The 72,089-nt window shown below is 37.7% G+C and overlaps 1 protein-coding gene across 3 annotated transcripts; it reads right to left on the bottom strand.

Annotated features, from left to right (window-relative positions):
• Positions 1–16,374: 16,374 nt before the first annotated feature.
• DEPDC1 (DEP domain containing 1) lies at positions 16,375–39,705 on the bottom strand. Of its 3 annotated transcripts, none has more exons than XM_027536930.1 (12): positions 39,525–39,692; positions 35,975–36,240; positions 33,391–33,547; positions 32,619–32,737; positions 32,061–32,191; positions 30,686–30,733; positions 27,597–27,737; positions 24,836–25,687; positions 24,221–24,393; positions 21,810–21,995; positions 20,049–20,234; positions 16,375–19,359 (listed from the first exon to the last, which is right to left on the bottom strand). In XM_027536930.1, the coding sequence occupies exons 1-12, from the start codon at positions 39,570–39,572 to the stop codon at positions 19,219–19,221; spliced, it is 2,448 nt and encodes an 815-aa protein (XP_027392731.1). In that variant the 5' UTR covers positions 39,573–39,692; the 3' UTR covers positions 16,375–19,218. The 3 variants fall into 3 exon arrangements, with proteins under 3 accessions (XP_027392731.1, XP_027392734.1, XP_027392733.1); XM_027536932.1 differs by having other exon boundaries at positions 17,570–19,359; positions 21,819–21,995; positions 39,525–39,705; XM_027536933.1 differs by lacking the exon at positions 24,836–25,687 and having other exon boundaries at positions 21,819–21,995; positions 39,525–39,700.
• Positions 39,706–72,089: the final 32,384 nt, after the last annotated feature.

The following is a 72,089-nucleotide window of genomic DNA, read 5'->3' as shown; positions in this document are numbered from 1 at the left end:
ATCTAGCCAGTAATCAGTTCCCTAAGTGTTCTCCATAGCCTGGAACACACAAAGAGATTCACAGAATTGGGTAGAGAAGAGAAGGGAGAGGGAGGAGATAGAGGTGACCTGGTGGAGAAAAAGGAGATTCCAAAGAGGGAGAGAGCAATCCAGCCAGTAATCTTGCTTTCAAGTAAAAATGGGTACTGAAGATTGGGTTCTTAAAGGTACAAAACTGATAACAAAAACAGAAAAGCAAAGATTATAGATTCTCAAAAATACAATATTGAAGAAAAGAATAAAATCACAAAAATTATAGAATATATATATATATATATATATATATATATATATGAAGTTTGCTTTAAAAATAGGGTCTTTTTTTGGCAAAGTAATGGTAGGTTATAAAAATGAAAATTAAAGGAGTAATAGAGGACTTAAAAATAAAAAAAGTAAAAAATTTAAAAAATGTAATCATAAAAGCATATCTAGGACTTTCTCTGTTGTTGTTGTGGACCGTGTGGGGTCAGTTCATTTTCAGATAGTTCCTTGATCCAGCTTACACTTCTTAAGATCTATAGGCCCCTTCCTATGTAGTCGGTGCTAACTGCAGGGTTTAATCTATTGTACCTGTCACTTCCAAAGCGGTTCATTCCCTCTGTTTATTTTAGCTTCTTCTGTTTGCTGGCCTCTTCAGTGTCTAATTTCCACCCTGACACAAGGGAGTGGTTGTGGTCACTTAATTAGGCTTACTTGTTCAGTCGTGCTGTGGGGAGGGAGTAACACTGCGAACATACATCACTGGCGTGTGTGGGGAGTGCTCGCAGTGTTTTGGCCACACTGGGTTTGTCCCCGCTCATGGCGTGTGTGCTTTCCCAGTCTACACTGTTCAGGCTGTAGGTTGCTCTGCCAGGAACTGTTTGAGGTGGCCCTGGGTTACATGCACTTCCCAGGTCTAAGCTGCTCAGGTTCAGCTTCTCGGGTACTCCACAAAGGTGCAGACTTGGGCCTGCATTCTGTGACCTTCCCAGGTCCAAGCAGCTCAGGTGACCAGGTGCTTGGCGAGCGCAGTTGCCCCCAGGTGGGGCTGTGACTTATCGCCTCCCCCATCCCTGCTGCTCGGTTTTCTGGGTATACAATCTGTGCGCCTTCTCAGGTGTGCCGTGTGTCTCTTCTGGGGAGTTGATCTCTGGCTGCGACCCTCCAGCGGATGTTAACCATCCAGAATCCCAAGAAGTCTTGGTTAGCAATGAAGCCTGCTTGCAGTTTGGTATAGGATGCCTCTCTGGGGCCGCGATTGCCCCCTTCCGGGCCTGGCTGCCCTTGCCTGCCTCTCTCCGGTGGGGTATGGGCTGATGCTCAGCCGGCTAGCTCTGCTCAGTCCTTTGTTCTGTGAGTGGGCCTGGCGGTGTTTTAGGTTAGGGCTTTTCATGGGATAGCTATCCCACAGTCTGGGTTGCTGTCTCTAGTTAGTTCCCTCAGATTGCCCTTGGGGCCATTCAGGCCCGGTCCTTACCCTAAGCAATGCAGCCCGCGCCTCCCTGTCCAGCCCCCGCTTGCTAGTGGCAGATGCGAGTGTCTGGGCTGCTTCTCTGCTGGGAGTTGCCGTTAGGCATGCAATCTGTGGGTTTTAATTATTTATTTATTTTTCCTCCGGGTTATGTTGCCCTCTGAGGTTCCAAGGCTCACAACAGACGCACTGGTAAGAGTGTTTCCTGGTGTTTGGAAACATCTCTCTTTTTTAAGACTCCCTTCCTGGGACAGATCTCCATCCCTACCTCTTTTGTTTCTCTTTTTATCTTTTATATTTTGTCCTACCTCCTTTCGAAGACAATGGGCTGCCTTTCTGGGTGCCTGATGTCCTCTGCCAGCATTCAGAAGTTGTTTTGTGGAATTTGCTCAGCGTTCTAATGTTCTTTCGATGAATTTTTGGGGGAGAAAGTGGTCTCCCCGTCCTATTCCTCCACCATCTTAGGACTGCCCCTCCTGTCTGAAGCAGGATCCCAGGACAACAGATACCGTCTTTGCTTTTTAATACACTGTCTAGGTTTGTCATAGCTTTCCTTCCAAGGAGTAAGTGTCTTTTAATTTCATGGTTATAGTTGCTGTCTGCAATGATTTTGGAGTCCAAGAAGATAAAATCTGTCACTGCTTCTACTTTTTCCCCTTCTATTTGCCTGAAGTGATGGGACTGGATGCCATGATCTTAGTTTTCTGAATGTTGAGTTTTAAGCCAGCTAGCATTCCATTAACAGTATGATAAGGCAGAGGCAGATTAACAAATGAAAAACAAGAGAAGTTTATCAGCATGTGCATTGTGCATGTACATATGAGAGCACCTAAAGATGAGCCACCCAAAATGTGTTCAGAATTTGGGTTTTTATACCATCTTAGACAAGGTAAAGGGATAAAAGGCTTCTGAGGAGACTAGTTATGCAAAGGTAGCCAGAAAATATATGGTAAGCAAGAGCTGTTTAATAAGGTTTGTTAACCTTTTTTTTTTTTAGTGCCTTCCCCATTGATGAGTTGAGTCCTCTTTCTGGTATAGGAAAAGAAGACATCTTTTCAAAAATTTCCTTTATCAATGTAAGTAAGTAAGTGTTAGTCACTCAGTTATGCCCGACTCCTTGCAACCCCATGGACTGCAGCCCACCAGGCTCCTCTGTCCATAAGATTTTCCAGGCAAGGATACTGGAGTGGGCTGCCATTTCCTTCTCCAGGTGATCTTCCCAACCCAGGGATCGAACCTGGGTCTCCTGCACTGCAGACAGATTCTTTACTGACTGAGCTACAGGGAAGCCCTTATCAATGCAAGTTTCCTTTAAAAAGGATCCTGTGCCCTGGTTTAGAGCTTTTCCTCAGCATTTTGGTTCTACTGGCCTCTAGCCCAAAGAAACATATTTTGGCATGGTTATTCTGTACCATTCAAGATAGAGTAGCAATGAAACCAAAACTCCTGCTCTCAAGGAGTATATTAAATTCCTGCTGTTAAACACCACATACTAACTGAAACAACAGAAACATTGTCTTAAGTTTCTGGAGGTTAGAAGTCTAACTTGGTTTCACAGAATCACTTTTCTTCTGAAGCCTCTAGGAAAGAATGCTTCCTTGACATTTCCAGCTTTTAGAGGCCACCTATATTCATTGACTTGTGGCCTCTTCCTGTATCTTGAAGACAGCAGCACAGCATCTTCTCTGTCCTCTGCTTCCATCATCACATCTCTCTCTGTCTCTGATCTTCCTATCTTCCTTTTATAAGGACTCTTGTGATTATATTGGGGTGACACAGATAATCCAGGATGATTTCTCTATCCCAAGATTATTTCAGTCACATTTGCAAAGTATTTCTTTCTTTTCTTCTTCTTCTTTTTTAAAAATCATATAAGGTGTTATAGTCACAGGTTTTGCCATTAGGACATAAACTTATTTGGGAACCTGTTATTCAACTTCACACAAGGAAATTATATTTCAGTAAAGTCCACCTTTATAGGATGAATTTCTTGAATACATGTCAGATAAATTTTTATGATGTTTTGGAAGGAGAAAGATGGGGAAATAAGAGGACTTGAGCTTATCCCCTCTCTTGAATACACTAAAAATAACATTAATAGCTGAACAACCATTGACAAAAATGACTGGAACCTACCACAAAAGATATTCTATATCTAAAGACAAAGAAGAAATCACAAAGAGACAGTATAAAGGGTACTTTTCATGATATGATCAAATCCCATACTCACCAGTTTGGTTATCCACAGATTGGAAAATAACTATATTGCAGAGTTTCTCCCACAGGAGTGAGAGTTCTGAGCTCCATGTTAGGCTCCCCAGCCTGGAGGTCTAGCACTGGAAGCAGGAGCCCTCAGAGCATTCGGCTTTGAAGGCTAGTAAGGTTTGAGTGCAAGAGCCCCATAGGACTGGGGGAAACAGAGATTCCTTGTGTGCACTTGGAGGGTGCACACAAGGTTTCAGGTACACTGGGACCCATGGCAAAGCAGTGACTCCATAGGAGCCTGGGCCAGATCTAACTGTGGGTGTTGGAGTGTCTCCTGGAGAGGTAGGGGTTAGCTTTAGCTCACTGTTGGGGTGGACACTGGTGGCAGAATCCCCAGGGAATATTCACTGGCATGAGCTCTCCTAGAGGTTGCCATTTTGACACTGAGACCTGGCCTGACTGAAGAGCCTGCAGGTTCCAGTGCTGGGATGCCTCAGGTGGAAACACAGCCCCATCCATCAAGACAGGCTCCTTAAAGTCATCATGAGCCCACAGTTGCTGCCTCTAAAAACAACTTGTGACATGGCCCTGCGTACCAGAGACAAAATGCAGCTCCATCCACAAGTGGGTGGGCACCAGAAGCAAGAGGAAGTATGATTTTACAGCCTGTGGAACAGATAGCACAAAAATAGGAAGCTATAAAAAATGAGATGCCAGAGAAATATGTTCCAGATATAGGAACAAGATAAAACCCCAGAAAAACTAAGTGAAGTGGAGATAGGCAGTCTGCCTGAAAAAGAATTCAGAGTAATGACAGTAAAGATGATCCAAGATCTTGGAAACAGAATGGAGGCAGACTGACAAGATTATGAGAAATGTTTATCAAAGAGCTAGAAGATTGGAAAGAAAAAAAAAAAAAAAAAAGAGATGAACAATACAATAAATGAAATGAAAAGTACACTAGAAGGAAGCAATAACAGAATAAATGGGGCAGAAGAATGAATAAGTGAGCTGGAAGACAGATTGGTAGAAATCACTGCAGTGGAACAAAATAAAGGGAAAAAATGGTTATGAAGTTTTTATGATATTCTCAGCAGTATCTCTAGTAACTCCCTGACTCAAATCCATAGCTCAGCAATCTTGACTTGCTCCTATTACCCCAACCTCAAGAACACGTTTGCTATTTTTCATCCCCAATGATTTGCCTCTGTCTACACTACCCTATGGAGAAGGGAATGGCAACCCACTCCAGTGTTCTTGCCTGGAGAATCCCAGGGATGGGGGAGCCTGGTGGTCTTCCGTCTATGGGGTCACACAGAGTCGGACATGATTGAAGTGACTTAGCAGCAGCAGCAGCAACAGTACCCTAACTCTGTCCCTACATCTGTGAACCCTCTGCCCGGAAAAACACCCATCCAAGGTATCACCTCATCTGAGAAATGGTGCCCCTTCCATTTCCTCCAAAAAGATCCTTTGTCTCTACTATGGGCTCCAAAATCACTGCAGACAGTGACTGTAGCCATGAAATTAAAAGGCACTGGCTCCTTGGAAAGAAAGCTATGACAAACTGAGACAGTGTACTAAAAAGCAGAGACATCATTTTTCTGACAAAGGTCCATGTAGTCAAAGCTGTGATTTTTCCCGTAGTCATGTGTGGATGTGAGAGTTGGACCATAAAGAAGGCTACTAATGATGACAAAGTGTTAGTCACTCAGTCGTGACTCTTTATGACCCCATGGACTGTAACTCGCCAGGTGTCTTTGTCCACGGAATTCTCCAGGCAAGAATACTGGAGTGGGTAGCCATTCCCTTCTCCAGGGGATCCTCCTGACCCAGGGATTGAACCGGGGCCTCCTGCATTGCAGGCAAATACTTTATTGCCTGAGCTACCATGGAAGCCCAAAGAAGACTGAGAGCTGAAGAACTGATGATGCTTTTGAATTGTGGTGCTGGAGAAGACTCTTGAGAGGCCCTTGGACTCTAAGGAGATCAAATCAGTCAATCCTAAAGGTAATTAACTGTGAATATTCATTGGAAGGACTAATGCTAAAGCTGAAGCTCCAAAACTTTGGCTACCTGATGTGAAGAAACGATTCATTGGAAAAGACCCTGATGCTGGGAAAGATAGAGGGTAAAAGGAGAAGAGGGCATGCTATGAGAATGGTTATATAGCATCACTGACTCAATGGACATGAATTTGAGCAAACTCCAGGAGATAGTGGAGGAATGAGGAACCTGGTGTGCTACAGTCCATGGGATCGCAGAGTCGGATACGACTTATCGACTGAATGATGACAACAATGGATTTGATCACACACTGTATTAGAACTGTCTACATGATAGTAGTCTTGCTCCATTAGTTGAAGGCTCCTTGAGAGTAGGGAGTGTATCATTCATTTTTTCTAGCCTCATCACTCACTCATAGTAGTTGGCACACAGTGAGAGCTTAAGTAATGTCAAATAAATAAGTATCACTGAAATTGATTAAGTATAGTAATTATGAGAGGATGGAGGGAGGGAAAAAAACTCAAGAAGTTTTATCTTGAGTTGTTAAATAAGTTTAGTAAAGAGCAGCTTTCTCTGCTGAGCCTTAGAAACAGAATAGCAGACAGAAAAGATGAGATGAGATATACATGACTCACAGGCAGTGAAGATAACAAGAGCCGGAGGCACAGAAGCTTCAGGGCTGCTCCTCTCAGTTGGGGTGCTTTTGATGTGTGCCTGCTTTGATCCCTGCTGTGTAGCTATGGCTCAAGATACTCTGGAATGAAGAAAAACTACTTACTGTCTTCTGTTTCCAAGATCCAGAGTGTGTTAGAAAAGAAGCACATGGGGAGGGGGCAGGTTTATCTGGTGGCAAAATAAAATCATTTCCCAAAGGTAAATAGTCTCTCCCAATGGTTGAGAGCTGAAGCTAAAGAAAAGAGGATGCACAGAGGGGACACTGCTGTGTGCAGAAGAGAAAAGCTGAATGCAACATAAAAGCAGAGACAAAGAAAAAAAAAAAAAAAAAAGCAGAGACAAGATAAAATAGAAAAATGTAAAAGGGCAGCTGTGCACAGGTGAGGTCAGCTAAGCTGTATAATTAGTGAAGGACGCAGTAGGACACTGGGCCATACATGGAAGGATTTTGCCAGCCTCTTGGACAACACATGGGAATATAGTTAGTGACATTCCAGGACCTTATACCAAGGAAAAGGACAACACAGATAACAGATCATGACCGGGGTAGAGGGAGAAATACACTGCTACTTCTCTGTGTATGGGGGGCCAAGTAGAACTCCCATTTGTGTACCTTATTTTTAAAAGCACGACTTCTATTATAAATTATGCCCAAGTAAAATCATCCTAAGTAAAAGCTGGCTTAAAACTCAACATTCAAAAAACTAAGATCATGACATCTGGTCCATCACTTCAGGCAAATAGAATGGGACTAAGTAGAAGCAGTGACAGATTTTATTTCCTTAGATTCCAAAATCACTGCAGATGGTAACTGCAGCCATGGAATTAAAAGACGCTTGCTCCTTGAAAGGAAAGCTATGACAAACCTAGACAGTGTACTAAAAAGCAGAGACATTTCTTTGACAACAAAGTTCCTCATATTCAAAGCTATGGTTATTCCAGTAGTCATGGATAGATGTGGGAGTTGGACCATAAAGAAGGCTGAGCACTGAAGAACAGATGCTTTGGAGCTGTGGTGTTGGAGAAGACTCTTGAGAGTCCCTTGGAATGCAAGGAAATCAAACCAGTCAATATAAAAAGAAATCAACCCTGAATATTCACTGGAAGGACTGCTGCTGAAGCTGAAGCTCCCATACTTTGGCCACCTGATGTGAAGAGCCAATTCATTGGAAAAGACCCTGATGCTGGGCAAGATTAAAGGCAGGAGAAGAAGGGGACGACAGAGGACTAGATGGTTGGATGGCATCCCCAACTCAATGGACAAGAGTTTGAGCAAGCTCTGGGAGATGGTGAAGGTCAGAGAAGCCTGGAGTGCTGCAGTCCATGGGGTCACAAAGAATCGGACACAACTGAACAACCATAACAACAACAGATCATCCTTATTAAATTTGAGATATGGATTCAGTTATTCTCAAAACTACTTTTTTGAAATAGAGCTTTCATTCAGAAATTTTCTAAATTTGTATAATAGTCAGATCCTCTTTAATATCTCAGACTAACCTAGTGTAAATGTTCAAAAATTTCATCTTCCCAGGTTGGTAAAGAGAGAAAGGAGATACTATGAACTCTCAAAGAAAAGGAGAAAAAGGGTCCAGGTGGAAAAAGCTTTGGAGAGTTATTGTTAGAAGAAAAATCAAGTACTATGATGCCATGCGTATTAAACGAGTTTAGGGGTAAAAATCTGGGGCTGTACCTAAGCAAATTTCTGATGGACTTGATTCAAAAAGGAATCACTTGCAGAATATGCAGTATTTTAGGGTTAATCGCTCCATCCCCACATCTGGGTATTAGATGAAATATATGTGGAGGTCAGTCATTATAGTTCTTCTGCTATTGTTGCTGTTTAGTCACTAAGTCGTGTCTGACTCTTTGCGACCCCATGGACTGTAGCCCACTAGGTTCCTCCTTCCATGGGATTTCCCAGACAAGAATACTCGAATGTGTTGCCATTTCCTTCTCCAGGGGATTTTCCCGACTCAGGGATTGAACCCGCTCTTCCTGCTTGGCAGGTGGAATCTTTACCACTGAGCCACGTGGGAAGCAATAGATCTACAAAGGCCTAAATCATGTGATTTAAAATACCCCAAAGCAGAGACTTTATTTTATTCACCAATAGAAGAATTTCTGCACATTGTGGATACTCAACAAACAGTTGATGAAACAAGGATAAGTGTAGAGAAGCTGAAGCACTGAATCTATTAAATTTGTGCTTGTGAATGGGGATAATAACAGGGAAGAAAATCATGATTTTTCAAAGACCTGTTGAGCCTCTGAGGCTTGGGCTTCTGTGATTTAGTCCCAGGAGAGAATTAATATTAATAGTTACATTGTTGAATACCAGATATTGAGCTAGACAATTTAGATACATTGTTGTTAATCCTCAGAATAACTTTCCAAGTTTCATATTATCTGTTTTATAGATGTGTATATAGGCTGTGAAAAAGTTAAACAACGTTTCCAAAGTTACATAGCCATTAAATGGCAAAGCAGTAACTCAAATCCATATGACTGCTAAATCAATGTATTTTACTTTTATCACATTTAATATTGTATATATTTTGAAAAATTTTATTCCTTGTAGTAAAATTAGTGTATGTTCATTAGAATAAATTCAGAAAAGAGAGAAAGGTGCAGGGGGACAAAGCCAGCTATGATATATTCACTCTTTTGTAAACATATGGCAATATAATGTTTCTATAAAGTCACGCAAACACTGAAATAGCAATCCTGAAACTTTGCGCCTAGGGGAATTATAGAGTTAGGTTCCTTCGAGCCTTTGGCCCTAACATTTTCATGAACTGACTAAGCTATAACCTCGTTTTATGTATATTTCTGTTTAAAAATGCATTATTTAATTGTTTTGTTGATTCATTTACATTTAACTGATAGCCAACAGTATTATAACTTGTGCCTGAATGGAGTTTACCTAACACATTCATTTGCTCTTCAGGTATATCACCACCTTGTTATTCTTAGGAACAAAAGGCAGCACTTCAGCACTATACTTGGGGTTCATTTTAAACAGTGAAGTCACCTATCAAAAGCTCCAAAATAAAAACATGGCACTGCATAACTGTAAAAAGGACACTTATTTACAGCATGAAAGCTGAAACAAGAAGGTAGAGCCTTATCTTGCTCAACCTCTGCTGGAAACATGCATGTCAGGTGATTCAAATATGGTGTTATTCGGGCATGTCCATGAATGACCATGGAAATCATAGTCTACTATGTAATCACAGAGCTAGAAACTGAATAATCATGTCAGATTCTGCTTTCTAAGAGGACAGATCTTAGGCAGTTTATTCCATTCTTATCAATTTTGAAGAAAGCTGTCTACAGATTCCCTTGAAAGTACACATTATGATTTTAGAGAAAATTTACTCTAAATCTGAATTGCTCAGGTAAGACTTCTCTTCTTTTTGTCTTATTTAGAAGCAAAGATTTAGAGGTGGGGGTGAAGAGAGGGAACTGTCATTCATTTTAATATAAGGATAATCTCAGATATTTTCCTTTTCCAAATATTTATATTTATTAGCATTCTATTTTGGAAAAAGTAATGTTGGACATGATAGAAATTAAAACAGTTTCAGGGGTACACACATTAAAAAAATAAGACTCCTTCATACTCCCCAAATTCAGCAATCACTGTTTATCATTTCTTATAAATATATTGTAGAAATACTCTATGCAGCTACCAACATATATATCTACATTTAAATTTTATAAAAGACATAAAAATGAAAAGATATACCAGGATAGGATAAGTATCCCTAATTTTACTTTATCCAAAAAGGTAATGATATATTTTATAACTCTTAAATGCACTAGGTACAAAGACAGTAAATGGTCTTGAGATTTTTGTTCTAATTTTAAGGGAAGGGGAACTATTATCAATTGATAGCATATTGTATTCACACTTGTGCTAGGCACTTTATACATTTTATGTATTTTGAGGTCTCAAAGATGTCATGAAGGAAGTATTATTCCCATTTTATAAATTAAAAATACTGCATTTCAGAGAAGTTAAGTACTTTCTTTAATGTCACACAGCTGATAATATATACACAATTAGAACCCACTTCCAGAGCATTATTCCAATATCTATGCTAATTTCATATATATAGTCTAGCTCTTACACATTTCTTAACATTTGAATTATTAATATGGATATGGCAGTTGATATTAGCTCAGTGGTTTAAAAATCTCTAATGAGGATCTGTACCTATAAGTTCATCCTTCTTCAGTCTGTGATTAATGCCACTTTGTACTTGACATTATAAAACCATAAATATTCAGTAGAGTCAAATCTCTTAGAGAACACCAGACACTAAGAAGAATGGCATCACAGACCTGCAGATGGCACTACTGCCCACAAGTCATCCAAATCTAACTTACTAATAGGTTTCTTAAAAATACATTCACTTTACAAATTATGTAACACTGATTCCAAAAGTTAAATTTCCACCATCTGTGATTTTTAAATTATGTAATTCTTCTAATTTATGATTTGATTTTTAAACTATGTAATTCTTCCAATTTATGATTTGATTTTGAAATTTAATTTTCTGTTTACTGACCAATAAGTGCTTAATAGCAACACTTAATAGCACTACAGCCTAGGTGAAATATAAATCTGAGTGGAGGGGACACACAATGTTAAGATGGGGAAAAGAAAGACTTTGGACTCTTCACTTGAGCATGAAGTAATGCCTGGCAAGTTAGATCACTGAATTGTAAGAAGCAGGTAGAAACTGCTAAAATCTAAAGATGGATGCAGTCTTTAGAATTTCCAAGATATAAATCAGAAAGCTGACAAAAAAACCCCATAAATACAAAAGTCTGAGACATTGTACATAATGAATAAGAATGCAGGTTCTTTCACTGTATTTTTAGCTTCATCATGAACTTTTAAGAAAAATTACTGCTAATCTCAGTCAATCATATAAGCCTTAGAAGACAAAAAGAGAGCTACTTTATTCTGAGTTGTTGAGAGATAGGATACTTCAAGATTTCATTGGGTTTTATCTGATTGTTAAGATTACAGGCAATTTAAACTTTTTCAATTCCAAACCATCTATTAATATGATAGACATTACTTTTTAATAACAATGAAGCAAATAATATCCCAAACCATCAATTCTCATAACCTCTCTCATATTAATCCAATCCCTTTTCTAGTTTGTTCGTTTTAATGCTAGGGATCCCTTGCAGTGGATATGAGGTGTTCTACATAGAACCCCTTCTGTGCTGAGTCATTCACTTCTCACCAGTCAGGGATATTGGCTGCAGTCCTCTTTAGGAACCATGCTTGACTGAAGGGAACTTCACCCAGGGTTGCACTTCCCAAATCAACCCATATTGAGTGACTGGTTTACAGGAAGGTACCTTCCCTGGTGGTTCAGATGGTTAAGAATCTTCCTGCAATGTAGGTGACCCAGGTTCAATCCCTGGGTCAGGAAGATCCCCTGGAGAAGGAAATGGTAGCCCAATCTAGTATTCTTGCTTGGAGAATCCCATGGACAGAAGAGCCTGGTGGGCTACAGTCCATGGGGTCACAGAGTCAGACATGACTGAGTGACTAATACTTTCACTTAGATGAAAGTACAAAGGCTCAGTTGCTTTTTTCAATTTGGGACAATTCTAAAGGTCCATCCCAGCTCCAAAGCCTGTTCATTGGATCAGTTGAGGCCTTTGTTACAATTCTGTTGCAGTTCAACCTTTTCTTTTGCCCCATCCTTCCCACTCCCCATCACTTTTGCAAGTATTGCTAAGTGTTCAGTTGTTAAGTCATGTCTGATGTTTTGCAACCCCATGGACTACAGCATGTCAAGTTTCCCTGTCCTTCACTGTCTTCCAGAGTTTGTTCAGATTCATGTCTATTGAGTTGGGGATGACATCTAACCACCTCATCCTCTACTGCTCCCTTCTCTTTTTGCCTTCAATCTTTCCCAGTATCAGGGTCTTTTCCAATGAGTCAGCTAAATATACTACTCAGTAATCTTGGACACACAAATATTTGTCTCAGTACTTTAATATGGGTAACATGACCTAAGGCAGAACTAAGACTAGTCCTACAAAGCTGATTAAACTAGGATTTTGGATCTGGATCAATCAATGGCTAGCTTATAATGAAGAGACTATTACTTGTGGTTGGTAGCATACTGACAGCCCTTGCCAAAATTTTTACTGGTGGTGAATTTACACCAATTCCCAACCAAGAAAACAAACCTAAAACAGTATCACTTAACTGTCTTCTCATTTACAGTTTTTAAAAATAAGTCTATAATTCTTATTTTTGTTCCTTTGTATAAATTGTTTTTCTCTGAATGTTTTTCCTATTTATCATTAGTTTTCAGCAACGTGATTACATGTGCCTTGGTGCAGATTTGTGTGTTTTTTTTTTTGCTGTGTTACTTGAACTTCTATGGGTTTATGGTCTTTGTCACATTTAGGAAAACTTCATTATTTTTGGCCACTAACTTTTACGCCCTCCCTTTTTCTTCTTTCATTTCTAGGCTCTAATTTACACAATTTTCAGTTTCATATTTTCACATAGCTCACTGAAACTCTGTTCTTTTCGTTTCTTTCAGTTTTGCTTCCTTTGTACTTTATTTTGAAAGTGAAAGTGAAAGTCACTCAGTTGTGTCTGACTCTTTGCGACCCCATGGACTATACAGTCCATGGAATTCTCCAGGTCAGAATACTGGAGTCTCCAGGGGATCTTCCCAACCCAGGGATCGAACCCAGGTCTCCTGCATTGCAGGTGGATTCTTAACCAACTGAGCCACAAGGGAAGCCTAAGAATACTGCCATTTCCTTCTCCAATAACTGTCAAAGTGCCTGTTAGTTTCATTATCTCTGTTATATCTAGGTACATTTCACTTTTACCTCTGGCTATGGATTATATATTTTTCTGTTTCTTTGCATGTCTGATAATTTTTGACTGGATGTTGGACATTGTAATTTTTACGTTGTTAAATAAGGATTTTGTTGTATTTCTTTCAAGTATTCTTCTGGCACACAGGAAGTTACTTAAAGAGCAATGTGAACATTGTGAGGCTTGTTTTTTTTTTTTTTTCCCAGGGGTTTTTTAATGGATAATTTTATTTTATTTTATTTTTCGTGTCACTAAGCCTTGTGACCTTTTTTTTTAAATTTTATTTTATTTTTAAACTTTACAATATTGTATTAGTTTTGCCAAATTTCGAAATGAATCTGCCACAGGTATACCTGTGTTCCCCATCTTGAACCCTCCTCCCTCCTCCCTCCCCATATCCTCCCTCTGGGTCATCCAGTGCACCAGCCCCAAGCATCCAGTATTGTGCATCGAACCTGGACTGGCGACTCGTTTCATACATGATATTATACATGTTTCAATGCCATTCTCCCAAATCTTCCCACCCTCTCCCTCTCCCACAGAGCCCATAAGACTGATCTATACATTGGTGTCTCTTTTGCTGTCAATAACAATAACACAGGGTTATTGTTACCATCTTTCTAAATTCCATATATATGCATTAGTATACTGTATTGGTGTTTTTCTTTCTGGCTTACTTCACTCTGTATAATAGGCTCCAGTTTCATCCACCTCATTAGAACTGATTCAAATGTTTTCTTTTTAATGGCTGAGTAATACTCCATTGTGTATATGTACCACAGCTTTCTTATCCATTCATCTGCTGATGGGCATCTAGGTTGCTTCCATGTCCTGGCTATTATAAACAGTGCTGTGATGAACATTGGGGTACACGTGTCTCTTTCCCTTCTGGTTTCCTCAGTGTGTATGCCCAGCTTTGGGATTGCTGGATCATAAGGCAGTTCTATTTCCAGTTTTTTAAGGAATCTCCACACTGTTCTCCATAGTGGCTGTACTAGTTTGCATTCCCACCAACAGTGTAAGAGAGTTCCCTTTTTCCCACACCCTCTCCAGCATTTATTGCTTGTAGACTTATGGATCGCAGCCATTCTGACTGGTGTGAAATGGTACCTCATAGTGGTTTTGATTTGCATTTCTCTGATAATGAGTGATGTTGAGCATCTTTTCATGTGTTTGTTAGCCATCTGTATGTCTTCTTTGGAGAAATGTCTATTTAGTTCTTTGGCCCATTTTTTGATTGGGTCATTTATTTTTCTGGAGTTGAACTGTAGGAGTTGCTTGTATATTTTTGAGATTAGTTGTTTGTCTGTTGCTTCATTCGCTATTATTTTCTCCCATTCTGAAGGCTGCCTTTTCACCTTGCTAATAGTTTCCTTTGATGTGCAGAAGCTTTTAAGTTTAATTAGGTCCCATTTGTTTATTTTTGCTTTTATTTCCAATATTCTGGGAGGTGGGTCATAGAGGATCCTACTGTGATGTATGTCGGAGAGTGTTTTGCCTATATTCTCCTCTAGGAGTTTTATAGGTTCTGGTCTTATGTTGAGATCTTTAATCCATTTTGAGTTTATTTTTGTGTATGGTGTTAGAAAGTGTTCTAGTTTCATTCTTTTATTCATAGCAGTTTTTATTCTAGCACTAATTTGGCCCACTATTGAAGTACAACTCTTCTGAAGATGCTATCCAATGCCCCAAGTATTAGAGGTTCTCTATACTTTGACAGATGGGAATATGTATTCCCAGATCTATGAGGTACTGAGATTGTTTGGTTTACTGCTTTTCAGTCCATTCTTTCCTTGCATCCTGCACCCCTCTTTTTAAGTACTCAACTGATCTACTTCACCCTGCCTAATGCCAATTAGTACTTAACAAAAACTTTAAACCACTGCAGATCTCTGAAGAGTTTTTTTTTTGTTTTTTAACTTTTTGTCTTCTGTATTTTTAAATAGCTTCCTCAGTCATCCTCTGATCTCTAGCTTAATGGACTGAGACACTGAGCTTTATTTTGGCTGTCCCTCCCTGCACTGTGGCCTGGCAACTGCCTGGAGGCAGTAATCTTGAGACAATCATAGGGATTCTCCAGTGGCTCACTTGGTAAAGAACTTGCCTACCAATGAAGAAGATACAAGAGATACAGGTTCGATCCCTGGGTTGGGAAGATCCACTGGAGAAGGAAATGGCGACTCACTCCAGTATTCTTGCCTGAAAAATTCCATGGATAGAGGTGGATATGATTATGCACACACGCATAGGGCTTACCTCCTTTGTTTTCATTTTCTGAGGAATCAGTCTTTTATTACCTGTAGTTGGTATCTATTAACAGTTGCTTCATACATTGGGCTGGCCAAAACCTTGTTTGGGATTTTTGTAAGATGTTATGGAAAAACTTGAAAGAAAGTTTTGGCCAACTCAATACTTGGTTTTCTAGTTGCTTATGGAAGAATAAGTTAGAGACCAATTAATGATACAAATGTTTTTTTCATAATAAGCAAAAGTCAAAACTATTTTCAAATGTCTTATACATTCTGCATTTCCTCAGTACACATTTTGGGAGGTTTTCTGGAGACATTAAAAACAGCTATTCTGTATATATTTCCCCCCTAGTTCTTAGAATATAAGATTCTTAGTTAATCTTGCTGCTGCTGCTAAGTCGCTTCAGTCGTGTCTGACTCTGCGACCCCATGGACTGCAGCCTACCAGGATCCTCCATCCATGGGATTTTCCAGGCAAGAGTACTGGAGTCGGGTGCCATTGTTAATACAAAAGCTAAGTTAATTCTGAGTTAATAAAAAATTCTATAGTATAAAGTTGGTATACTTTATTATATTTAGAACTGTGAATTTTATTCCAGTGAACTGACTTTATTTCCTTAGAGTTTAATATTAAAACCACAATCCTTCCTTTTTCTTCTAGAAGTTTCAACAGTAATACCACATGCATACAACATGTGCTTTACCTTCAAAATCAAAGGGGGATATATCTGTTAGAGAGGTAACAGGCTGCATGGATATAAAATTCTGGAACTATTTTTAATTCTTCTAAACATGAGGTATAAATATCACCACTGATAGAAGAGAACAGAAAATATATTGTGAGATATGAGGACAGAGATTTGGAAGGAAAGGAGTTTTAATCAGCAGAAATTTTATTAAATTCAATATAAGAGGAAAGGATCTAGAAATTGAGCTTAGGCTTGCTAAGTTCAAGATTTAAATACATTACATTGCCTCTTTTAATTATCCTTACAACTTGGTTAAGTAGATGTTATTATTCATATTTTATGGATGAGGAAACTCAGAGTTTACACTTTACAAGGACAGAAAGCTAGTCAGTAGGAAATTCTTTGTACTTTCCACTACTGAATATAGATTAACTAGATAGTATATGAGAAGAGTGGATCAGTAAATGACAGCAATTAGCAGAAGCTAGTGGGAATGCTTGGTGGTGATAACTTTTGGCACCAGAAATAAAATTTCCTACATGTTCCAACAGATTTGCTAGACCATTTCATATCCTCTTCCCTGAAATTTGCAACATCTTCCCCAAAATGCTTTACTTTCAAGGGCTGATTTTGATTCTTTTTTTCCCAAGAAAGTAAAAGCATTAGAAGAAACTTTCTGTAAGCATTTAACATCAAAGCAACCCATCAATATTTGAAATTAAAGACTCTTTTTTTCCCCCTGATACAATGTTATCTGTCCACATTCCAGTCAAAGGCTAAGCATTCTACTTGTGTAATGTATCCTGTATGCTTTCACATATTCAATGATTGCTTCTGAAGACATTAATGTTTTCTTTTCTCATTAATTTTTTCTTTATACTCGACCAAATATTTTCAACCAGTATGTACAATCAGAAGCTTTCTTTCATAACTAAAAATAGTTTAATAAGACACACACTACAAATAAGTTTAACAAGAAATTGCTCACAATTTTGTTTTGGTTCCTTCCCTTCTGCTCAAAGCAACTGAGAGGACTATATTTTTTCCTACAATCTCTTCTAGTGCTATAATTCTAGGTGTTTCTAGTATTAATTTCTAATATTTATAGAGTGCCTATTCTATGCTAGATACTGTGCTAAACATTTCTCTCATGCATTATTATATTTAATGCTCACAACATCCTAACAGACATGTACTATTATAATCTTTATCATACAGATAAGAGAAAACTGGGATTTAGAGAATTTAAATAACTTGTCTGAAGTTACCTAGTAAATAGCACAGTAGGATCCAAATCTGACTTCAGAGTTCACATTATTAAAGTGTTACATCATGTACTCTTTAACCTCAATTGAATGCACACTAATGGAGATGAAAGTTTACTATGTCTTTATAGTATTTATATACTTAATATCAATAAATACAAAATTAAATTGTTACAAAACCCACAATAGTTTTTATCGCAATACACAACATAATTCATACTAGTACACATCTTTAAACAAATTTTTGAGTCTACAAACACCTTGGGAAGAATTCTAATTTGGTTCAATATTTTTAGCTAAGGTTTCTGGGAAAAAGATATATTATTTTCTGTTCCTATTTTTAATAAAAATATTAATCTCAAATGGAACATTGTCATTTTACTGTATGACATTACACTGAGAAATCAAAACAGTCATTGAACAATAAGTGTCTATTACATCCCAGTCAGTATGTATATCTTTACACTTACCAAATAGATATTAAATAATCTTCAGAAAAATTTGGAAGAAAAATTGCTTCAAGTTTGTACTGTTAGTCAAGTAGAAATTTGGAGAACCTTCTATTAAGATGACAGGAACTTACACTTGGGATTTTCTTCCGTGAAATAATAAAGCCAATATGATACCAGTTTGACATTTTATTTATACAAAGTATTTAGGGCACTGATTCTCAAAGTTGGCTGAATATTGGATTCACCTGGAGAGTTTAAAAAATGCTGAGGCCTATATGCTATTCGTTAAAATTTTGATTTAATCAATATAAGGTAGGGCCTGAGCATTTTTTATTTTAAAACTCTCCTGATGCTTCTAATATGCACCAATTTAAAAAACACTAGCTTAGAGAACTGTTTCATCATTAAAAAGGCTAGTCTTCAGTAGGAATGAATCCTCATGACTTGATTTCAGGGAGTGTACTGTTATTTTAAGTATATAATAGGTATATTTTCCTTGATTAGAAAATATTTTAGGGGAAGAGGTTTTCTGTTTTATTCATCATTTTCTCCTCACATCTTGAAGAATGAAAGGCATATAGCAGTTGCTAAATAAATATCTTTTAAATGAACATATGACTGCCTTCTACTTCTTTCATATTTCTACCTTCTTGTAGATTCATGACAATTAGAATGCAAAAGATGTTTACTGGAAAAAAATGAATGACTGAAGCAGTTGGGGTAAACATTAAAGGCAAACCAAAGTCTTATATACACATATTTTTAAAACACATAGATACATAAATAGATCAAAAGTAGAAAAAGAATATATAAGAGTGCAATATTTAGTAGATGAAAATTAATTCACCAAGTTTCCAAATAGTCTTCACATTCTTACACTTAGAAACAAAAGTAATTATAAACAACTAAAACATCTAGTTCTTTAAGTAACATCAACAAGCATGTGCAGATAAGTTTTTTTTTTAAACAGAATTACAGCTTAATCTTGATGAGCAAATGTCAGTTTTCAAAATTCAAGTAACTACAGTTTTAGCACACATCATGATAACTTTTCCAGATAGCTGTATAAAAAACAAAAGATCATTTCTGGTTAAAATATCTGGTATCATCTACTGTTATTTGCTCTCAGTTAAGGTCTACTAGTTTCTTAGCAGCTTCACAATGATAAAAACTATTTGGCACCTCCTTATATAATGTTTTATTGAAAAAAAAAATACCTTATTAATAAATACTTCTTTTATAGTACCTGAATTCTTACATATGGCTTCACTTACCAAAGTTCTAGAAGTAGTACATAATTTTCAATTCAATTAGTATCTTAAACTACGAAACTTTGGTTTTCTTAAAAATAGCATTGGTTGCTTGATTGTAGGTTTGTCACCGAAAAGTGCTGCTTCACTTTCAGAGGTTGGAAATCTTTTCTGATATATTAAGGGATATTCCTTCTGAAACTTAAAAATGGGGTGAAGAATTAGAAGATATTTAACATTATTAACCAAGCTGAAGCCACTAGTCAAGATTTTATAAGAATTCAGTGCTTTTCTCAAACATGTATTTGATAAGTATCCTTTTACTTTATCCTTGCTTCTCCCTCCACTTTCTCACATGTGAAAGGTATCTTGTACTATTTCTTGGAGCCCAGTTAGCATTAATGCTCTAGGATTCTCTTCTGGTATTAATTCTCCTAAATTCTAGATGTTCTTTCTTCTCATTGGTAACACCATGAAGGTCACTGGGATCTACTTGGTATATTTCATATTTCTTCAAGTGTCTCAGATCTGGAATTGGACATGCTAGAATCATGTGGCTACAGTGCTTTGATATAGAGCCAAAATTCTAAATGGCAATGATGAGTCACTAAAACTTACATATTATAATCTAAAGTTTATAATTATTTTCCTAAAGCAATCCATGCTATAAATACAAAATACTTGACATAAAGGAGAGTATATGTTATTATTGTTATTATTAATTTCAGGACAGAGTAAAACCAAGCAGGTAGAAATACATAAGTTATATATATATAATCTTTAAAATTCAAAATATTAAAGTAAGAAATTAGATTCTAAATGCTTTTAAGTAACAAACAGCAATAACATATTAGAAATATCTATGATTAGGAAATTATTCAATCTCTTACCTGTTTTATTTTTCTCCTTTTCTCCTTTAGAGGCAAACTCTTATTTTTAATAATATTCTCTAAAAGTTCTGCAATTGCAGCTTGAGAGGTAGAAACTTTCTGTTCATCAAACTCCTGAGCACTGATCTGCTTACAGTATGAATATGTTGGCAAAGGAGCAATCACTCCATCTCCAGGATTTTTAATCTGTAAAGAACAAAATGATACAGTCAAATCTATTAATTCAGGTCATGTTCCTATTTGGTAAATAATTCTTTCAATGGAATTTTGTTCATATTATTTTGCCACCAAACATTCAACACTTTAAGAAAACTGTATTATGCAGCAGAGAAGCAATAAGTCAGTAGGGTCTCACTCCCAGTCCTACAATCTACTACAGCTTTATAACCATCAGCAAGTGATTTAAACTTGTCTTGATTTGTCTCATCCATAAAATGGGGATGTACATAAGATATTAATAATGTAAAATCATCATTAGTACCATTAGCCATGGATTTTATTCTTTTATCCGTGAAACAGTAACAACATGATGTTTTAATTCATCTTAAAACACTGCTGCTGCTGCTGCTGCTGCTAAGTCGCTTCAGTCGTGTCCGACTCTGTGCAACCCCATAGATGGCAGCCCACCAGGCTCCTCTGTCCATGGGATTCTCCAGGCAAGAACACTGGAGTGGGTTGCCATTTCCTTCTCCAGTGCATGAAAGTGAAAAGTCAAAGTGAAGTCGCTCAGTCGCTTAAAACACTAATGTTCTGAAATAGTGAAAAGTGTTCTACAATTTTTGAGGTGTAAGAATATGGGCAGGGCCTCTAACATCTGTAGACAAGAGAAAAAAATTGTAGAGGACAGTTATAATCATGGTAAGTTATGGCAACATTAGAATGATATGCATAGGAAGAAACATGAGTATATATGCTGGGCAGTCAAAGACTGAATAGAACTGATGTGTTGCTTTTGGCTGCTTAGATTCCTTTTCTCCTTCCCATTCTACCCCCAACTATCCTTACTTTTTTTTGAATAACATATTATTCTCTAATCTATGTAGAGTCACTCAGAGTATGGCCCTCTTTCCAACTCAGTCACCCTCAACCACTTAAAAAATGTGCATTTAACCTAGACTGGGCCAATATGAGTCCATACCAATAACTTTTCAAATCAAAGGTGAAGGAATGGCTCTTTTCCCCCATGGAATGCAAAGAGCTTCAATGGACCATAGGGCTTCCCTCATAGCTCACTTGGTAAAGAATCTGCCTGCAATGCAGGAGACCCCAGTTTGATTCCTGGGTCAGGAAGATAAACTGGAGAAGGGATAGGCTACCCACTGCAGTATTCTTGGGCTTCCCTTGTGGCTCAGCTGGTAAAGAATCCACCTGCAATGTGGGAGACCTGGGTTTGATCCCTGGTTTGGGAAGATCCCCTGGAGAAGGGAAAGGCTACCCGCTCCAGTATTCTGGCCTGGAGAATTCCATGGACTATATAGTCCATGGGGTCACAAAGAGTCAGACACGACTGAATGACTTTAACTTTAATCAAACATATTCCATCATGTGAAGGAGCCAGTTTTTAACTATAAGACTGAAATGGAAATAAGGGATGAAGGGATGGAAAAGAGTCCTCTGGCTATTTGAATCTCCATATTCTGTCTATATTCCTGACTTTTGGAGGTTATTTACGTGAGCTGAAATAGTTTCCCTTTTTGATAAGGCTAGTTTGAGATGATTTGACATTTGCAATAGACTAATGCAAAGAATTTTAAGACTTACAATACATACATGGCCCTTTCTTAAGTAGTCAAGATGTTTCTCTACTGCAGCCAGTAGGTAAGAAGGCACTTGAAGAATTTCCTGTTGATGGTCCATCAAGAAAGATACTAATCTTGCAGCAAGAAGCTCATCAAGATCTACTTCTTCAGCACAGCGTAACACACTCCGAGAAAAAGTGTGTATCATCTAGAAACATAATAAAAGACATGAATTTAAAAGCTTAAGGTTTTATATAAATTAGATTATCAGTAAATTCTAGGTAGCATTATGCTAACAGATTGAGATAAAGTGATAAGCCAACTTCAGCTTTAAAAATGAGGACAATAACATAACATTAGAAAGAATAAAATGCCAATTCCTTTTGTTTTAGTACTTGTTAAGTAATTCCTTAATATAAATTCCAAATGACTACAGAAGACTTAGCTTTTTCTTTAACTTTGTCACGCTTTTATTAGTAAATACACAGATTCCATTAATACCATATAAATATGGTGCCCCTGAGTTGGGAAGTTCCCCTGGAGAAGCCAGGAAGGGATAGGCTACCGACTCCAGTATTCTTGGGCTTGCCTGGTGGCTCAGATGGTAAAGAATCTGCCCGCAATGTGGGACACCTGGGTTAGGAAAGATCCCTTGGAGGAAGGCATGGCAACCCATTCCAGTATTCTTGCTTGGAGAATCGCCCTGGACAGAAGAGTCTGGCAAATTAAAGTCCCCAGGGTTGTAAAGAGTCAGACATGTCTAAGCACAGTACAGCACAAAGACTGTTAGAGAAGAGTGACTTAGTAAATTGATCCCACAAAAACACAAATAGAAGAATATATAACATATAAATACACGTGGTTACAAGGTTGGCACCATATATCTTTTGAAATTGGAAAATAGTTTTTAATGCTATTCCATCAGTCTTTAAAGACAACTTATGTATTTTTCAGTTCCATCATGATGATCTTCAAATCCTGGGATAAATTTTGGGTTTCAAAACTAATTTACTCTCATTTATATCCATATAAGCCACCAAATACAAGACACATACATGCATGCACCCTTGCACACACTATTTTCCAGTTTCAAAAGATATATGGTGCCAATCTTGTAACCACGTGTGTTTATATGTTATATATTCTATTTGTATTTTTGTGGGATTAATTTAATAAGGCACACATAAACACACACTTCATTCTAAAATAATTTGAATACAGAATTGTATTTTAGGTATTGTGCACATAATAGATGCTGAGCATATTTATTGAACTATTTTTGGTTTTATTTCTACATGTCTGGCAGGATTTTCCTATCTTCTACTAAGGTTTAGTCCTCAGATTTTTATTCTTTTTTTCCTCAGCTTTGTAGAGCTCATTTACTTCCATACCTTCAACTATCACTTTGCAAAACATGTACTTTCAGACCTGATCTTTTTTCACCAGGCTCATGTTTCCAACATGCTAGGATAAATTTCACTTGGATGTCCTATAACCTAACTGAAAAGTGTAAAATCAAAATTATCTTCTTTCTACTCATATCTCTCTAAATATCTTCCCCTACAAACTTCCTTATGCTTTTTAGTGGTGCCACAATCACTGAGAGTAATTCTTTCTCTTTATATTAGGTCTGTTATTATTAAAAAACTGTCCTGAGTGGAAGAATGGAACTTAGCTCCTGATTCCTTGCTACAAGAACATCCTGTAAATTGAAGCTGTGCTCTGAGGAAGTGGCAGTTCTTTATAGACAGAGAGAGAGACACAGAGATAAAGAGAGAAACAGAGGAACATATTAGAGGTACACTTTCAAGAGTTCATTTCCAATGGGGATCTGCATATGAATGCCTCATCCCTCATCTTCATATGGAGCCCAAGACTATTTCACAGAAGTTCTTCCAACTTCCTGCTTACAGTGACAAGCCATCCTAATTCACACAATACATCAAATACAACTTTTCCACTCCCAGAGTATCTGAAACACTCTGACTTACTACACATGAATTTCCCATTAATTCCCTATTTCAAGGGTTACAGTGCCCTTCAGCTTTCAGTAGTGCCTATATCTATCTCCTCTTCTTTCCCCACCAAACAGAATTGGCATGAGGCAATATAATATGGTCTGACAGTCTGACTCATTCTAACATAGAATGAATGAAGAGGCAAAGTCCTCAGACAATACAAAGATCAAGATGTGAAAGTATAAAAGACTGGGCACAAAGGATTAATGTGCATTCTGCTGCACATTAGGGAAGGTTAGACTTTCAAGTCTTTTAAACTCAAGAATCTAGGATTTCAAGACCATGACATCACTTGAATAGTATTCTTAGTTTGGTTTTCTAACTTTTTTTTTCTGCTGGGGATGGGGGAATGGTGGTGGTGGTGGTGGTGGTGGTTTATGATTCAGACTTATTCTTTCCTTAAGAATCAACTTACCAGTGATCTTGTACCCATTGCATCATGAAGTTGGGGCATATCAACATTTTGACTCATTCGAGAAATCATGCGCATTAAAAGTTGAAGCTTTCTACGATTTGGTGGGGGAAGTAACAAACAACATAACTGCAGTGCATCGATGGCAACCCTCTCTAAATGAGGTTGCAGCAAACCTAGGAAAGCAAAGTCACCCCCCAGAAAAAAAAAATCATCAATGACACTAGTTGTTTTAATACTACCATCATACAGTTATATAAGGAAGGCAAAATAATATTTTAATATTATGTTTAACTATTCCATGAAATTTACACATTCTTCAAAAACATGGTAAGATATTCATTATTTTCTTCATAACCCATTGGATTATGAAGGACTGAAAATCTTTCACCAATTATAAACAGTGACTCAGAATAAATGAAATTTAAGGCAAAGAAAAGGAGTGCTTTAGGTAAGTAGAATAAATCTTAGTTATGCCATGACAAGTCTTATACAACAAGAATTTTTTCTTTTGGAGAAAAAAATTAAGCAATTTCAGAGAAGAAAAGCCAGGTAAGCAAAACTGGGTTAGTAAACACTAAAAATTAATATTACATGCATTGAAAGCATCAACCTTACTTTGTGTGCCAGTCAACATAGAAGAAGCTGGAGGTAAAGAGTTTTCTGAAAGTTCTATTGTGCTTTTGCAGAGTCTTTTATTGATTGTGGTACTAGACTCTCCGAGTTCACCTTCCATAGCTGTTTGCACACTGGTGCTGCCTTGTTCAAGATTTGGTTTCATGATAATTTCAGCCACTGGCATATTAATATAACTATTCCTTCTTGTACTACTTCTTAAAAGTAAACTCTGAGATCTACAAAGCTGTTTCGGTTTGCACTTTCCATTATATAACTCCTCTTGGTCTTGAATGGTCAAAGTAGAGGTTCTCTTATAACCAACAGAGAATGGCTTTTGAATACCTTCCTCTGAATGAAGATTCATCAGGGATTCCTGTTTGGTCTCAGACCCTAAAGACTGCATATTATTTTGTCCTTCTATGTTCAGAACAGATTGATGGAAGACACTGGAGACCTCTTTACTTGAACTCCCTGGTAAATCTACAATTCCTTCTAATGAATAGCACCTTGGTTTGATGTTAGAGGATAGAACATGCATTCTACTTAAGCCTATTAAATTATAGCAACTTCCTCCTATTATGTCATTAGCACTGGCTCTTCTGTTTTTAAAATTAACTAGCTGCATTTTCTTATCATATTTTTCTTGAAATCCTTGATCACTTATCTGGAGTCTCTCAGTAGTATCTGATTCTTCTTTTGTTTTGTCTTTATGAAGAAGACTGAGAAGAAGACACTCAGTTGATTTGAAGGAATTCAGATTGTTTAAATGAAGAATTTTTGAAGACTGTGGATCATCTTGGATTTTATGTATCCCTCTGGGTCTATCTGAAACTGTGACGTAGCCACAAACAACTACCAGGAAATGAAACAAAAATTAAGATGCAACTGTATGATAGTGGACAAAAATAAAACAAAAACAATAGCAATATTAAAAAAATAAAGCATCACTATAGTACATATTGTTAGTATAGTACAAATAGCAGCTGCTTAATTCAGAAGCCACTTAAATAGGACACATGCAACATTCAGTTACAAAGTGCAAGACTAGAGGTTTTCCAACTTGTGATGAAAATAATTTTAAAATTTATTTCAACAATCTAATTAAATGGATTGAGTCAAATACGTTAAAAATATCTACTTTCAGTCTACAAGTATTAGAAAGCTCTTAATTATAAGACAACTGTAGTTTAAGAAAACATATATATGATTTTTCTCTCAGATACCTGGTACATAGCTCCTAAAACCCAAGGAATTTCCAGAGTGATTGGAGCCTTTTATCCTTCACAATGAGCCTATTTGAGCACGCTTCAGTTTACGCTAATGAGCTGACTTAGGGCTGGCCTGAGTAAAGTTGAGTAAAGAATCTACCTGCAATACAGGAGACCAGGGTTCGATTCCTGGGTTGGGAAGATCCCCTGGAGAAGGAAATGGCAACCCACTCCAGTATTCTTATCTGGAGAACCCCATGGAGAGAGAAGTCTGGCAGGCTACAGTCTATGGGGTTGTAAGAGTCGGACATTACTTAACTACTAAACCACCACCAGTGCTGGCCTTGCTTAGAAGGTTGGAATTTTAGTCCTAACTTAAGGAGACCTGAGTTTGATCCCTGGGTTGGGAAGATTTCCTGGAGAAGGGAATGGCTATCCATTCCAGTATCCTGGCCTGGAGAATTCCATGGACTGTATAGTTCATAGGGTCACAAAGAGTTGGACATGACTGAGCAACTTTCACTTCACTTGACTCTGGTGTTTCCCAGGTGGCACTAAGTGGTAAAGAACCCACCTGCCAATGTAGAAGACTTAAGAGAAATGGGTTCAATCCCTGGGTCGGGAACATTCCCTGGAGAAGGGCATGGCAACTCACTCCAGTATTCTTGCCTGGAGAATCCAATGGACAGAGGAGCTGGGCAGGCTAAAGCCCACAGTGTCACAAGAGTCAGACACGACTGAAGTGACTTAGCATGCACACACGCATACCTCCCTGGAGGGGGTGGTAGGGTGGTTGGTGGTGGTGATGGAGATCAAACTTAATCAACAATGACCAATGATTTAATCAACCATGTCTATGTAGTGAAACCTCAAATTAAAATGGAAACAACACAGCTATGGGAGCTTACCAGTTGGTAAATACATGGACAAACTTGGGAGAGTGACATTTCTGAAGAGAACATAGAAGCTCTGCACAGCCCTTACCCCCCTTTCTTGCCCTATAACTCTCTTCTACTTGGCTACTCCTGACTTATATACTTTATAATAAACTGGTGATCATTAGGTAAAGCACTTTCCAGAGTTCTGAAAACTATCACAGTGAATTATTAAACCTCAGGGGGGTTGTGGGAAACCCTGGGTTTGGTAATTAGCCAGGGAGAAGGGCTATTAAACCTGAGGACCCCATTTGCAGCTCCTGTATGTAGTGAGGACAGTCTTGATGAACTGAGACCTTAATCTGTGGGGTCTAAGCTAGTCCTGGGTAGTTAGTATCCAAGTTGAAAAACTTTGCCCTCAACTTTTGGGGTCTGGGTTAACTGGGTAGTTTCAGAAATGAACTGAATTGCAAGACATTATTGGTGTAGAGAATTGGTGTTAGAATGGTATATTTGAATGACTGGAAAACATAACAGCAACCAGAATATTTCTGAGTTTTAAAATAATTTATAGCCTGTCACTTTCATATGTATCTTTTTTCATACAGATCTTTTAAATTATGGGGGACTTGGAAACCAGTAAAATAAATTAAATAATAAGGAAAAATCTATACATACCCAAAATGTTCACAAATAATTCATAATATTCAAAGGTAAGTAGAGGTTCAGGGAGATCTAGAAAATAATCTGCAATTGTTCTGAATACATCTCGCTCAAATCCAATATAAGTTGGATTATTCATATCATTACTTCTTGGCCCTAAGTGGAAGGCAAAAAAAAAGTGAAACATATTTCTTTTAAATATAATTTTTAAAGATACTTATAAAAAGCCTAAAGCCTGTATTTATTTCATGAAGGATCTATGCTTAACAACAAATTCTGTCATAATTCAAAAATTTAAAAGGTTGTGCATATCTCATGCCTTCTCACTATCTTTTCACTAGAAATCACTGCACTTATTAATATTTTGTTTAGTTTTAATATTTATATGACTGAAAAATTTGAAATATATTTTAAAAGCATCGGGGAAGTTTATTTTAATGGAATTTTATCACAATTCATTTTATATAGCACAGAATATTTAGATATTGCAAATAACTTTTTCAAATTGTCTTTTGCAAATTTATATTTTCATGATTAAATTTTGCCTGATATAAAGCATACTCTGAATGAATTTAAATACTGTCATTACATTGCTGTTCAATTAGCTTAACATTATTGAAATAATTATGCCTACTTATTGGTATTTTCCTCAGGAAATTCTGATCTCATGTTATAGATGAAGAAACTGAAGCTCAGAGCCACTTGCTCAAGAGGCAAGAGACTTTGATGGCAAAGCTAAAATTAGAACTCAGAGGTCTGTAAGAGCAAGTCATAGGACCTTGAGACTCAACAGCATTTAAAGTGCGGTCCATGGACTACATAATCAGAAACATTAGTGTGCCTATTAAAAGCATAATCTCTTCTATACAGTACAGAATCTATCAGAATTCCAATGCAGCTAGGAATTATTGATCTAGAAATTTTTGCTATTTGTTTACTAATTTAGTAGCTTCCAAATATTGATCTGGGCATCTTTACTAGAAGAATCTTCTGAGATATGATTTAAAAAAAAAATCCTGACATATTCAATCAGTTGAACCTGAATTTTTGGTGAGTATCTCTAGTGACTGTGATATGCACTAAGATTTGAGAGTTACTCTACTATCTTTCAAGGTAACACACACATATACACACTTAATAGTTTAAAGGCTAACGATGGCTTTATGTGGAACAAAACAGTTTTTATAAGGAGGATATGAGATATATTCTTAATATGTAGAATAAAAATTTTGATAATCATTACAAGTTTTTTAAGATAGAAAATTCTTTACTGGAATTAAACATATAAAATTTACAGTTAGAGAATCTAGGTTTGAATATATAGCTCCTCATGTATTAGAAAAAAGGCAAAGTTTTCTTTTCTAGAAAAAAATTGGGAATAGTATCTTGATCACTGATTCTTGTACGTCATAGGATTACTGTGCAGGAATAAATAACAAACATGTTAAACCAAAGTCTTAATATTGCCTCTGGCTAGACATATTGTTGTTAAACTGGAATCCAGTAAGTTGCATCTTTGGTATCACTTATGCATAACATGGACTGGGAAGCAAAAGAAACAAAACCTTAAAGATGAGGTATCAGAGAAATCCCTGGAATATTTGAGTTACTATCTATGAGGCAAGGTATGAGAGAGAAAGGCAGGTAGGCAGGGGAAGGTAGAAAGAGAATTTCAAAAATCTTATGTTTCTGTTCAAGATCTTTACCTTGATTTGATAAATAAAATTTTTCTGTATCTAATATTATTTACTTTATTGCTATTCTGTTATTTTATCATATTGACACCCAGTGGACAATAAGGGAATATATACTTACTTTGAACATTAATAAAATACAAATTTTATAAGACCTAGAAAATTACTTCTGTAATGTAATTATTAAAATATAATTTTACTTTTGATGATGTGTGCATACACCTCTGTACACATTTTTAAAACTGACTTTTGAGAGCAGTTAGTGTTTTGTACTTGAACAGGGCCTTAAATTATAAAAATCAATCATCATTGACCAGTATGGGAAAAGCTTGAAGAACAAAACATTAAAAAATTATCTAATTTAGTGAAGATCATTCTTTTTGATAAACATAAAAGTTTCATTAATATATCCTATGGAGAAGAAGCGTATCATGAAACATCTGAATGCTGAAGCTCTGTACAATGGCCAGGGGAATGAAGTGGGTTTTATAGACTTCATTTCTAATTGAAGCTTTATATTTACAAGCTGCTTTACTTATAAGTTGTGACCAACCTAGATAGCATATTCAAAAGCAGAGACATTACTTTGCCAACAAAGGTTCATCTAGTCAAGGCTATGGTTTTTCCTGTGCTCATGTATGGATGTGACAGTTGGATTGTGAAGAAGGCTGAGCGCCGAAAAATTGATGCTTTTGAACTGTGGTGTTGGAGAAGACTCTTGAGAGTCCCCTGGACTGCAAGGAGATCCAACCAGTCCATTCTGAAGGAGATCAGCCCTGGAATTTCTTTGGAAGGAATGATGCTAAAGCTGAAACTCCAGTACTTTGGGCACCTCATGCGAAGAGTTGACTCATTGGAAGAGACTGTGATGCTGGGAGGGATTGGGGGCAGGAGGAGAAGGGGACGACAGAGGATGAGACAGCTGGATGGCATCACTGACTTGATGGACGTGAGTCTGGGTGAACTCCGGGAGTTGGTGATGGACAGGGAGGCCTGGCGTGCTGCGATTCATGGGGTCGCAAAGAGTTGGACACGACTGAGCGACTGAACTGAACTTACTTATAAGTTGCTATTTGAACCCCCTGGACTCATGAGACAATTGATGTTGATTATATCTAAAAATCATTTTTGAGATCTTCTAGCCTGTGAATTTATGATCTATGAAAACTGAGTCATAAATGATTAGCTTGGATTATAAAATCATTATCTGCAGAGAAAAAGTGCTCTATAACCCAATCCATATGTAATGAAATGTAATCAGTTCTACTAGATCTTCATTTAAACATCAACAGAAATGATATAGTTCAATTTTATCATGACTTTCATGAATTAAAATAATCCCTTGGCTCTTATTAAATACTATCAATATAATACATACACATATCACACATATACCGTTTGTTTACTTACAATTTGCTAGGCACTTCATGGCAGATAGTACCCAGTGAGGAAGATCATCTACACAAAAATTAATATCATTTAATTATATAATTATTGTAATAGTACATTTAAAACTTCACACTTGCTACATAATTATACATATATTTATATACATGTATATGTACTACCAGAATTAAAATTGATTACATATTTAATAATATATAGGGCCATATAGTATTTTAAAATACAAGTTTAAAAGTTAGCTATGCTTCTTGAATATTACTGATTTGAGTGAAACCTATGACAGAAAAAGCTATATTTTATTAATTATATTTTATAAAATATAAAAATTATATAAAATATAATATATATTAATATATAAATCTATTAATAAAATATAATTGATTAAAATACATTTTACTATTAAGGTGATTTCAAAGCAAGGCTTGCTTAAAATCTTTCAACTGCTACTAAGTGAAATATGATGCATAAGTGTTACAGTTTTTTGACACAAACACAAAAACCACACATACATTTCACTTGAAAAGTTAATAATCATAAATAGAAAGCTTAGATGAGAGCATACACTCAAGTTATTTCAGGTAATGAAAGATGGGACTGATCCAAAGCTGGATGCATATACAATATAGCTCCTAGTTTTCAGCATTTACTTTTTGTTCTTATGATTAAAATCTCAAAAGTTCTTGCCCACAGAAAGAATCTCAAAGTAATGCATGTCAGTTAATTCTACAGCCAGAAACTGATTATTAGGAAAAAAGAAAAGAGCCAACATTTTGAGTAAATTTATTAATACACTTCCTATAATGTAAATTTTCTAATGCAACTGGCTTGATTTCCCTGATTTTCTTTATATTTGAAACCAATACATTATATAAAATACATACAATATAAAGCCAGTATTCTTTTAAATATGGTTCTTAAGTTTGGACTTATTTTATTTTGTGTTACTTTGGTTTTGCATGTGTCTTGACCCCTTTAAATCTGTATGTAACTTGTCATGTAAGCTCCAGAAAGGAATGGACCATTTTTCTCTTAATCATCACTAATCTTTAGCACAATGCCCAGCACATTGTAGGTCCTCAATAAAACGTGGTTAAACAATAGTTTCAACTATATTTGCATACTCTTTGGATGCTTACTCTGCCATTAAAAAAATTCATGCAAGAATCCACCTTAAGAGCTAAAGCAATAGTGTGAATAATATTCATTTAAAAATTATTTCGAAATGATTACCAAAGCACCTCTGATTAAACAGTAGTCTCCCTGATGTTCTCTCAGTTGAAGCATTCTACTTTATGTATTTTGGTCTTTCTTTATCCTCACTATAGCTGCAGCCTTTTTCAGCAAGTTTAAAATGATTCCAACTTCTTTTATTGATACCAACCTGATTTGTCTTGCAGTATAACTACTCCGTGTTTACTTGTATTGGTCATGTTGTACATTATATACTGAGGAATTACTTGTTTGGGATTTATGACTTCTTCTAGGGAGGATACACCTAGAACGGTTTGCAGGCTAAATAGAAGAAAGAATACAAGCTTTTTTTTTTCTCCATAAAATAGGTGGAATAGAAATACGAGAGTATGAATAGAAAACAGACAAAGCTTTCAGAATATTTTTCTTAAATCGAACCTCTAAGGCTTATATTTAGTATCTACTTTAAAGTATATTTATCTTTATAACCTTTGAAGGATACCAACATAGACCCCAAACTATAGCTACAACTTTGAGTCAAAGAAAAAGCAAATCATAGTCAAACCATTCTACTTCTCCTATACCAGAACAATAAATACAAAAGTATTTATTAAGAAACACATGTACAGGTGAAATCCTAAGTGTTGAGAATTAATCTGCTCTTCTTCAACTGAGCATCTTGATGAAAATAACAAAATAATATCCTTAACACCCCCAGGAACTTGGTCATAGCTTAGTTTTAGCTTACTAGATCAGAATAACATATCTCCAAACTTCTTCAACATCTTTCTGGCTTATTTCTCTGTTTTCAGCTAAATTTTCTTGATCTTCCTCGATTACTTCACAGTTCATTTTCTCTGAATTTTCCTGAAAAAAGAATTACTTTGGTTTAATATGATATGCTCAAATTTTAGAAATAATGAACTGATACTACTTCTAATATTTAGTAATTCTATTAGTATCAGTCTACTGTGGAGCTGTAAAGGTGTCACTTGAAGAAATAATACAATATTTGGGGCTTCCCAGGTGGCACTAGTTGTAAAGAAACTGCCTGCCAATGCAGGAGACTTAAGAGACCCCTGGATTGGGGAGATCTCCTGGAGAAGGAAATGGCAACCCACTCCAGTATTCTTCCCTGGAGAATCTCACAGACAGAGGAGCCTGGTGGACTATAGTCCATGAGGTTGCAAAGAGTTGGATATGAGTGAAGCAATTTAGCACTTGGCATGTGCCGTAATAGAGCTTTTGGTTTTGTATCTGCCCCCACTACTGTCAAATTAATTTAAAATACGTGCTTAAATTATACAAATAGTATTTCAAGTATGTCTCACTATAATTTTTATTATTATTTGAGTTCCAAACAAATTTACATGTATACACTTAGAATATAATATAGCTAAGTGATTCCAAGCATTGGCTTCAAATCTTAAAGAATCATTTACTTTTAATTATTCTATTGATATTATTAAGCACACAGTAATTATATTTAAACAAGTGATTAGTAAAAAAGATGTTTTTACCTGAGAGAAATGTAGTCCATGTTTTTTAGGGGTTCTTCGAGATAAGTTTCGCAATTTAAAAATACTATCTTTATCTTTGGAAAAATTCTCTATGTTGTTTTTTCTCAATTCTGGATGCCTTCGTGGAAGAGTTTTAAGTGGAGAACTTGTAGGAAATCTGGTTTAAGAATATGCAATTAAATAATGTGAGATAATGAACTTTTAGTGCCTATTTATCTTAGTGCCTATTTATCTTTTGAATTGTGGTTCTGGGAGAAGACTCTTTAGAGTGCCTTGGATTGCAAGGAGATCAAAAAAGTCAATCCTAAAGAAAATCAACCCTGAATATTCACTGGAAGGACTGATGCTGAAGCTGAAGCTCCAATACTTTGGCCACCTGATGCGAAGAGCTGATTCACTGGAAAAGACCCTGATGCTGGGAAAGATTGGGAGTGGGTGCTGGTGGGGAGTGGGACAGAGGATGAGACAGTTGGATAGCATCACTAACTCAATGGACATGAGCTTGAGCAAAATCTGGGAGACGGTGAAGGACAGGGAAGCCTGGCGTGCTGCAGTTCACGGGTCTCAAAGAGTTGGACGTGACTTAGCAACTGACCAACAACAAAAATCTTAAAAATAACTCAAAAACACTGGGTTTAATTTATCAAGGAATGAATATTCTACATAAATTAATTTTCTCATTAAGCCTTTAAATTTTTTTAATAGTTTCCTGATATCATGAGTAAACTGTATATTTTAACTTTATTCCTGTATAATTCAGGGTTATTATTAGGACTAATTCTTTAGGAGAGGTATGACTTACATACAAAACAGTTCTAGAAAGTTACATTTTCTAAATTTCTCTTATTAGTTATCTAATTTGTATATATTTTCTGTCCTTTGTGACTTCAATTTTCAGAACTCTGTTGTTCCTTTTGATTATAATGCTTTTCCTCCCTTTAATTTAATATAAAATATTTCAAAGATACAAACAAATACAGGGTGTTTTTATAAAATAACATCCACATAGGTGACCATCAACAAATGCAACTGTTAACATTTTAACAAGACTTCTTAAACCAATTCATAGTTTTATTATCACTGTAAAAGGCCTAGAGGTAGAGAGATTAAGAGTTTTACAGAATTTCAGGTAAGAGAGAACAACAGTCTAATGAAAAAAATATCATGAAGACAAGCAGACAGATCAGAGCGTACTGAGGCAGCATGATATACATGGTTTGATAATTACCTCATATTTAAAGAGAAGGGAAAGAATGAAAGCAACTACAGGAAAGATTGCCATTCATTCAGATATGGACAACTGAAGTGACTCAGCAATAGCAAAAAACAAAAATTGATATAAGAGGTCAAAAGTTAGCTTAGGAGATGGTAGTGATTTTTCATATGCTATATGATATGTGAAGTGCCTGTCTAACAGGCAAAAAGTGAGTCCTAAAGCTCAGGAGCGATATTTGGGTTGGAGACTTGAAAGTCATTAAGACATGGCGTGAAAGCAGAGACATAGTAGGAGACTGTCCAGGGAGAGAGGTGAAGTATAGACAAGCCTAGGACCTTGAGGACAGTAAAAGCTAAAGGATGAGCGCAGCAGAGAAACTCAAATGGTGACTGATGAGTAGCACAGAGAGGAAGGATTTACAGAGTTTTATACAAAGTATTTATATATTTGTTACTGTAGTTTACTTGTGTGACATAAACCATCTTTGACACAAAGGCAAAAATCTATTTCTACATTTCATTTGAAAAGTACTAATTTTGTAGAGTAAAAAACCACGTGTATTAGAATCCAAAGATCTAATTTAAGGGATATATAATCAAGAACTCTGGGTGCCTGAGAGAAAACTCAATTATGCAGACCCAATTATGCAGGAGTCAGAAAGGTCTCCTGACCTCAAGGTGGGCTACAATATAGATGACATGAGAAGAAATGTATTCACTAGTCTGATGAATGTGTACATGAGCATATTTCAGACTGAAGGAATAAGATTTGCTGATGCATGGTCTCCACCTTTTCACCTGTAAAAATGAGTTAATATCTACCCTGTTTAGCTATTCTAGGGATTAAATAAGGAAAACATATAACTCATAAAGTAAGGCTGCTAGTACATGATAAATGCTTATTTTTTTTTCAAATTGTGTTATATTTCTTTTTTTAGTTATTATATAAGCTTGCTATTATTTATCTCATCATATGTATTCTTAGATTGTATAGATTATATGTCTATTGAAGGGAAGAACCTGTGAGAATTTATAATTCTTAAATCTATGAAACTAAATGTTGATAATGTTCTGTCCTTCACATGTTACAGAGCTTTCAGAAGATGTTAAAGTTACAGTATCTCCTCCTTTCCTCACAACTTTGTTTTATTATATATACTATTTATCATTATAAGGTTTGAATTGTGCAGGAATTAGTTTTAAAGGACTTTAACTTCTAAGTGGTTTCAATTGAACTAAGAGCAATAGTTTTCTAAAGAAAATATTACTTCTTCTAAAGAGGCTGCTGTTTTAGTAACCATATAATAGAAGCAGAGTGAAACTTTATGGTTAAGTAATTCAGTTTTGCAGTTATTTCTTTGTTTAATACCTGAATAGCTGACTGTTGTCATCAAGATTTTCTGTCCCCCATTTGCCTTTGATATCTTCAATTACATGATTCTTAAGAAATTTTCTCAATAGCTGGATAGTCTGTTGCCTTGTAACTTCAGGACCAAAATTGCTATTAGTTCTTAATAGGTCATAAAGCCAGTCCACTGCTTCTCCTGCTGTAAAACAGTTGCCATATTTTTTGAAGTGTTGCCTATGTTTTCTTAGGGGCATTCCCACTCGAAAAGATGTGGTAATTTCATTCCACTGCAAAATGAAAAAAAAAAAATTAAAAATCCACTCATTCCTTTCACATATTATCAAATCATTGAAATTCATGAAGAAATCACTTGTCTTATTTGTGCTAAAATCTTTTTACATCTCATACTAATTTCTTATTATTAGTTACAGTGTTACAAGAATATTTTTATGTGATGGTTTTTGACTAAAAGTACTTCATTGGCTGATTGGCTTACTTAGGAAACCTAAGAATAATGGAGAACTGTAATGGACCTGCTTTTAGTCCTCAACAGAGAAAGCATTTATTCCTGTTTCTACAACTTCAACTAATATTAATGATATGATAGTAGCATTTGTGTCAGACATTATGCATTGCATTCATTACTTCACTTTAATTCTCACAATTCAATGAATGGGTACTATTATTATCCCATTTTCAGATATGGATTATGAAGTACGGAGATATTTAATAACTTGACCAAGGTCACACAGCTGAAAACTCTAGAACCTGCACTCATAACTAAGCAGGCCAAACAAAACTTATGGCAGGCAGTAGTTTTACTGGTAAAATACCTCTAGTATTAAAAAAAGTTTATATATTTACTAGTGAAGATTCCAATAATGAACATAACAGATGGAGTAAATTAAAATTTAAGTCTATTATTTGTTTGACACTGTGATATATTTATATTTTAAAAAGATAATCACACTCTCAGAAATCTTTTTCAAATTACCCAACCTTTTGGGTTTGTGGCAGGTCTAAGAGTGGTGGTATAGAAGGTGGTGGTGATAAACATTTTTTTTTGGAATACAACTGCTTTACAACCTTGTGTCAGTTTCTCTGTACAGTGAAGTGAATCAGCTATGTGTATGCATATATGTCTTCCCTCCTGGACTTTCCTCCCACCTGTCCCCTATAACACCCATCTAGATCAACACAGCACCAAGCTGAGCTCCCTGTGTTATACAGCAGGTTCCCATTAGCTATCTATTTTACACATGGTAGTTGGGTTTCCCAGGTGGCTCAGTGGTAAAAGAATCCGCCTGCCAATGCAGGAGATGCAAGTTCAATCCCTGGGTCGGGAAGATCCCCTGGAGGAGGAAATGGCAATGTACTCCAGTATTCTTGCCTTGACAAAGCCTAAAGGGTTAGACATGACTGAGCACGCCCATGTGTATAATATACATATATATATATGTTAATCCTAATTTCCCAATTCTTCCTACCCTCCCTTTGTCCACACCTCCATTCTCAATGTCTGTGTCTCTATTCCTGCGCCAGAAATAGGCTTCCTCTGTATCATTTTTTCTAGATTCTACACATATGGGTTAATATAATAATATTTGTTTTTCTCACAGACAGCTCATAGAGCTCAATATCAAAAAACAAACAACCCAAGTCAAAACATGGGTGGAAAGCCTAAAAAGACATTTCTTCAAAGAAGACATACAGATGGCCAATAAACACATGAAAATATGCTCAGTGAAAATGGGCTTCCCTTGTGGCTCAGGTGGTAAACAATCTGCCTGCAATGTAGGAGACCCAGGTTCAAACCCTGGGGCGGGAAGATCCCCTGGAGAAGAATACATAGAGATGGCCCATGAACACATGAAAATATGCTCAACTTTACTAATTATTAGAGAAATGCAAATCAAAACTACAATAAGGTATCACCTCAAACCATCAGAATGGCCATCATCAAAAAAATCTACAAACAATAAATGCAGGTGAAGGTGTGGAGAAAAGGAAACCTCTTGTACTGTTGGTGGAAATATAAACTGATACAGCCAAGTGGAGAACAGTATGGAGATTCCTTCAAAAACTAAAAATAAAACTACCGTATGACCCAGCAATCTCACCATTGGGCAGATGCCCTGAGAAAACCATAATTCAAAATGACACATGTACTCCAATATTCATTGCCACACTATATTCAATAGCCAGGACATGGAAACAACCCAAATGTTCCATGACAGATGAAAGAATAAATAAGATGTGGTACATAGATAAAACAGAACGTATAGCTTTTTAATTGAAAAAAATCCTACATTAGAGGTGAAGAAATCTGATCTGTAAGTCCAACTATGTTAGTACTTGCTATCCTACCACTTCTCTAACCTATGTGGTCCCAACATCATAGCACAAAATTTAAGAGCTGAAAGAAAACACAATAACTGTATTCTTTTCTTTACACACCTCCAGATTTCATATATTATTCAAGAAACTTACACTGAGCTGCAGTTTCTACGGGGGAGCCTGGTGGGCTGCTGTCTATGGGGTCGCACTGAGTCGGATACGACTAAAGTGACTTAGCAGCAGCAGCAGCAGCAGCATTCTACAGATAACAACACACTTTCACCTACAGTAACATCTACTCTGGACAACTCTCAGCTCTACTTCACCAGTGGGGAAACTGATGCTTTCACAAGTGATCCTCCTAATGTCACATAACCAGTGGCACAGTATCCTCGTGGATTGATGATCCAAATACACAAGACGCTGTGTGCAAGTACAAATCCTGTGACTACAAACAGTGGCTCCTGATGGGTACTTAAAATATTCTGAGTTTTAGCTGTTAGAAATAGCTGTTATTGAGTTGTATTCAGTCGATACATCCTGTATTTAATTCCACAAGACTGGCAAAATTAAGCTGTTACAATCTGATCCTACAAAACACTGGAACACGTTCTGCTGCTGCTAAGTCGCTTCAGTCGTGTCCGACTCTGTGCGACCCCATAGACGGCAGCCCGCTAGGCTCCTCTGTCCCTGGGATTCTCCAGGCAAGAATACTGGAGCGGGTTGCCATTTCCTTCTCCAATGCATGAAAGTGAAAAGTGAAAGTGAAGTCGCTCAGTCATGCCCGACTCTTAGCGACCCCATGGACTGCAACCTACCAGGCTCCTCCGTCCATGGGATTTTCCAGGCAAAAGTACTGTCGTGGGTTGCCATTGCCTTCCCCTAAAATCCTGTTGGGGGTAGGAAATATGGCGTGAGGAGCGTCTAAACTCAGACTAATCTAAGTCATTCCAGGGGACGCCGAAAACACCAAGAACAGAGTCACTTAAGAAGTTGGGTCGATGCGCCTACCCCAGGAACCTGGAGCAAAGAAAGGAGGAGGGCAGACTCTCAAAGGAGGGGGACAATCGTGTCCTGCAAAGATCCGCGATACTCGAGAACTCTCCTCATCCTCCTCTTCAGCGATCTCCTGGGCTCTGGCGCCCATCCCTCCGCCCTAGGAAAAACTATGAACCTTCTCACGTAAAACCGGCCATCACCCCGCTGGCCAGTCTCGTCGTTCGCGCTGTCTTACCAGCTTAGTGGCCCGATAAGGGCCTGGAGGCACATCCCGATTCTCCATTCCGCCCACCAGGCCCACGGGTCCCTCAGCGCCCAGTGCCCGGCATGGAAGCGGAAGGCGACCCTCAGACCCCGATTCCCGGGCGGTGACACAGATCCCCACAACCGTCGACCCCGCCGTTGATTTGAATACCGCCGAGGGCTGCGCTGATTGGCTGAGCTGCCTGGCCACGTGACGCACCGCCCTGGCCCAGCCGCAGGGGGCGTGGGCTGTGGACTCGCTCCGGGCTGCAGCGCAGGCGGGCCTGTCTGAGGAAAGCTGATCTTCTCCCTCCCAGGGGGGTGAGACGGTCTCCTTACCTCACCTGGCTTCTCTGAAGTTGCTTGTCTGTCTTGCGGTCGTTGGCGAGGCGGAGTCATGCTTCCACACTCAGAACTGGTGAGGCGGTTTATTCCCCTACAGGATGTTTGGAGCCCAGCATTTGGCTTAAAGGAATTTGAAATTTGAAAAGAAAAAAACGAACAAACACAAGCCTTTTCTGCCTGGTCCCGCAGGGTCTCAAGCATTTGGTTAGCAAGAAAAACAAACATGGGGCGTAGCTTTCGCGCGACTGACTGCTTGGTTTTGGTTTTAGGAAGCTTCCTGGGTATAAGGGACCACAATTCCATCCTCCCCAGTGCTGAAATGTAAGTTAACCCCCCTTCCCCCGGTTAATTGGGTAGTAAAATGGAGCTTAGTAGTTTTCCATCAGTATACTACTTGTGACAGGTGATGCAAAACTTGCCAAATTGCTTCCCTTAAAATCTATCTCATCAGACGAGAATCCTGGCTTTATTTAAATCATGGATATACAGAAACTAAAGTTCCCAGCACTTGCTCAGAATCTCAGGTCCTGCTGGCAGATCTCAGACTTCTTACTGTAATAAACGTTCTATCGCCAGTTTGAAACTGTTTTGGTGGTGGGAGTCCCTTAGTTCAGACACTGAGAAATTACCTGAGTGAATTGAAGCTGTGGAAGAATTAATTTGGAAATTAAACAACAATTTGAAAGGATGGACTATAGTAAAAACGAGTGGTAAGAGAAAATTTTATAGGGAGAACACGATGGTGTGATCACTCAACCTAGAGCCAGACATCCTGGAATGTGAAGTTAAGTGGGCCTTAGAAAGCATCACTACAAACAAAGCTAGTGGAGGTGACGGAATTCCAGTTGAGCTATCTCAAATCCTGAAAGATGATGCTGTGAAAGTGCTGCACTCAATATGCCAGCAAATTTGAAAAACTGAGCAGCGGCCACAGGACTGGAAAAGGTCAGTTTTCATTCCAATCCCAAAGAAAGGCAATGACAAAGAATGCTCAAACTACTGCACAGTTGCACTCATCTCACATGCTGGTAAAGTAATGCTCAAAATTCTCCAAGCCAGGCTTCATCAATACATGAACTGTGAACTTCCAGATATTCAAGGTGGTTTTAGAAAAGGCAGAGGAACCAGAGATCAAATTGCCAACATTTGCTGAATCATGGAAAAAGCAAGAGAGTTCCAGAAAAACATCTATTTCTGCTTTATTGACTATGCCAAAGCCTTTGACTGTGTGGATCACAATAAACTGTGGAAAATTCTTCAAGAGATGGGAATACCAGACCACCTGACCTGCCTCTTGAGAAATCTATATGCAGGTCAGGAAGCAACAGTTAGAACTGGACATGGAACAACAGACTGGTTCCAAATAGGAAAAGGAGTACGTCAAGGCTGTGTATTGTCACCCTTCTTATTTAACTTATATGTAGAGTACATCATGAGAAATGCTGGGCTGGAGGAAGCACAAGCTGGAATCAAGATTGCCAGGAGAAATATCAATAACCTCAGATATGCAGATGACTCCACCCTTATGGCAGAAAGTGAAGAGGAACTAAAGAGCCTCTTGATAAAAGTGAAAGTAGAGAGTGAAAAAGTTGGCTTAAAGCTCAACATTCAGAAAACAAAGATCATGGCATCTGGTCCCATCAATTCATGGGCAATAGATGGGGAAACAGTGGAAACAGTGTCAGATTTTATTTTGGGGGGCTCCAAAATCACTGCATATGGTGATTGCAGCCATGAAATTAAAAGACGCTTACTCCTTGGAAGGAAAGTTATGACCAACCTAGACAGCATATTAAAAAGCAGAGACATTACTTTGTCCACGAAGGTCTGTCTAGTCAAGGCTATGGTTTTTCCATTGGTCATGTATGAATGTGAGAGTTGGACTGTGAAGAAAGCTGAGCACCAAAGAATTGATGCTTTTGAACTGTGGTGTTGGAGAAGACTCTTAGAGCCCCTTGGACTGCAAGGAGATCCAACCAGTCCATTCTAAAGGAGATCATTCCTAGGTGTTCATTGAGAAGGACTGAAGCTAAAGCTGAAACTCCAGTACTTTGGCCACCTCATGCGAAGAGTTGACTCATTGGAAAAGACTGATTCTGGGAGGGATTGGGGGCAGGAAGAGAAGGGGACGATAGAGGATGAGATGGTTGGATGGCATCACCGACTTGGACATGAATTTGAGTAAACTCCGTGAGTTGGTGATGGACAGGGAGCCCTGGCGTGCTGAGATTCATGGGGTCACAAGAGTCGGACAGGACTGAGCAACTGAAATGAACTGAACTGAGTATAATGATGTACAGAGTTTACTTACCTATTGCATTATTTTGTTACCTATTACATTATTTCGTTGGAGATACATGTCTTTCCGAACAGATCAATGGATTGGAATTTTCAAAAAGCTCTCAGTGGATAGGAATAATCAACTCAGTTTTGTATTTGTGTTAAGGAAAAGAAGTACAGTGATAGATATTACAAAATAGTGTTAACCATTTCTTAAATCTGGCTTTATGACACGTTGTTCTAGGGTTTTCTTTTTTCTTTTGTTTCCTGTTTCCCTTCAGAATGAAAGAAGATGAGAATGTGGAAGTCAGAATTTATTTTGCATATTTTGTCTGGCTTCCTAGTTGAACATCGTCTCATATACAGCTTTCGGTATAAGTAGCCACAGCCTAATATTACCTGTTTTTATGTAATATTACCTGACAGGGGATACCATTAATGGCACAAAATTAATTTCAAATTATAAAGCTTCATCTGAAACGTTATAAAAGGTAGCAATAAAAGTGGGCTTCCCTGGTGGCTCAGTGGTAAAGAATCCACCTTCCAGTGCAGGAGACTTCTTTACTCCCTGGGTGAGGAAGATCCCCTGGAGAAGGAAATGGCAACACACTCCAATATTGTTGCCTGGGAAATCCCATGGACAGAGGAGCCTGGTGGTCTACAGTCTATGGGGATGCAAAAGAGCCAGACTCGACTTAACTAAACAACAGCAGTAGCAACAATGAAAACAATAAAAGTAGATCTAAATTTTTTGTAATAAAATGGTTGGAGGAGTTCTGAAAAGGTGTATAATAAGATGTAGGTGTCACATCTTGAGAAGCCCTGTGAGACTCTTATTTAGTTGAAACTCATATTGTTTGTGGGCTCACTCTGCATCACCCACTGTCCTCTGACCATTTCTTTAGATAAGAAAATATCTAAAAGTCAAGGTTTTGTCAAACATGGGTGGTTTGGCTTTTGTTAAGGTGACTTTACATATCTTTGCTCTTAGCAATTTTTTATTGATTTCATAGTTTGATTCTTAGAAGTAATTTTTTATTTCTCTCATTACCAAAGTTTTAAGGGTCACTTTATCATCTTTTCCTCATTCTTTGACATCAGAATGGCTCACGTGGGTTATAAACCACCTGTATTTGGATTACTTGGGATATCTGTTAAAATGCAGATTCCTTAGATTCCCCAAACAGTTTTGGGGGAGTGTTTGTGTGTGATTGGGCATGGCAGGATAGTACAAGGTGCATTCTTAAGGATGGAGGAGTCTGAGTTCTCTGAAGATTTCAAGGAGCTGATCTGCTAGAATGCCCATAGACTTCCTACCTGTGGACTTATATGTGTAAGAAATAGGTCTCTGTTAATTTACTTTTGTGGCTGACCTAATCGTAATTGACAATGAATATCACAAAGTAAAATGGAATGAATGCATCACCTCTTAAATATAAAGAGGCATAAAATATGATGAAACAAATTTTTCCACCTTGACAGAGATTATCTGTCTAAGTAAGTTTTCTCCACTTGCCTTGAAGTTTAATTTTTTAAATTAAAAAATTGAATTTAGACTGTAGTTTGTTCATTGCTCTATCTTTAGCTGATGCTGAACAGTACATAGTAGTAACTTAATAAATAGTTGGTGAACAGATGAGTTTTTTTTATCACTAAAGGAAAGTTTATCTATAGGTGGTATAAGTAAATTATCTTTCCTAGGAAACGTTTTATGAAATCTTTCTGCATATTTGTCAGTTATCCTTGAAATTTAGTCATTCCACCATGCTATGTTTAGAGTTTGAGTTCATGAGTATTGACTAATATTTAGTATGATCTGAGGAAATTTCCAGTTCTCTTATATTGCTCCAGTTTGTTTTCCTCCCTGCTTCTGAAACTAGTATTATTGATTATTTTATTTCCTGGCACTATCTTCTTTTTCTTAAGTCCATCCTCCTATAATTTTCATTTTATTATTATTTTCCCTTTAAGTTCTGAGAGAATTCTTCCAACTGAGCTTTAAATTCATTGGTCCAATTTCCTTTACTCTATGTTTTATGTGCTTTGCTTAGTTGCTCAGTCGTGTCCAACTCTTTGCCACCCCATGGACTGTGTAGCCTGCTAGGCTCCTCTGTCCATGGAGATTCTCCAGGCAAGAATACCGGAGTGGGTTGCCATGCCCTCCTCCAGGGGATCTTCCCAATCCAGGGATTGAACCCAAGTCTCCCACATTACAGATGGATTCTTTACCCTCTGAGTTACATAGTAACTCACTCTAAAATGCTCCAAAAGGATATTCTTCTTTGAACTGCTGGTGTTTTAATTGTGTGCATTAATTTTCTTTATGTATTCTTATAAAAGATTTTTTTGAAAATTTACCATCAGTAACTGAGATGAGTCTCAGTGAAGGCTGGATCAGTCAGTTCAGATCAGTCAGTCAGTTGTGTCTGACTCTTTGCGATCCCATGGACTGGGGTCACACCAGGCTTCCCTGTCCATCACTAACTCCTGGAGCTTGCTCAAACTCATGTTGCATAGAGGCAGTGATGCCATCCAACCATCTCATCCTCCATCGTCCTCTTCTCCTGCTTTCTGTCTTTCCCAGCATCAGAGTATTTTCCAATTAGTCAGTTCTTCACATCAAGTAGCCAAAGTTTTGGAGTTTCAGTTTTAGCATCAGTCCTTCCAATGAATATTCAGGACTGATTTCCCTTATGATTGAGTGGTTTGATCTCCTTGCTGTCCAAGGGACTCTCAAGAGTCTTCTCCAACACCACAGTTCAAAAGCATCAGTTCTTCAGTGCTTAGCTTTCTTTATGGTCCAACTCTCACATCCATGCATAACTACTGGAAAAACTATAGCTTTGACTAGATGAACATTTGTTGGTAAAGTAATGTCTCTGCTTTTTAGTATTCTGTCTAGGTTTGTCATAGCTTTTCTTCCAAGGAGCAAGTAACTTTTAATTTCATGGCTGCAGTAAACCATCTGCAGTGGTTTTGAAGCCCCCCGAAATAAAGTCTGTCACTGTTTCCATTATTTCGCCATCTATTTGCCATGAAGTGATGGGACCAGATGCCATGATCTTAGATTTTTGAATCTTGAGTTTTAAGCTGGCTTTTTCACTCTCCTCTTTCACCTTCATCAAGGGGCTCTTTAGTTCCTCTTTGCTTTCTGCTATAAGAGTGGTGTCACCTGCATATCTGAGGTTATTGATACTTCTCTGTGAAATCTTGATTCCAGCTTGTGCTTCATCCAGTCTGGCATTTCTCTTGATGTACTCTGCATATAAGTTAAATAAGTAAGGTGACAATATACAGCCTTGATGTACTCCTTTCCCAATTTGGAACCAGTCCCTTGTTCCATGTCTGGTTCTAACTGCTGCTTCTTGACCTGCATACAGATTTCTCAGGAGACAGGTAAGGTGATCTGGTATTCCCATCTCTTGAAGAATTTTCCACAGTTTGTTGTGATTCAAAAAATCAGAGGCTTTAGCATAGTCAGTGAAGCTGAAGTAGATGTCTTTCTGGAATTCTTTTGCTTTTTCTATGATCCAGTGGATGTTGGCAATTTGATTCCTGGTTCCTCTCCCTTTCCTAAATCCAGCTTGTATATCTGGAAGTTCTCTGTTCATTTACTGTTGAAGCCTGGCTTGGAGAATTTTGAGCATTACTTTGCTAGCATGTGAGATGATGCAATTGTGTGATAGTTTTAACATCTTTTGGCCCTGCCTTTCTTTTGGATTGGAATAAAAACTGACCTTTTTCAGTACTGTGGTCACTGCTGAGTTTTCAAAATTAGCTGGCATATTGAGTGCAGCACTCAGTATCATCTTTTAGGATTTAAACTAGCTCAGCTGGAATTCCTTCACCCCCACTAGCTTTGTTCTTAGTGATGCTTCCTAAGGCCCATTGACTTCACACTCCAGGATGTCTGGCTCTAGTTGAGTGATCACACCATTGTGGTTATCTGGCTCATGATGATCTTTTTGTATAGTTCTTCTGTGTATTCTTGCCACCTCTTCTTAATAGGTCTCTCACATTGCAGATCTCCCACATTACAAGCATATTCTTTACCAGCTGAGCTACCAGGGAAGCCCAGGATTACTGGAGTGGTTAGCCTATCCCTTCTCCATCACATCTTCCCAACCCAGGAATCGAATTGGGGTCTCTGGCATTGCAGGTGGATTCTTTTCCAGCTGAGCTAACAAGGAAGCCCCAAAGGCTGGGTACATCCATGGAAATATTTTAAAATACCTACCTTTTACTTTCAACCATCCATGACCAAATTCCTGTATCCTCAGGTATGCAGACAGATGCTATAGTTTAGGGTTGGAAGTATAGTTGACATTCATTGTTTTGTTTGGCAACTCACTCTTATTTCTTTTGAGAGTAGCATACTTCCTTATTTGGAATACTAATTCTCCCACTGTGGCTTATATTCTGAATGGACTTTTCCATCTTCCCCATGTCCAACTCAGTCGTAGCAATTTGCTTCCCTGACTCAATGAGGTAGTCACATGACCAAGCTAAGTTAAGCAGAGTCCTCTGAGATTTTTTTCAAACTGGGTCAAGATGGAAGAGGCTTCCCTTTCTGGTGACTGAGAAGATATGAGCTAGGAGCCAGTGGTGGCTATAATTACAACTGAATGGAGTCTTCTGGTCTGTTAAAATGCACTGATTCAAAAAAGGAAAAGGAGATCTAGCAAGTGCTAGTTTTAGTCTTTCTGAGGCTAACTTATATTCCTATAATTTGATTACATGATTCATAATTTTTTTTAGTTTGTTTAGATCTTTGTCATGTAAGTGTTGTCAAACCATACTTGAATCCACTCACCGGGGTTCAGTAAAGGCAATCTACTGACACTGGGTTGTGCTGAAGGAAAGTGCAGTGTTTATTACAGGTGCCAAACAAGGAATGTGGTAGCTAATGTTCAAAAACCCCTAACTCTCCAACAGGTTTCAGAGAAACAATTTTAAAGGCCAGGTAAGGGAGAGGAGCTGCATGGTAGGTGATCAGCTTGTGTACCATTCTCTAATTGGTTGATGGTGATGGTTTGTTTTTTAATGTTTTGTCTTTTGTGGGGAGTTTTACTTCCTGAGACCTCTACTCTCCTGTCTAGTATACAGTAGATGGAAGTCCCTAACTCATTTCTCCAAAGCCTCTAGTAAAGCTGATGATTTCAAATGCACTATCCAAGTCTACTGAGTTTTGGAAGAGAAGTAGAAAGATAGGGTCTTATAGTTAGGCTGCTGTATTCTATATTTTTCTGTGTTGTACTTGTGTTTAATAGAATAATTTACAGGAAATAAACATTTGAGATTGAAAGGACTGTGAAAAATTCAATTATGTGATATTTTTCCCTATGCAAAATCGTATTAGCCAGCTTCCAAGAGAGCCCCTGATGAGTCATGCTTCCTGGTATTTATGTCCTTGGGTCATCCCATCACAAACCAAGTATGGCTAACCTCTGTAACCAGTAACCTCTGTAACCATTGTACAAGTGACAGTGTGATTCTTGACACTAGATCAGAAAAGAAATTCCTGCTCAAATCTTGCCATTTCTTGAGTCTTTCACTTTGGGAGAAGTTAGCTGTCATATCCTGAAGCCACTCAGGAAATCATTTGGAGAAGTTCCTGTGGACGGGAGCTGAAGCCCTCTATTTAATAACCAGCACTGAATGAGTGAGCCACCGTAGGAACCTCCAGCCTCAGTTAGGCTTTGGATGGCTAGCCTTGGGGAGCATTTTGACTGCAGTCTTAATGACGGTCCCTGAGTCAGAGCTACTAAGTCATATCTGAACTCCTGACCTATAGAAACTATACATTTAAAACATTAAATGTACATTGTCCTAAGCTATTAAGTTTTGGGAGAATTGTTACATAGCAATACATGATTAATTCAAGGATTCTCATTTTTCTTAAGAAATCAACTGGATAAAGGGTAGTAGAATTTATTCTGATGGAAAAGATTAGGGGAAGAACAAATATGAGCAAAGCTTTCCTCATTGGACTTTTTAATTATGAGATGCCAAGTAGAAATTTAAGTGCAGAAGTCAAATATGAAGGTGGACATAAGATTCTTAAGTTTCATAGAGAAAACAGAATTACATAGTGAAATTTGAAAGGAATCTGTATATAGATTAAAATTATAGGAAGAGATGTGGACAAAGAGAATGGAGCTCATCACTGAGTCACAAGGAAGAAGAGTTAGCAAAGAAGTCTGAGAAGAGACAGTCATTGAGATAGGAAAAGAAACTAGCCTATGTGTTAAGGAAGCTGAGAGGATAAACTCTCTCTAGATGGGAGTGGGCCATCCTTTATAATGCCCTGAGAGATTGAGCAGGATTATTATAGTAGAGACATATCTGTGGAAGTTGGTGACATGGAGATCAGCAACATCTTCATAAGAGTAGTGGGGAAAGAATGAAGCACAGTTGGAGTGACTTGACAAGAGAATGGGAATAAGGAGGTTAAGACAGACATCACTAACAGGTTCATGAAGTTCTGCAGTGAAGAAGAGGTGAGAAATATGAAGATAGTTGGAAGAGGGGAGCTTATTTCTATTTGATGTGTTTATAATTAAAGTTATAGGATATGAGACTACATTTGTAAGCTAATGGGAATAATTAACTTCAAGAAAATAATTGGTGATGCAGGAAAGCGGATAATTGTAAGAGCAAACCCCATAAAAGACTTAGAGGGAATGGAATTGTTGCAGGAAGGGAGACCCCTTCCAGGCCCCAGAGTGGCTCATCTGTCTCTTGGAAGTGGATTGTCCGAGGAGACGTGCTGAAACTCACAAAGCAAGAGACTATTGGGAAGGGACAGGCAGGTGGAGAGCAGCAGGGTAAGGGAACCCAGGAGGACTGCTCCACCACATGGCTCACAGTCTTGGTTTTATGGGATTAGTTTCTGTGCTGTCTGTGGCCAGTCATTCTGATTCAGGGTTCTTCCTGGTGGTGCATGCATTACTCTGCCAAGATGGATTCCAGTGAGGAGGATTCTGGGAGGTTGGTAGGATATATGGCGTCTCCTTTTGACCTTTCCCAAATTCTTCCAGTTGGTAATAGTTTATTAGTTCCATATTCTTTACCAGGACCTCCTATGGTAAAATTACTCATGCAAATAATTATTATGCTGTCTGGCCAGGATGGGTGGTTTCAGTTAGTGTTTCCCCAACAGAATAGAAGTAGAGATGCTGGACTTTGATGGGAACAGAAATACTTCCTCTGTTTATTAAGAAGGCAATTGTGGGCCCTTTCCTTAGTAATACAAAGACTATGGGAAGTGAAAACATGTCAGAAAAGCTGTCTTGCCATCTCAACTCCTAGTCTATATAATTAATTGAAGGAATTAATCTCTGATACAAAATTTTGATTGATTATTCATTAAAGGAATATATATTGAACTCCAACAAAGTAGAAGTTACTTAGGAAAAATGATAGAATATCTTTCTCTAGGAGATTAAAACCTACTTTGGAAGTGATCACTCACATAAGTAATTCAGATGCAAGAATTTAATGGTTATAATGGAGATGTGTTCAAAGTGCATTGAAGCATAAGAGAAAGAAGGACCCAAGACTAGGGGGGAAGGCTGCTTAGCTGAGACTTAATGGAAACTATAAGGAAAAGTAGGAATTTGCAGTTGAGCTGGTTAACAATAGCCATAATAATAAAAATAGCAATGATGATTCGGAGACACCTCATTCATACATATATGGGAGAACACAATAAAAAGGTGGTGATGAATCCTTTTCTACTTTTCTTCCTGTGTTTTATATGAATGCCTTCACACACTTGCATATTAGCTCTTTAGTGGGCTATCCTTGGAGTTCTTTGTTTAGCTGCATGTAAGTATAGGGCAGCCCACTCCTGTGTTCATGCCTGGACAGTTCCATGGACAGAGGAGCTTGGTCAGACACGACTCTTTGCACATACACACACAGTGTATTGATTTAGACTGGATTGCTTGTAAACGACAATAGATTTAGAATCCTTTAGAGATAGGAAGTTGAACATTTCCTTAAAAACTAACACCAAGATCAAATAGTTTTAAAGTGGAAATTCTGCATTTTAGAATTTAAGTTAATTTCTGTAAAACTGTATATTGTGTGTGTGAATACACAGGTGTGTATATATATTGAAATTCAAATTAAAAAACATGAATGTATATAGGGTATACTAGCTAATCAGAATTTTCTGTTTAATCAGAATACTATTGGTTTTAATATTGTTGAACATCTTTCTAAAATAAATCACTTTCCTTTGATGTCTTATTAATGCTTAAAAATGTGTATTAAAATTATAGGAAATTCTAATGCAAGATTGTGTGTGTGTGTGTGTGTGTGTGTGTGTGTGGTGTATGATAATAGGTAATACAGTTTTATAACTTATATTCTGCTATTAATGTAGAACTTTAGTTTTTTCCTTACAGCCAGTCACATAAAGTACTTTTCTCTTATGTCTTCCTTTATTCTATCTGCTTTTTTCGCTTCATCCTTTGTCTCTTCTTGTGGAGAGGTAATAATAAGGAAGGAGGAAATTCTGGTCTTCATATCATATGTCATTTTATAGACTTGTATTTTTCTTTGAACTTTACTGCTAATTCTTTGTTCTCTTTTAACTCTGCTTAGTCAGTACTTTTACTATCCTCCAGGGAGTAATAATAATAAATGAATTTTAGTGAGTATATGTGGAAAATGCTAATATAATATATAACCATCACATGTCTGGATTCCCCTTTGTTTAATATATTTTTTGTGTTTTTCAGTGAAAATTGATTCATTAATAATCAATTGGTCTTTAGCTGTACAACTATACTAGTTTAAGATATGAATGTAATGATGTATATATGTATGTATGCATTTCCAAATCAGAAAAAAAAATCCTTTGGTGGACTGCTTCATAACTATATTACATACATGGGAAATCTGGTAAACTCAGGGTATGACAAAAACATTGGTAGAAAGGAATTTATAAAGGAGGGGCAGTTTGTGATGTTTTTGGTCAGAAAAGACTGCATGAAGACTGTAAATGACTTCTTTGCAGGAAATACATAGAACAAGGAACATTTTCTCCTACTATAGTAGACATTTATTGATTGATTATACAATATCCCTTTCCCCTAGCCACCTTCCTTATGTGTGTGCTTAGCCGCTCAGTTGTGTCTGACTCTTTGCGATCCTGTGGTCTATAACCTGCTGGGCTCCCCTGTCCATGGGGATTCTCCAGGCAAGAATACTAGAGTGGGTTGCCATGTGCTCCTCCAGAGGATCTTCCCAACCCAGGGAGTAAATCCAGTCTCCCGCATTGCAGGCAGATTCTTTACCTTCTGAGCCACCAGAGAAGCCTCTAGATTTTACTTAGGACATCCACCCTTTTGGTGTATGGCCCATAAGTACAGGGAGATGTACTACTGCCAACTAAGGGGGTAGCCCTGAATTGTCTTAAATGGAAAAGACCCTGATGCTGGGAAAGATTGAGGGCAGGAGGAAAAGGTGGTGACAGAGGATGAGATGGTTGGATGGCATCACTGACTCAATGGACATGAGTTTGAGCAAACTGTGGGAGATAGTGAAGGACAGGGAAGCCTGGTGTGTGCGGTCCATGGGATCATAAAGAGTCGGACATGACTGAGCGACTGAACAACAGCAACAACAAAATCTCCAATAATATACATATGCATATAATAATATGTATGTGGACTGCATAGAAAAGTCACAAAACTTGACTTTGGAAGGTCTTGTGTGGGTTGTAACACCTGAGCTAATCTTGACAAATCAGTTGAAGTTATCCAGGTGAAGAAATGGAAAGAGGAAGTCTCTTGAGAAGGAGTAACTTATACAGAATCATGGAGGTTTGTTAATATGGACTGTTTGTGTTAGTTGCTCACTCACGTCTGACTCTTTGCAACCCCATGGACTGCAGCCCACCAGGTTCCTCTGTCCGTGGAATTCTCCAGGCATAATTGCCATGCCCTTTTCCAGGGATCTTCCAGACACAGGGATCGGACCCCAGTCTCTCCCACATTACAGGCAGATTCTTTACTGTTTGAGCCACCAGGGAATAGTTTTTATCTGACTAGGGTATAGAGTGCAAGGAATTGAAGAGTGAGATGAAGCTGGAGAGGTAAGCAATCCTCATGATGGGTTAGGATCATGAGGATGCTTATAGACTGTGTGAGGATTTCATATTATACTACTCCCCAATCTATTCTTCATTAACCTTACTTCTGACTTTCAAATTCATTTTCCTATAGACAGTCACATTGCAGTTGGAATCTTTACATTTAGATTCTTCCTATAGATGATCTTCCTGTAGTCTTCCTACAGACGATCCTTCATGCACCCACTTAATTTTCCACTATATAGTTTTTAATCTCACCTCATAATAATGTAATTATCTTATGTATTGTATATATACACATTTAAAACTCAGTGTTATAATTCTTGCTTTCAAATATCAAACATTTTAAAGAACTACAGAGAATAGAAATAGTCTATTATATTTGCTCTTATATTTACCATTTCTCCTGCTCTTTCTTCATTCTCAGTGCTGCAGGCATCTTCTGGGTGTTTCTCTTCTGTCTGAAGAGGTTCCTTTAACAATTCTTTTGGAACAAATCTACTTGCAAGAAATTTTCATAGTTTAGTTATCTTCATCTGAGACTATGTATATTTTACTTTCATTCCTAAAAGATACCTTCTCTGTATATGGAATTCTGGTTTAAAAAATATTTTCTTTTAGCATTTTTAAAATGTTCCATTTCCTTCTGGCCTCCATGAGACAGCTGTTAATTGAATAAGTGTTTCCCTATAAGTAATGCATTATTTCTCTCTGGCTGCTTTCATGGTATTTTCTTTGTCTATAGTTTTCATCAGTTCAGTTATGGTGAATGTGGGCAAAGCTTTGTTTGGGTTTATTGAACTTGCAGATTTGTACATTTTTCTCTACATTTGTGTAGTTTTAAACCATTATTTCTTCAAATATATATATGTATAGATCAAATTGCCAACATCCTTTGGATCATTGAAAAAGCAAGAGAGTTCCAGAAAAATACCTATGTCTGCTTTATTGACTATGCCAAAAACTTTGACTGTTTGGATTACAATAAACTGGAAAATTCTGAAAGAGATGTGAATACAAGGTGACCTGACCTGCTTCTTGAGAAACCTGTATGCAGGTCATGAAGCAACAGTTAGAACCGGACATGGAACGACAGACTGGTTCCAAATAGGAAAAGGAGTACGTCAAGGCTGTATATTGTCACTCTGCTTATTTAACTTATGCAGAGTACATCATGAGAAATGCTGGGCTGGAAGAAGCACAAGCTGGAATCAAGATTGCTGGGAGAAATATCAATAACCTCAGATATGCAGATGACACCACCCTTATGGCAGAAAGTGAAGAAGAACTAAAGAACCTCTTGATGAAAGTGAAAGAGGAGAGTGAAGAAGTTGGCTTTAAGCTCAACATTCAGAAAACTAAGATCATGGCATCTGGTCCCATCACTTCATGGCAAATAGATGGGGAAACAGTGGCTGACTTTATTTTTCTGGGCTCCAAAATCACTGCATATGGTGATTGCAGCCATGGAATTATAAACCACTTACTCCTTGGAAGGAAAGTTATGACCAACCTAGACAGCATATTCAAAAGCAGAGACATTACTTTGTCAACAAAGGTCTGTCTAGTCAAGGCTATGGTTTTCCCAGTAGTCATGTATGGATGTGAGAGTTGGACTATGAAGAAAACTGAGCACTGAAGAATTGATTCTTTTGAATTGTGGAATTGGAGAAGACTCTTGAGAGTCCCTTGGACTGCAAGGAGATCCAACCAGTCCATTCTGAAGGAGATCAGTCTGGGTGTTCATTGGAAGAACTGATGTTGAAGCTGAAACTCCAGTATTTTGGCCACCTGGTGCTAAGAGCTGACTCATTTGAAAAGACCCTGATTCTGGGAAAGATTGAAGGCAGAAGGAGAAGGGGATGACAGAGGATGATATGGTTGGATGGCATCACCAACTCAATGGACATGGGTTTGGGTGGACTCTGGGAGTTGGTGATGGACAGGGAGGCCTGGTGTGCTGTGGTTCATGGGATTGCAAAGAGTTGGACACAACTGAGTGAACTGAACTGAACTGAACTGATGAACTGATATATTTATATGATTTATTAGCAAACTTTTCCTTTACTCTGTCTGGGACTCATTAAATAATAATATCAGACCTTTTATTATTGTGCCAGAGATTCCAGATTTTCCATTTAATTTTTTCATATTTTCCTGTGTTTCAGATGCAGTTCAGTTCAGTTACTCAGTCGTGTCTGACGCTTTGCAACCCCATGAACTGCAGCACACCAGGCCTCCCTGTCAATCACCAACTCCCCGAATCCACCCAAACCCATGTGCATTGAGTTGGTGATGCCATCAAACCATCTCATCTTCTGTCCTCCCCTTCTCCTCCTGCCTTCAATCTTTGCCAGCATCAGGGTCTTTTCAAATGAGTCAGTTCTTTGCATCAGGTGTCCAAGGTACTGGAGTTTCAGCTTCAACATCAGTCCTTCCAATGAACATCCAGGACTGATCTCCTTTAGAATGGACTGGTTGGATCTCCTTGCAGTCCAAGGGACTCTCAAGAGTCTTCTCCAACAACACAGTTCAAAAGCATCAATTTTTCGGCTCTCAGCTTTCTTCATAGTCCAACTCTTACATCCATACATGATCACTGGAAAAACCATAGCCTTGACTAGACGGACCTTTGTTGACAAAGTAATGTCTCTGCTTTTGAATATGCTGTCTAGGTTGGTCATAACTTTCCTTCCAAGGAGTAAGCAACTTTTAATTTCATGGCTGCCATCACCATCTGCAGTGATTTTGGAGCCCAGAAAAATAAAGTCAGCCACTGTTTCCACTGTTTCTCCATCTATTTCCCATAAAGTGATGGGCCTGGATGCCATGATCTTAGTTTTCTGAATGTTGAGCTTTAAGCCAACTTTTTCACTCTCCTCTTTCACTTTCATCAAGAGGCTCTTTAGTTCTTCTTCACTTTCTGCCATAAGGGTGGTGTCATCTGCATATCTGAGGTTATTGATATTTCTCCCAGCAATCTTGATTCCAGCTTGTGCTTCTTCCAGCCCAGCATTTCTCATGATGTACTCTGCATAAGTTAAATAAGCAGAGTGACAACATACAGCCTTGACGTACTCCTTTTCCTATTTGGAACCAGTCTGTTGTTCCATGTACAGTTCTAACTGTTGCTTCATGACCTGCATACAGGTTTCTCAAGAGGCAGGTCAGGTTGTCTGGTATTCCCATCTCTTTCAGAATTTTCCACAGTCTATTGTGATCCACACAGTCAAAGGCTTTGGCATAGTCAATAAAGCAGACATAGATATTTTTCTGGAACTCTCTTGCTTTTATGATGATCCAGTGGGTGTTGGTAATTTGATCTCTGGTTCCTCTGCCTTTTCTAAAACCACCTTGAACATCTGGAAGTTCACGGTTCACGTATTGCTGAAGCCTGGCTTGGAGAATTTTGAGCATTACTTTACTAGCGTGTGAGATGAATGCAGTTGTGTGGTAGTTTGAGCATTCTTTGACATTGGAATGAAAACTGACCTTTTCCAGTCCTGTGGCCACTGCTGAGTTTTCCAAATTTGCTGACATTGAGTGCAGTACTTTCACAGCATCATTTTTCAAGATTTATAGTCTCTATTGCTCTATTTTCAAGGTAACTAATCTTTCCTTTATCACCTCCATTCTGTTATGGATCCTATCCAGTAAGTTTTAAATTTGTTGTTATATTTTTAGTTCTAAAGTTTCCGTTTGATGGTTCTTTTCAATTGCTGTTTTATTTCAAGATTTTCTACCATTCCATTTATTTCAAGATATTTGACTTTGTCAGAATATTGTTATAATGGTGCTTTAAGTTTTCATCCGATAATTATAGGATCTTCCCTTTCAGCCTTGGCTTTTATTGATTTTCTTTCCCTCTGAGGGTTTTCTTGGTTATAAGCAAGTAATTTGGGGTTATATGAAACTCTGGGTCTTGTTTATAATCCTATGAAAAATATTGATATTTTTGTTTTTGCTAGCAGTTGGCCACTTTAAGTTAAGACCACAAATTGCAACCAGCTTTCTACTGGTTGTGGTTTCAAGGTCAATTCTGTTTTCAAAGGTTTTGTTCTGCAAAGGGTCCTTTTTGTGTGTGTGTAACATTCACAGTGGCCAGTAAAGGATCCAGGCAGCAATCTAAATACTGAATCACTTCTCAGAGTTGTTGGTATGCTGTTTCAGGTCAAATACGCACATATGCGGGGCTTCCCTGGTAGCTTAGCTGGTAAAGAATCCACCTGCATTGCAGGAGATCCCCGGTTTGATTCCTGGGTCAGGAAGATCTCCTAGAGAAGGGATAGGCTAGGCTATCTACTCCAGTATTCTTGGGCTTCCTGGTGCCCCAGACAGTAAAAAATCCACTGGCAATTCTGGAGACCTGGGTTCAGTCCCTGGATTGGGAAGATCCACTGGAGAAGGGAACTGCTACCCACTCTAGTATTCTGGTATGGAATATCTCCATGGACAGAGGAGCCTGGCCGGCTACAGTCCATGGGGTCACAAAGAGTCAGACTCAATTGAGCAACTAAGCACAGCACAGCACATACATATGCAGCTAGGGTGGAGCATTGTAGTTCATGAAGAATTTATGGTGTCACTTTCCCACAATCTCTAGTCTGCAATATTTCCTGTACTTACCTATTTCCTAGGACTCCCCTTTTTTGGTCCTCTGGCCAGAAATATCTCTTTGTTTACTCCACTCTCATACTTCCTGTGACTCAATTTCATTTGGTGCAAAGCAGCAAGAAAACAAAGGTGGGTGGATGGGAAGGAATTGCTTTACCCTCTTTGGATGACAGATCATCTACAGGAGAGGAAAGTTCCCCTCACTTAGAATTTTAGACTCCCATACCTTTCATTGCCACCTTTGCCATGGTCTCTGAGTCACCATTGGAGCCTAGCCCCAGAGGGTCTAGTACACTAGAGAACGGAGGAAAAGGAAGAAAAATAGAGCTCTTGCTCTCTCTGAGTGTTAGGGCACACCTTTCCTGCTCCTTGAGCCAGAATTGCAGAAATTCTCTTCGCACTCATCTGTTCTTGACCAAATTCTATTTCTAGATTTTGGGCTAAGGCCAGGGGATGCCAGAGTAAAATGAAAGTTAAAATTCAGTGTCAGTTTAGTGGTACTCTGATTTCTAGTTTTTCTTTCCCACTCTGTGTGCTATACTTTAATTCTGAGTCCTCAAGTAGCTCTGCCCTATGCATTCTGTTCAGGTTTAATAGCTGTATTTGGTGCAATAGTGAATTATTAATAAATAATTGGTTGGTTAATTGTGGTTGAGAGGTTATCATAGCTTCTCAGTTTAGGAATTTTTCAATGAAATATATTTTGGAAATAATCTGTTTTCTTTTATTAGGGGAAGTTTAATATCTCTCTTGTAAAAGTCTTCTAGATATTAAACTGATTGTCCTTTGTTATCATGAAAGAAATAATATTCTTCACATTATTGTTTACTCCACAAAGTATTTGCTACAGGTTTAGTATGCTACTGATTTTCAAAAAAAAAATTGTTTTATGTGTCTCTTTATTCTGAATAGGTTGTAATATATTTGTTAATGTGTTTCATTCAAAATGAAACAAAAGCCTAAGTATGTCTGAAGAAACAATCAAAATGTTGTACCATATAAAATCAACCACATAGCATAAAATATTCTAGCAATAAATAATAATCAAATAATTTCAACCATTTCAATAACATTTGTTCTTTAAAAATTTATGATGCAATAAATGAAATTTTCTTTTTTACTATAATGGCTTCCCTTTTCCTTAAAATATTGGGTTCATTCTTATACCTTAAAAGTAAATTTAAAATGAAATTCTTGTGTAAGTGGACATAGGAGTAAAGAACATTGTTTAGTCTTTTATTAGGTGAAGGAATTTATAACTAGAAACTGCTACTCAGGACACATGATAACCATTGAGTATAGATGGGGAAAAGTGTTTATTTGCATCAAAATTACCAAAACTCTAATTTATTTCTGGGTTGTTCCTTTATAAAATATATATAAGTTGCAGTTTACTTACTCCTTGGAAGAAAAGTTATGACCAGCCTAGACAGGACAGCATATTAAAAAGCAGAGACATTACTTTGCCAACAAAGGTCCATCTAGTCAAGGCTATGGTATTTCCAGTGATCATGTATGGATGTGAGAGTTGGATTGTAAAGAAAGCTGAGTACCGAAGAATTGATGCTTTTGAACTATGGTGTTGGAGAAGACTCTTGAGAGTCCCTTGGACTGCGGGAGATCCAACAAGTCCATCCTAAAGGAAATCAGTCCTGAATATTTATTGGAAGTACTGATGTTGACGCTGAAACTCCAATATTTTGGCCACCTGATGCGAAGAACTGATTCATTTGAAAAGACTGTGATGCCGGGAAAGATTGAAGGCAGGAGGAGAAGGGGACGACAGAGGATGAGATGGTTGGACGGCATCACCGACTCAATGGACATGAGTTTGAGCAAGCTCTGGGAGTTGGTGGTGGACAGGGAAGCCTGGCATGCTGCAGTCCATGGGGTTGCAAAGAGTGGACATGACTGAGCAACTGAACTGACCTGAAGTTGCAGTTATAAGCAATTGTAATGGCATTGTGTTGTAGCTAGTACTTTAAAGCTTGTGAACATTTAATATTGTTCCATCTTAACTGCCTATCAGAGACTTTAGGCTTAACTGAAATTTAGTCCTTAAAATGAATTCTAAAACCAGGAAACTTGCTGTCATGAACACTGTAAAATGAGCTATTGGACTCTGAGAATCAGGCTGGGCAAGAATGAGTCTAGTTTATCTACCTTCTCTTGTCATCATCATGAGATTAATTAGGTTGGATGCCTGCTTCCTAAAATCCTAAACTTTTAGTAGGCATTCATTTCCTAGGGACCATGATACTTTTAATCATAGCCTTAGGGTTAACATTAATTCTAAGATTCTCCAGGAGTACCTATCAGGAAATGACAAACTTTTTTTTAGACTACATATTTTTCACTCTTTCATAAGTAATCTTTCCTGTTGAAGCTTTCATATATTGCTTCAGGAAATATTTACTGACTGCTTATTGTGTTCTGGGACTTTGCTAGATATTGCTAAATTAGTCAGTAAAACATAGTTTGAGTCAGGCTTATTTAAAATCTAGCAGGAAATATAAGCCAATAATATAAAGTTTAACTTGTGTTGTGATAGAAGTATATCGCTTAGGAGTATAGAAGAACATCTAACTCAAAGAAGGCCTAGGATAATACTCAAGACCAAGAACAAATCAGCCAAGTGAAGGGTTTGAATGATTGAATGATTGAAACTCTCTTTGACTTGTGATTAACTTAGCCTGAGATCTCCTGACACCTGTAGTTTGTAAATAGTGATGCTTTATGATTCTAATTCAATGTTATTTTGTACCTCTTAAAGAATGAGTGCCAGAAATGTTTACATACTTTTTTCCTACACTAACTGATGACACAGACCTTATTAATATATAATCATGATCAGATACAAATGAATAAAACAGTGATTTATCATAAAGAAATGTTATAATAACCAGTTACTAATAAATAATTTTATATGTGTACAGCCTACTAAATCAAGTTTTTTATAATAATTCTTGATGAAATCTGTCAGCAGCTTTCATTTACTGTTTCTCAGCTGACAGTGGATTCATGGATCTATTTGCTTGTCTTGCAGTTTTGTTTCTAGAGCCCTTCCATTCTTTTCCGTCCTTTATGATGAGGGTTAAGAAATGTTCTTGTGAAACGTCAGTCCCATTTTTGTTAGATTCTTTACCTAGTTTATCCTCAGTTTTCCAGAAAAATCACTGCTTTCAGGATAGTATATTTTCATTTAATGTCTCTGATACCTTATTCTCAGGTATCTTTTGCTTTCTTTTTTCCTCTTATCACTGGAAGTAGTTTATTCCTTCCAGTTAGTATCTTGATATTTTCCTGCAGCATAGTAAGATAAAAGCAAATAATCTTGTTTGGCTGGAAAAGATGAATGATTGAATAAAATGAAAGAAAAATGTAGAATTCAAAGCCTTCAGGAGAGGAAGATCATGGCTTAAAGGTAATGGTGGCAATGAATATTTCTGTCTTCATGGACAGAAAGGCTTTGAGAGGTCAAAATAATTTATTTCCAGGTTATTTTCAAGTGAACTCCAGACCAAGGGGAGAGTGATGGCACATGGGGACCAAGGTACTTTGACAGAGAACCTGGATATTACAAAATGTACAACTATGTGGGCTTCTACTAAGTGGAGTGCTTCAGTTCAGTTCAGTCGCTCAGTTGTCTGACTCTTTGCAACCCCATGGACTGCAGCACTTCCCTGTCCATCACCAACTCCTGGAGCTTACTCAAACTCATGTCTATTGAGTTGGTGATGCCATAAACCATGTCATCCTCTGTCATCCACTTCTCTTCCTGCCTTCAATATTTCCCAGAATCATGATCATTTCCAATGAGTCATTTCTTTGCATCAGGTGGCCAAAGTATTGGAGTTTCAGTTTCAGCATCAGTCCTTCCAATGAATATTCAGGACTGACTTCCTTTAGGATTGACTGGTTTGGTCTCCTTTCAGTCCAAGGGAATCTTAAGAGTCTTCTCCAACATCACAGTTCAAAAGCATCAATTCTTCAGTTCTCAGCTTTCTTTATAGTCCAACTCTCACATCCATACGTGACTACTGGAAAAACCACAGCTTTGACTAGATGGACCTTTTTTGGCAAAGTAATGTCTCTGATTTTTAAATGCTATGGACTGAGTCAAGTCACTATATAGAGCTGAATTTTTGTTGTTTTTATTACTATAATACCTTGTATTAGTATAAAACAATAAGTAAGAGTACCCTATGATTAATAGCCCAAGACAAAAAAAAATGAGACAGCTAGCTTTTCACTTAAAGCAATTTCTAGTCTATTATTACTCAGTTGCTTAGTTTCAAGATTTTATTGCCTCTTTAAATCATAATTAATATAGATAATTTGATACTGCTTCCTAATCACTGCTTATTCAAGCACTCAGAATATTTTATAATCCAATTTTATATTACTATCATATTTGTTTTATAAATGGAAAGAATTAGTTTTTCTGTTTTGGTGAGAGAATTCTCATTATGGGAGTTGAATAATGCAACACCGAGTTAAGCCAAAGAATTAAAGTCATAGTATATATTGATATTAAGAAATGTACACATTTTTGAAGATCTTAATGATTGAAAAATTGAAGAATAAGAAATGATTTTAACATTTATGAATTCAGTATCCTGGAGCATGTTTTATGTTTGAAAATTGCTTAAAATTTTCATTACAAGGTTTTAAGGGCATTTTCTATTTTGATTGTATAAAATAGAGCAAGGATAATCCAGAGATTTACAACTTCTCAGTACATTACATTCACTTAGTTCAATTCAAAATGCATAGCTCTAAAAAGAGTATGTGAAGATTCAGTACCTGCCTTTCAAAGAGTTTACACTTTTTGAAAACAAGGATATTTTCAATACCATTCCATGATAGGTGCTTTAATCAGGGCATGCACAGTGTGCTATTGGTGCATATAAGAGACACTTAAGCTTATCTTGAATATGATGTCTTCCCTAGGAATAGCTTCCTGCCTTATGAAATATAACACAGTTTGGGGGAGTCTTGAACACATACTCTGTAGAAGCTGCAATAATAGTAAGAAATGACTGATGTACCCTGGGATAAGAGTGCCTACATTGGAAGGCTGGGTAACTTGGAAAACATTGGTAGATGCCTTTATGCCAAAGAAGTAAATCAACGATTGGAGACTTTGATTACAGTTGAGGGACTGCAATGCTAACAACTTAGTGATTTAGCATCTCTGCAATGTTCCTATTGAGATAGGATTTCTTGTGGAGTTTGTGGGCTATGTGTCCATGTCTCCCCTTCACCTTTCCTCCCACCACATCAGTCACCAAAAGACAGGGGAAAGTGAATCTGGGACAACCAAGTGGGAGCAAACCCTAAGAAAGAGTAGAGATGATGTATCAAACAGCTAAGTTTTGCTTAAGCTGCAGAATGCTTGTAGTTCATTTTACATGTGCTTGATGTAGAGGGACTGCCCACATACAGGGAAAAGAGTTTTGTAGAAAAAGGTAGAGCTCCTGCCACCTCACTGGGTGTTTGAAAATGGCATTGAAAAGTGTCCAGCATGATGTGCTCTCAGTTGGCCTGGAATTCTAGGCAGGGTGGACTTGTGTGTTTGGAAGGTTGTACCATGGCCCAGCTCTAATCAAGTGTTAGGTAAAGTTGAATAGAGAGACCTGGGCTTCAAAGGACCAGAGTGGAGACATTTTTTTCCATTTCATTTTTTCATGAGGCTTTGTTTCTTGCAGGGATTTTTCCTAAAACCAGGAGGTTTTGATTCCCCATTAACAAAGTCAACTTCCTGGAAATAATGCTATTGTGCATCTTGAAAAATATGATTCTGAAAGTGTTGGGTAGTTGTTGTTGGTGGTAAGGATGGCATTGTGGAATATCCCAGATGCAAAACATTCAATCATGTTATTGGAGAGGTTAACAAATTTTATGGTGGCACACATTTAGTTTGGCTTGGTGCTAACAGGAAGGTGAAACTTCACTTTAATATATACCATAAAATCTTTTCTATTTTTGTACCTTTAACGTGAATGAAAATTATTATAATTGCAAATAAGCACATGATAAAATAAACCACACAAGAAGTACAGAATAATTCTAGAATCAGGGAGATTGCTAATGAGTTAGAGAAAGTTTCTTTAAGAAAGTGAATGAGCTCTTTCTTGAAGGAGGTACAGATTGGTGCCTATGTTATAATTCGTACTGGACAACTCATTTAAGCTTTTCAAAGGATTTTCACATGTACCATCCCACATTATCCAGACAAAAATTCTGTAACAGTTATACCAATTGGACTAAAAAACTAAGCCATAAAGAAGTCAAGTATTATCTAAGGACATATTTTGTTATTGAATATCTGAGACTTGGACCCAAACCCCCTTTGTTCTGATCTGTTTTATTTCCATAGGATTTAGTCTCTTTCTTATTGTATCCCTCATTATTTAAGTAACAAATAGAATCCTGTGTATTCTGATATTTTTACTGACTGTTAAAAGTTCAAAAGTACTAGGACAATAAACTGAGAAAATAGTTAAAAGTGAGTAGTTATTAAAGAAAAACTGATATTTCTGAATTAGTCCCTAGAAGTTTGGAAAAATGAATCATCATCAAGGATCAGGTCAACTTGGGCAGGTAAAGTACATTAATATAATAGTGACCTTTCAACCTTTCAAAGTTCTGCTCATGAGACTTCATATAGACAACTTTTTCTTTTGATTAGTAGTGTAAGTGTTATGTCAAAGTTTTGTCCCCCACTTTTTTTGCCATGTTTGCTTTGGAAATGGAACTGGGAGTACTATTCTTGTCCTAGTTCTCATTACTGAGGCCAGGAAATGTTAGAGAGGTGTTGAGTTGTCAGCATTAGCTCTAGCTTTCTCAAAATGGAGGGAGCTTGGCTCACCACTAATTCTTCCTTGTGGTTATTACCACTGACAAGCTACTACTCATGAGCTGGTTAAGAATAACTTATGTGCTCAGCGGAGTACTGTCACATTCCACACATTATCATCATTCTGACTTTTTTTGTCTGTAGGATTTGAAATTCTGAAATCTGTCTTTTATCACAGCTTAATTTTCCTCCCTCCCTCCCCTACCTTCCAACATTTTTGCTTCTCTTGGGCTTTTACTTCATTGTTGTCTTTTGACTTTGCTCTGGATATTTTAATAGATAACAAGGATCCTGCTTTTAGAAAATAAAGGAAAAAGATAAAATTTTAGCTTTCAAGAAGCTCACAGACTAGTAGGATAGGCAAAAAAGGAGCCAGATAATGAAAAAAACCATGAAGCAACTTTAGTCAGACATTTATATTACTTTTATATTGCTATGCAACAAATTCATTCCAATTCCAAGGAAAGGCAATGCCAAAGAATGTTCAAACTACTGTACAATTGCACTCATCTCACATGCCAGCAAGATTATTCTCAAAATCTTTCAAGCTAGGCTTCAGTAGAACTTGCAGATGTACAAACTGGGTTTAGAAAAGGCAGAGGAATCAGAGATCAAGTTGCCAACATATGCTAGATCGTAGCAAAATAAGGTAATTCCAAAAAAACATTTACTTTCCCTTCACTGAGTATGACAACATCTTTGCCTGTGTGGATAACAGCAAACTGTGGAATATTCTTAATGAGATAGGAATACCAGACCATATTACCTGCCTCCTGAGAAACCTGATGCAACACAAGAAGCAACAGTTAGAACTGGACATGGGACAACGGACTGGTTCCAAATTGGGAAAGAAATACTTCAAGACTGTATATTGTTAGCCTGCTTATTTAACTTGTATGTAGACTACATCATGAGAAATGTCAGGTTGGATGAATTACAGGCTGGAATCAAGATTGCCAGGAGAAATATCAACAACCTCAGATTCGCAGATGGTACCATTTTAATGGCAGAAAGTAAAGAGAAACTAAAGAGCCTCTTGATGAAGGTGAAAGAGGAGAGTGAAAATGCTGGCTTAAAACTCAATATTAAAAAAATGAAGATCATGGCATCCGGTCCCATCACTTCATGGCAAATAGATGGGATAAATGTGGAAACAATGTTAGATTTCATTTTCTTGGGCTCCGAAATCAATGCGGACAGTGACTGCAGCCACGAAGTTAAAAGACACTTGCTCCTTGGAAAAATAGCTGTGATAAACTTAGGCAGTGTATTGAAAACCAGGACATCACTTTGCTGACAAAGGTCCATCTAGTCAAAGCTGTGGTTTTTCCCCTAGTCATGTATGGATGTTATTTGCTACTGTAACTTGGAGGCCACCTTTACTTTCTTATAAGGAGGGTGTCTCCATAGGGAGCCCACAGCATGCCAGTGTTATCTGGCTTTATCAGAGTAAGCAGGTGAGAGGACAAGAGTGCCAACAAGATAGCAATCAGATTTTTTGTAATTTAATCTTGGAAGTGACATTTATCACTGTTGTCCTGTTCTGTTTGTTAGAAGCAAGTCACTAGGTTGAGCCCATACTCAAGGGAAGAGATTAGCCAAAGACAGGAGGTAGAGATCATTGGGGGGCCAGTTCAGAAATTGCCTAAAATACATGGAATAAAATGTCTATCAAAAAGTCCATAAATTTCTTCTTGTAGGTGATGAGTATATTTTTCAGGCTGGAAAGTGACTTAGAATTAATGATTGAATTAGCAAGTTATCTCACTTCTGTTTAGGTTCAGAGTGTTCTAGATTGGATGCAGCTGAAAGGGCTAAAAATACTGGAGCATGTTGAGGTGACAAACATTTACTAAAAGGCTATGTGCAAAAAATTGTGTTGGGTACCTTCATACTTTTGTTTAATCTTCAAAAAGTGTTGCATGGAAAAGAGTTAGTCTAGAGGGTAGAGCTTCTGTATGGGTTGTGCCCTGCCCAACTCTCAGGTCACTACCCATAGTGTGAGCAGCATGTGTTGGGAGTATGCACATAGTGGATGGATGATTTTAGTGGTTACATCCTTGTGCCTGGAGCGAGCACTTCCTTACTAGTGATGTTATTTTGTCAAATTAATTAAGGTCTCTAAATCTTCGTTTCATCATCTCCAAAATAAGGAATTATTAAATTTCAGGATTGCTATGAGGATTACATGAGAACATCATCACCATTATCATCAATTATGCAGTGCTTACTAACATTCGGACACTCTTCTCAGCATTTTGAATATACTGACTTTCACAGTAATCACATAATGAAGGTGTTTTTATGGCTCATTTTTACCAATGAGGAAACTAAGTCATGGAAAGGTTAGGAAATTTGCCTAAGGTCACAGAGCTGGGAAAAGTCCAACACTTTAGTCTGTGTTTTTGATGTCATCTTTCATGCAGACGTGGGCACAATAAAGGACTGAAATGGTATGGACCTAACAGAAGCAGAAGATATTAAGAAGAGGTGGCAACAATACACAGAAGAACTATACAAAAAAGATCTTCATGACCCAGATAACCACAATGGAGTGATCACTCACATAGAGCCAGACATCCTGGAATGCTAAGTCAAGTGGGCCTTAGGAAGCATCACTATGAACAAAGCTAGTGGAGGTAATGGAATTCCAGTTGAACTATTTCAAATCCTAAAAGATGATGCTGTTAAAGTGCTGGACTCAATATTCCAGCAAATATGGAAAACTCAGCAGTGGCCACAGGACTGGAAAAGGTCAGTTTTCCTTCCAGTCCCAAAGAAAGGCAAGGCCAAAGAATGTTCAAACTACCGCACAATTGCACTCATCTCACACGCTAGCAAAGTAATGCTGAAAATTCTCCAAGCCAAGCTTCAACAGTATGTGAACTGTGAACATTGAAATGTTCAAGCTGGTTTTAGAAAAGGCAGAGAAATCAGAGATCAAATTGTCAGCATCTGTCGGAGAAGGCAATGGCACCCCACTCCAGTACTCTTGCCTGGAAAATCCCATGGATGGAGGAGCCTGGTGGGCTGCAGTCCATGGGGTCGCTAAGAGTCAGACACGACTGATCAACTTCACTTTCACTTTTCACTTTCATGCATTGGAGAAGGAAATGGCAATCCACTCCAGTGTTCTTGCCTGGAGAATCCCAGGGACGGGGGAGCCTGGTGGGCTGCCGTCTATGGGGTTGCACAGAGTCGGACACGACTGAAGCAATTTAGCAGTAGCAGCAGCAGCAGCAGCAGTTGGATTATCGAAAAAGCAAGAGAGTTCCAGAAAAACATCTACTTCTGCTTTATTGACTATGCCAAAGCCTTGGACTGTGTGGTTCACAACAAACTGGAAAATTCTGAAAGAGATGGGAATACCAGACCACCTGACCTGCCTCTTGAGAAATCTGTGTGCAGGTCAAGAAGCAACAGTTAGAACTGGACATGGAACTACAGACTGGTTCCAAATTGGGAAAGGAGTACATCAAGGCTGTATATTGTCACCCTGCTTATTTAACTTATATGCAGAGTACATCATAAGAAATGCTGGACTGGATGAACACAAGCTGGAATCAAGATTGCCTGGAGAATATCAATAACCTCAGATATGCAGATGACACCACCCTTATGGCAGGAAGTGAAGAGGAACTAAAGAGCCTCTTGATGAAAGTGAAAGAGGAGAGTGAAAAAGTTGGCTTAAAGCTCAACATTCAGAAAATGAAGCTCATGGCTTTAAGGCCCATCACTTCATGGGAAATAGATGAGGAAACAGTGGAAACAGTGACAGACATTATTTTTTTCGGCTCCAAAACCACTGCAGATGGTTTACTGCAGCCATGAAATTAAAAGACGGCTGTTCCTTGGAAGAAAAGCTATGACTAACCTAGACAGCATATTAAAAAGCAGAGACATTACCTTGCCAACAAAGGTCCATCTAGTCAAAGCTATGGTTTTCCAATAGTCATGTATGGATGTGAGAGTTGAACTATAAAGAAAGCTGAGTGCTGAAAATTGATGCTTTTGAATTGTGGTGTTGGAGAAGACTCTTGAGTCCCTTGGACTTAAGGAGATCCAACCAGTCCATCCTAAAGGAAATCAGTCCCAAATATTCATCTGAAGGACTGATGCTGAAGCTGACGCTCCAAAACTTTGGCCACCTGACTCATTGGAAAAGACCCTGATGCTGAGAAAGATTGAGGGCAGGAGGATATGGGGACAACAGAGGATGAGATAGTTGGATGGGATCACCGACTCAATGGGCATGAGTTTGAGCAAGCTCCGGGAGGTGATGATGGACAGGGATGCCTGGTGTGCCGCAGTCCATGGTATCCCAAAAAGTCGAACATGACTAAAGAACTGAACTGAACTGATGGTAACTCTGAAGTGGTCTTAGTCTAGAGGAAAGCAACCTGGATAAGCTCCTTAGGGCATTGTTATATTGTAGTGCAGCACAAATACTGATTTGTATAAGAATGATTGTAGACCATCAAGAAAACGATAAATTTTATATTATATACCTTCTATAAGAAGGACTGGAAGTATATATTTTAGAAGGATTCTATCAGATTCTCTAAAATAGTATCAATTTGATGCTGTTGTGGGTAAGCTTTAGGTATGTGGAAAATTGTTTTATATTGCACACCATATTCCTGAGCAGTGCCAGTTAAATGAGGTATGACTATTTAAAACAAGGTTTACTGAATGCAGTAGCTTTGGATATTTAGGTATGAAGTGAACCTCAACATTTCTTAGTTCAGTTTCCTTCATCTTACTGAAACTATAGAATATTCTGTAACCCATGAAGTGGATTATGTTAAAAGAAAGTGATCCAGAAAATAGACTTCTGTTTTCAAAATGGTATGCATAATCATCCACTCTTTGTAGCCTTTTCATATAGGTATGCATATATAATAGTATATTCATGTACTTTATTCTGTGCTGCTCTCAAGGAATAGAGAATGGAGCTAGTAGGTGAAGTGTTAGTTCTTAAAGAAAACAAGCATTTTATCTGTGAAGACATAGCAACCCCCACAAAGTCTTATGCTGTTATAAATTCATACTCTCCATCCTAAATTGTCTCTCAACACTGATTGGGAAGAAGAAAAAACTTTTATATTTCTCCAGTCATCTCACTGTCCTCATCTTACAAAATACTTAAATTAACCTCTCATTTTTATTCACTGTCTTGTTTTTATACTTTAAGTGTTTTCAGAATTTCCCTTCCTTCTTACTTCATGTATCTCTAAATAATAACATCTACTTTCATACAATTAAAAATGTTCAGAAAGCATTTTAATGAATTCAGTTAAACAAGTGGACATTGGAATCAGAGCTACTTTTGTTTAGATGCTTGTTCTGTTGTTTACTAGCTGGGAAACTAAGGAAAGCTGCTCAAATTCTCTAAAATTTCATTTTACTTCTATGTAAAACAGGTATAAAAGTGATACCCTAGGTACATTAGGATGTTCTAAGGATTAAATTATATAACTCATATAGTACTCTTAGTATAGTGCCTGGCAGGTAGTAAGAGGTCAATAAATGTTAATTATTATCGTTAATGCTACTATTATTTTTAATATATTTTTGTTAATATTACTTGTTGGTGATAGTATTTTTCAGTGCCAAGAGCTTCCAGCTCTGTGCCTTCAGTTCAGATATCTTTTCTGGGATTCAGGCCTGCCTGTGCCCCACATCTAATTTTTAACAAAACTTCTGCTAACTCAATTTTTATTGCTGATACCTTTACTTAAGACTTGGGCCAAACTCTAGGGAGAGCAAGGTCATTCACTTTGCTTAATATAATGGTGATTGGACTGTTTCACATTCCAGGTACTTTTCAGTTACCAGAACAGTCTTATTTCTGCATTTACCATACAGTCTTATATATTTTAAGACTGATCTCAAACTCAATTCAGCCTTTGTTCTTTAGAAGAGAGCTAGGTTTATCTGTGTCTTCAGCAGCTTGAAACAGAGTTTCTCCATCTGCTGCCTCCTCCTAGGTGCTAGTTTCTCTTTTAGGTTCTGGTGGATAGAAAGAGAGGGAAAAGGCAAACTTCTCCTTTTTGAACTAGGGGTGAAAGCCATTAGGTTACTTGTTAATTGATGAAGTGTTTGGTTCACGTTGATCATTTCTGTCATGGGACCCAGGAGGGTCCTGTTCAGGTTCCTGCTGATTCCCTGATATGGGAGATCTAGCTCTGACTTGGTATTTTCCACATCCTTTACCCTTCGGTTCAGTTAAGCCACTCAGTTGTGTCCAATTCTCTGTGACCCCATGGACTGCCACACGCGAGGCTTCCCTGTCCATCACCAACTCCTGGAGCTTGCTCAAACTCATGTCCATCGAGTCGGTGATGCCATCCAACCATCTTATCCTCTATCTCCTCCTGCCTTCAATCTTGCCCAGAATCAGGGTCTTTTCCAATGAGTCAGATCTTCGCATCAGGTGGCCAAAGTGTTGGAGCGTAAGCTTCAGCATCAGTCCTTCCAATGAATATTCGGGACTGATTTTCTTTAGGATTGACTGGTTTGATCTCCTTGCAGTCCAAGGGACTCTCAAGAGTTCTCCAATGCCACAGTTCAAAAGCATCAATTCTTCAGTGCTCAGCTTTCTTTATAGTCCAACTCTCACATCCACTGGACTACTGGAAAGACCACAGCTTTGACTAGATGGACCTTTGTTGGCAAAATAGTGTCTCTGCTTTTTAATATGCTGTCTAGGTTGGTCATAGCTTTTCTTCCAAGGAACAACTGTCTTTTAATTTCATGGCTGCAGTCACCATCTGCAGTGATTTTGGAGCCGAAAATAATGTCTGTCACTGTTTCCACTGTTTCCCCATCTATTTGCTATGAAGTGATGGGACTGGATGCCATGATCTTAGTTTTATGAATGTTGAGTTTTAAGCTTACTTTTTCACTCTCCTCTTTCACTTTAAGCTTATCCCACAACACCTTCCTGTTGAGAGTCCTCTTGGGAGAAGTTCTCCCAAGATAGCTCAAACCCAGCAACTTTCTAAAATATTCTCTTCACTCCACCTTAACAGTAGGTGAAGTTTCACTTTTCCCTCTTTTTTAAGCCCTGTTCTTTTTTTTTTTTTTTTTTCCCTATGGTGATCCAGGGATAGATTAGTGAATCTGCTGGTTACACAGTGTACAATTGGGGAACAAAATATTTCTCTCCTTTTCTTGTAGAAATCCTGCTATTGAGTAAGTAATTCTCTCAAAGCTCCCAATTTCCAGTGGATTTTGGAAGGATAATCATTCCTCTAGGCTTGTGTTGAGAAAGGAAAAAATAGTCTTTTGTCTTGGACACTGCTTATCACCACCCGTCTTCATGTATTATGACTATCGGAGATGATGGGTAATAGATATGGAAGAGAAGATGCTTGGATTCTTGCCTCTCATTAAGCCTTGAATATGTGTCTGGCCCCAACTGCTAGTAACCGCTGAGCTTAGAATGCAAGAACTTTGCATGTTTTGCATATAATTTTGAGTCTTTGTAACAATTTCTAGAAAACAGGACAAAATCTTTTATGGACCTCTGTTACACTCAACTAAAAATTGTCAGTATCAGAGATCTGGGATCATTATTCTCCTGTTTTGATTTTGTATCTTCAGGGTCTAACATAGTGTCTGCAAAATAAATATTTGTTGAATGAATGAAAAGCCAAACATAATACAAAGAAAATATGATCCTAAACTCTTTAGCACACAACAGATAAAAAACACAGTCTTGGAAATTGGCACCCAATGAAATTGCTAATGTCATCTTTATACTGTAAAATACCCGAAGTTCTTAAATTGGTCCCTCTGTTACCATTGTATTTATTGAATAGATTTCTATACTTTATGCTTTGGTTTCACTTTCTATTAATCAAATAATTACTTTATGAGAACTTTGGGAATAAATTTAAAACTTTACTGTATTTCTACAGAGAGTTCTGTTGCAATGTAATGACTGTGAAATGATCTCAGATCTATTTAAGGTTATTAAAAGGCACAGTTCAAAAAATATATTTGTTTTTGTTCATTCTTTCCAAAATCACATTAAAATGGTCCTTTGGCACTTAAGTGATTTTTTAAGAGTTTTATACTCACTTTAAAATGCCAGATTATTTTCCTAGTTTTTAAAATTTCTTTTTTGAAAACAATTTCCAAGCAAAGAACTCAAGAGAAAACTTAAATTCAGTCCATCAGAGAAATATGAATAAAATTTGATGCAAAGTACTAAATTACATGTTTTGTAATTCCTTACAAATTTTGGCTGTACTACTAGATTTTTCAAGTAGATTTACCTGGGAGACCAACCATGAACCATCTTGAATTACATTTGCTTTATCACTTGATATAAGCAAATCACT

The sequence above is a fragment of the Bos indicus x Bos taurus genome, chromosome 3 (genome assembly GCF_003369695.1).
Source record: "Bos indicus x Bos taurus breed Angus x Brahman F1 hybrid chromosome 3, Bos_hybrid_MaternalHap_v2.0, whole genome shotgun sequence".
Taxonomy (NCBI): Eukaryota; Metazoa; Chordata; class Mammalia; order Artiodactyla; family Bovidae; genus Bos; species Bos indicus x Bos taurus.
This window is presented reverse-complemented; position numbering and strand designations above follow the sequence as displayed.

What these genes read in the sequence shown, in the direction of transcription:
- DEPDC1 (XM_027536930.1), bottom strand. Translation starts at nt 39,572, where the DNA reads ATGGAGAATCGGGATGTGCCTCCAGGCCCTTATCGGGCCACTAAGCTG. An exon ending in TATGTTGACTGGCACACAAA is followed by an intron (nt 24,394 to 24,835) that starts GTAAGGTTGATG and finishes TTGCTTTCCTAG; the next exon opens with GTTTGCTGCAACCTCATTTA. An exon ending in GAAAGGGCCATGTATGTATT is followed by an intron (nt 20,235 to 21,809) that starts GTAAGTCTTAAA and finishes TGTTCTTTACAG; the next exon opens with ATTAAAAATCCTGGAGATGG.